This window comes from Octopus bimaculoides, chromosome 9 (genome assembly GCF_046866305.1).
Source record: "Octopus bimaculoides isolate indiv1 chromosome 9, ASM4686630v1, whole genome shotgun sequence".
NCBI lineage: Eukaryota > Metazoa > Mollusca > Cephalopoda > Octopoda > Octopodidae > Octopus > Octopus bimaculoides.
Window position 1 is genome coordinate 71,561,191 of NC_142936.1, and position 69,166 is coordinate 71,630,356.

General features: G+C 35.2%; 1 protein-coding gene across 1 annotated transcript; it reads left to right on the forward strand.

The window, feature by feature from the left end:
- The first annotated feature begins 15,782 nt into the window (after positions 1 to 15,782).
- On the forward strand, positions 15,783 to 55,109 carry LOC149134189 (uncharacterized). Its single transcript, XM_089358199.1, has 2 exons — positions 15,783 to 16,175; positions 55,029 to 55,109. The coding sequence occupies exons 1-2, from the start codon at positions 15,783 to 15,785 to the stop codon at positions 55,107 to 55,109; spliced, it is 474 nt and encodes a 157-aa protein (XP_089214325.1).
- The last annotated feature ends 14,057 nt before the right edge of the window (positions 55,110 to 69,166 follow it).

Consider the following 69,166-nt stretch of genomic DNA (forward strand, 5'->3'; position numbering starts at 1 on the left):
GGTCATCTGAAGGATTTGCACATAATCATCTGTTATTTTGTCAGCCAGACTTTTAGTCCTGGTCAAAGTTTTACTCATCAGAGAGGCATCAAAATATGGCATATTCAAGGTGGTTTCTAACTTTATTAAAAACTGCATGTCACAGATCAAAGAGTTTTCCTATGTCTTTGCAGCTATGAAAGGGCCTCTCATCAATACATACAATTCATATGCTCCTCAGTTCTGAAAGTAGATTCCAACAAATGAAGTTTTTCAGCAATGGCCCTCATTGATTTTCTGGGATCATCACTGAAAATGTTTTGAACCTATTAGATCAATTGTGGTGTCTTTATAGTGTTTGGACATTTAGAATGTTTTGTTTTCCTTGATACATTTGAAACATTCTTACCAGAAGCATGTGGAGGCGCAATGGCCCAGTGGTTAGGGCAGCGGAATCGCGGTCACAGGGTCGCAGTTTCGATTCCCAGACCGGGTGTTGTTAGTGTTTATTGAGCGAAAACACCTAAAGCTCCACGAGGCTCCGGGAGGAGATGGTGGCAAACCCTGCTGTACTCTTTCACCACAACTTTCTCTCACTCTTACTTCCTGTTTCTGTTGTGCCTGTAATTCAAAGGGTCAGCCTTGTCACACACTGTGTCACGCTGAATCTCCCCGAGAACTACATTAAGGGTACACGTGTCTGTGGAGTGCTCAGCCACTTGCACGTTAATTTCACGTGCAGACTGTTCCATTGATCGGATCAACTGGAGTCCTCGATGTCGTAAGCAACGGAGTGCCAACAAAAAACCAGAAGCATCCAATTCCATCTGTACAAAAGATCATGCAACAGTTTAGAAACTTGGCAATTTCAAAATCACTGTGTTCCACACATATGACTGCTTGTCTTTTGTTTTCTTTGTTAGCAATTTATCTACCATAGGGGATCTGAAAGAAATAAATGCCTATTAACTGGTTTGAAGAGAGTAATATATTGATAATTAAGTGTCTTCAAATACACCTCATACCCTATACATACATAGATACTTACATATATACATACAGATATGCATATTTGCATATATACAGGCAGGCATGCATACATGCATACATTCATTTATACAGATTATGGTGGAAGGAACGGTATCCAACTATATAAAAACTGCCTCAAATTAGCTCCATTCAACTCATACAAGCATGGAAAAAAGGGCATGAAATGTTGGTAGTAGTGGTAGTGGTAATGATAATGATGATGATGATGATGACGACGACGACAACAACGACGACGGCAATGATGAAGATGATGATGGTGATGATGATGATGACAGCGATGGCGATGATGACGATGATGACAACAACGATGATGATGATGAAAACAACGAGATGACAATGACAACAATGATGATGATGATGATGTATCCATGACTAGGGAAAGAGAGAGAGAGAGTATGTGAGTGAGTGAGAGAGTGAGATTGAGTGAGAGAGAGTGTGTGTGTGAGTGAGTGAGTGAGTGAAGGAGAGAGAGAGAGAGAGAGAGAGAGAGAAAGACACGTAAATGAGAGAATATATTTTAACTAAATAAGAGAGATCAGAGTCTGTTTCATTAAAATTTTTTTATCACAATTTCCAAAAAGAAATATATCCTGTGATGCAGCACGAATATGTGATATATCAATTTCCAGAATTTTATGGTGACTTAATACCATATTTTATGACATTCACACATCATTGAATATGAAGTTTAAAGGCTTTATTGCACATTATTATATCTATATAAGTTGTTATGTTTCATAGTTCATAGTTAGAAAAGATTCAATATACATGTGAATTTACATAAGATGTAAAAATGCACAAACAAACCTATAATCTTTGTTTTGTAAAATGTATTGAAGTAATCTGTGGCTATCAGATAGGAAATGAGAAATTGGGATATGCAGAAATACATACACACACACATACAAATATATATACATATATATATATATATATAAAATATATATATATATATATATATATATATATATATATATATATATATATATTTATATATATACACACACACACACACATACACATACACAGATATATATACACACACACATGTATTCCTGAACATATACCTAATGTGCATATTTCCAAGCACATTAGTGACTTAATGGAATGGAAATTGTTGCAACAAGCAGGAATAAAAAGAAAGAGGAAGTTAAACATTCAATTGTCCTTTTAAGCAAATTAGATAGATGTACAATATTAATGTGGTATGTAATGAAATTACATATTGCAAGTATTTAATGTTATATGTACAGTCAAATTGGGACATAAAAATGCACTTTCAAATTTAATAGGATTCAGATATAGCCTGCCCTCTGGTAGTGTTAGCTATTCAAATAATTAATACATTGAACTGAAAAGTCCTAAATCCACACAGACACACACACACACACACACACACACACACACACACACACACACACACACACACACACACATACACACACACATACTCACATGTGCACATATACACACACAAAGGTATATATATATATATATATATATATATATATATATACATGCAGCCATATAATGTTAGTGATTTTTTAAAAATCCTTTCACTAAAGATATCAGATAGTTTTCTGATTTGCTTATTGTCCATTGTAAATTAATTATGTTCATCAGTTGATATGAATTCACTATGATCCAAACATTTTTAGCTTTCTTTACCGCCACCATCACCGGCACCACTGCTATGGCTGCAGCCACCACCACCACCACCACTGCTGCCATCACCACAATAACACTAAACAGATCAGATAATGAGCCAATAATTCTTTCAAAATTTGAGAGAAAGCCAGCAATGTTTTGAGGGGAAGGGGAATCGATTACATCAACCTCAGTGCTCAACCAATATTTTATGTTATTGAAAACAAAAGGATGAAAGACTAAATCACTTCAGCAGCATTTGAACTCAGCATGTAAAGAACCATGCCCAGTGCAGTAACAATTCTGCTAAAAGGATCTATATGGTCTCTCAAATCACCTCTCTCAAATCATATCTGGGTGTCTGCGAAGAAGGAAGAAAAAGTCATACATTGAATAATGTAGTGCAGACATAGCTGTGCGGTAAGAAGTTTGCTCCCCAACCACATTGTTCTGAGTTCAGTCCTACTGCAAGGCATCTTCAGCAAGTGTCTTCTACTATAGCCCTGAGCCAACCAAAGCCTTGTGAGTGGATCTGGTAGACGGAAACTAATAGAAGCCCATCATATACATGTGTGTGTGTGTGTGTGTGTGTATCATCATCATCATTATTTAGTGTCCATTGTCCATGCTGGCATGGGTTGGACGGCTTGACCAAGGCTGGCAAGCTGGAAGGCTGCACCAGACTCCTGTTTGATTTGGCTGGATGCCCTTCCTAATGCCAACCAGTATATGTCACAAATAGGCCTCCTCTCTCATTCATTTGCCTATTCAGACGTTCAGGCAGATATTTCTCTCCTTGGATTTGGCACTCTGGAGAGACTTCAAATGGGTTTTCATCATTGCCGACCTGCCCTACCCTATTCTTGGGGTAGATTTCCTCCACCACTTCTCACTCCTTGTGGATGTTCATAGGTAGCATTTGTTGGATAGCTCAACAGATTTATCGATTCCTGGTCACAGAGCAGTTACTCCTACTGTAACCCCGTTGTTTTTCATTGCTGTATCTGGTGATACATATCACGCACTTTTGAACTCTTTTCTTGAGTTGACCGATCTAAATTTCCATGTGAGTAATCCTGTCCACTCTATGAGGCATTTCATCAATACTACCAGTCCACCAGTTTTTGTTCAAGTGTGTATTTGGTTTTTTAGCTTTGGAATTTTGCGGTCACATCATTGATTGCTACAGTATGCAATCCCTTCTGGAGAAGGTACAAGCTCTTCAGAATCTTCCTACTCCCACTTCCCTTAAACAGCTTCACCATTACCTGGGATTGGTAAATTTTTACCGACATTTTATCCCACACTGCACGGAAAAATTGTTCCCCCTTACTAATCTTTTGAAGGAACACAAGGAAAAAAATGATGTTATCGCCTTTTCACCGTCACTTACCGAGATTTTTCAAACTGTCAAAAGTGAGCTTGCTAAAGTATCGTTATTGACACACACCAAATCTGATGCAAAGTTTTTGCTTGCCATTCATGCATCTGATTCAGCTGTTGGTGCTGTTTTACAGCAATCTCTTCAAAGAAATCTGCAACCCTTGGCATTCTATTCTCGCCAGCTGAGACACACTATAGCACTTTCAGCAGAGAACTGTTAGCGATTTACCTAGCTGTCAAACACTTCTGTCATTTTCTTGAGGGAAGAGATTTCACTATATTTACAGATCATAAACCTCTTACTTTCATTTTACATTCAAAGTCAGATAAATACTCACCTAGAGACACACATCATCTTGATTTTATCTCACAGTTTTCTAGCAATATTCAGCATATCTCCAGCTCCCATAATGTAGTTGCTGATGGTTTATTGCATTTACTGGTCTGTTCATTGTCATCTACTTCTTTGATTGACTTGACTGCATTAGCTGCTGACCAACCGTCTTTGGCTTCATTGGGCACTTCGTCTGCTGAGTTTGCAAATTGTAAATTCAAGCACCTGCTTTTGTTGACTGCTGACCGAGATATTTTATGTGATGTTTCTACAGGTTTACCTTGACCTTTCAATCCTGAATCTCATCGTCAGATTGATTTTAGCGATTTGCACACCTTGTCACATCCTGGTGCAGCAGCTTTCATAAAGTTTATTATGGCTCATTTTTCTGACCAATTATGCAATAGAATATTACTGCTTAGTCATGTTCTTGTCTGCAATAACAGCACTCTAAAGTGCACAGACATGCTCATGCACCTCTTAGCACCTTTGAAATCTGGATGCTCATTTCCAACACATCCAAATTGACTTAGTTGGCCTTTGGCCGGTTAGTCAAGGATTCACTTATATACTTACAAGTATTGACCACTTTTCATGTTGGCCTGAAGCCATCCCTCTGGTCGATATCAGTGCAGAATCAGTGGTGCAAGCCCCCATATCAGGTTGGATTTCACATTTTGGTGTTCAATTAAGGATTACTACTGACCGCAGGAGGCAATTTGAATCCCAGCTTTTCCAACAACTTTCAAGCATCTTAGGAGTTCACCATATCCAGATGACTAGTTAACATCCAGACTTGAATGGCATACTGGAATGGTTCCATCATCAATTAAAGACGTCATTATGTGCCTATCAAGATCCTCATCGATGGAGCAAATACCTGTCAGTTATTCTATTGGGTTGTCGCTCATCAGTGAAAGAGGATTTAGGATAATCTCCTGCTGAACTTCTCTGTGGTTCATCATTATCTCTCCCAGGCCAGATGTTGGACTCTGTGGATTTATCAACTCAAGATCTTGCATCTTATGTACATATACTGCAAATTTACATCACAGAACTTCTACCAATGTCTTCTCAACATCAGACTGTTCCAGCAGACATTACTACTTGGACTCATGTGTTCCTTAAGGATGACTCTGTGAGAGGTCCTCTCTCACAACTATATAAAGGGCCCTGTTGTGTCCTTGCATAAAACAAACAAACTCTTCACCATAGACATTCATGGTAGAAAAGAAACAGTGTCTATTGACAGGGTAAAGCATGCTTTTTCTGAGGTCCTCACTCCAGAGCCAAACATTCCCCTCCAATACACACTGCAACAAACTACAAGCACTGCACCAAGGCAATCACCACCTCCAAAAGCACATGCACTTTTCCCTTCATCAAACTTGTCACGATGACTTGTACTGGTCGTCGTGCACACTGGCCAAAAAAACTGTGCAAGACTGTGTATATTTAAACTTCCTTTTCATGCATTTACTTTTGGACTGTTTTGTTGTTCCAATTGTGCATGTGCATTCATTTTGTGCTTTGGAATTGTTATGTTTTTACATTTTCTGCTTTGTAATAAACACTTGTACCTTAACTCACCTTTTTTCCGGTCCTCCATCACAGAGTGCTGACTCTTTCAACTAGTTGTTGAAAGGGGCAGTATCTGTAGCAAACCCTACCAGAGAGAAAGAGAAATAAACGAGAGTAGTGTTTCCTACTTTGCTACAGGGTTTTTTTGGAATATGTTGCAACTTTCGGTAGGAAAGCCAACAGGTGGCATTACTGCCGGTTGATATAAAAAGCAAAGTACTGCAAAATTCTCTCTCTTCCTCTTCTTGTCTGGCCTTCTCTGGCACATTAGCTCTTCACCTGACCACTCAACTTGCATGGCCACACACAGCTAACCTGATGTCTTGGACTTGCAATGACGAGCTCTATATTAGCAGCCTTTAGATAAAATAACATGTTTGTATATATCTACTCTGTTATTCCATGCATTCACCTTTGTACCACTCAAGTTGACATAAATATAACATGTATTCAGAACCTGTCTTAACCACAGCATAGAACATGCCATTTGGAAAAACCCACATGCTTTCACTAAAAGACTAATAAATAAGTACTAGGCTTAAAAAAATAATCCTACGTCAATTTGTTTAACTGAAACCCTTCAAGGTGGTGCCTCAGCATGGCTGTAATCAAATGACTGAAACGAGTAAAAGAAAAAGGTAAAAGAAAGAAATGTAATGTAGCCTTGGGTTTCAACATATATTGGAAACAAAACGAAAGATTGATAATAACTAAAACACTTTTGATCATAACATTTTCTCAAATGAGGCTGACCTGGGCTAAATAACAATAACAAATTGAATAAAATTATTTACAGAGATTATATACATGTTCCCCTGGTGGTCAGCTATCGTAGGGGAGGCAATCCATTCTAGATTAAATTAAGCTGAGGCAGGTTTGGAAGTTAGAAATTTAAATCTAAGAGTAAAGAAGAAGAGTACAGAATATATGCATTTAATATATTTCATTTCCTACACATTATTAAGATATTAAAATTTCTAGTCGTTGGTAACCATTTCATCCTTCTATTGAATCGTCAGCACAGCATAACCTGAGGCAAATAAATCACAATAAATTAATCATTTCATGAAGTTAGCTAAATTTTATAGGAAGAGAATAATGTATAGCTTAAAAGCCATTCATGGATTTTTCTGCCTCATCATAGATCGTAAGTTGTTTAGTAATAGAGTAAGAAGAGAGAGAGAAGAATTAATTAATATTTTCTGTATGTACTTATAGAGTTTTAAACATATGACAAAAGTTTCATGGAGGAAACTGATGAGAGCAGAAGAATAACAATTAACAAAAAAGAATGTAGGTGGACAGAAACTAATTGAAGTTGCTGCTGCTGTTGTTGTTGTCTGAGCTGACCATCTATTTTTTGTGTCCATTCTTTGTTTTACTTGCTGTAGTCATTGGACTGCAGCCATGCGGGAGCACTGCCTTGAAAGCAATTATCGAATAAATCAACACAGGTGTTTATTTTTTCAAAGTCTGCTTAAGTTTACTTAATATATCAGTTTCTTTTGCTGAACTGCTAAGTTACATGAACACAAACAAATCAACACTGGTTGTCAAGCAGTGGTGGGAAGGCATATATATATACATGCACACACATATGCATATATCTGCATGCGTATATATACATCTAAATATATACACACACACATACACATGTATTATTATATATGTATATACAGCAAGAGAGAGAGAGATGAGAGGCTTCCATGCAGTTTCCACCTACCAAAGTCACTCACATGCTATTGGTAAGTCCAGTCAGTAAGAAACTCTTGCCTAAGGTGCTGTACAATGAGACTGAACTCAATACCCTGTGGTTGCAAAGTAAACTTCTTAACCACACAACCATGCCACTTTTTGTGTAGAGTGTTGGCTAAAACTGATATATTCTGTAATACAGTATAGTAAAGATTTCATATATAGAAAAAGAGATAGTCTAACAAGTATAATTTTAATGAGCTAAGGGAAATAAATCAAATGGACCAATAGCATGAATTTAGATAAATAAGTTAAAGTCTTCATATAGAATGTCATACAAGAAAAATTCTTAATGTAAAATTTATCATTTAATGGGAGAATTTAAACAAAATCCTAGCAAGAACTCTTAGTGACTTCCCCTCCAAAAAAGGGGGGTTATTTTAAGGATTAAGAATTCATTTTTCAAGGTAGACTTACATTCCTAGGAAAAAATATGGTGTGATGTTTTATTCTAAGCAATGAAAAAATCATAGGCAAGTTCCATTCTATTAAAATTCTATCTGTTACTAACAATTGCTGTTCATAAACAAATATTTATGAAGCAATTCAATAAGCAGGCAAGACAGCAGAATTTTTGGAACATGATCAAACAAAACTGGAACTAATAACCAAGAGATGTTGTTGAGTCAAAGAGAACTGACTAATTCAAAAACAAAATTAATGAATATTGGAAGAATATTAATCTCCAAACATTCTTCAGATAAGAAGCCAAAATGTTCAATAGAAGTCAATATTTTCAGGTTTTGCCTATCAACCATAAAAATTTTTAAATAACTTGTAAGGTCCAAGAATGATTGCAGAAATGTTCAGAACTAATGCCACCAAAATATGACTATATCACTAAAAGACAGGAAGATAGACCAAAGAAGCAACCAAATAATATTGTAAAGTGATTCATCTGAAACTCGATAAATTCAATTATTTTTTGCTAAAGTCTATAACTTACATCTGCATCATGCATGGCCATGAATGAAGACAGACCATTGTCAGTCTTGTGAGTTCATGAAGGCAGTGAGCTGGCAAAATCATTAGCACTTTCAGCAAAATGCTTAGTGGCATTTCATTTGTCTTTACATTCTGAGTTCAAATTCTGCCAAGGTCAATTTTACCTTTCATCCTTTCAAGGTTGATAAAATAAGTACCAGTCACGCACTGTGGCCGAAATAATAGAGTTACCCCCGCCCCTGAAATTGCTAGCCCTGTGCCAAAATTTGAAACCAATAGTGTGAGTTCATCAGAAGACACAAAACCACAGTTTCCCATCAGAGTTCTCATCATGGTTTTGGAAAGACACCCACACTTCATCTTCTGATAGGTCTGTTATAAAACATCACTTAGTTGGTAGCCAACTCTGAATATTTGCAGACAGTACCTTGCAAGTTATACCCACCTTACTGCTATCTTTTCACTACTTTATGATTTTTCAGTCTCGCAGCTGCCCAATTCAAACTTTAATTTTGTCTTTCTTTAGAAAACAACACATAGATTATAGTCTGATAGAAAACAAAATGCATATAATGGTCTTCTCTCTTCCTTAGGGAGGAAGGTTACTAAAATATTTGAAAACATTTATAGGTGTTAATAAAATGTAATTATAAGATAATATATGAGATGTCTTCAAATTTAAATGAAATTAACTGAAGTTGTGATAGAAGATTTGGGGAATTTCAATTATATAAATATTTCATGACTTCAGCAACTACAATGAGTGAGTCATGGAGCACTGTTTCAAATCCCACTCCTACAATAACGATTATTATAATTTGTTACATGTAACTGGAATAGTTTATTAGTGATTGTTAATTGAATAATTATTTCTTGTAAGATATTCAAAATTGATTATTTATTTTATTAACTGTTTATGTAATCTACACCCAGATATTTTCTCAGTATCTTAAAGTTATCAAAATTAGGTGATATGACTGTAATATAGTATATTTTAGTAGCAGTGTTTACACATGATAACTATTCAAGTTCATTAAACCAGTTTAACTGACATTGTCTAGTATATTTCATCATATATATATATTATGTATGTATATATATATATATATATATTTGTGCATGTGTATCCAACCAATGCTAGCATGGAAAACAGACATTAAATGATGATGGTTTACATATGTATGCATTTGTGTGTGTGTGTGTGTGTGTGTGTGAATGTGCATATATACATGTATATGTTGTATGTGTATGTATATATATATATATATATATATATATATATATATATATATATATATATATATACATATATATATAAGTACCAGTTATGCACTGGGGTCGAGATAATAGAGTTACCCCCGCCCCCCTGAAATTGCTAGCCCTGTGCCAAAATTTGAAATCAATAGTGTGAGTTCATCAGAAGACACACTATTGTGTGTGTATATATTTGTTTGTGTTTCTGTTTGTCCCCCCACCATCATCACTTGATAACCGATGTTGGAGTGTTTATGTCCCCATAACTTAGTTGTTCGGCAAAGACTGATAGAATAAGTACTAGACTTACAAAGAATAAGTTCTGGGATTGATTTCTTCAACTAAAACCCTTTAAGACAGTGCTTCAGCATGGCCATAATCAAATGACTGAAAGAAATAAAAGATTAGAAGACTATATAAAACTTAGACATACAATATATATATATATATATATATATATATATTGCTAAGTTTTATATATATATACATAAAATTATATATGTTGGCTGCTAAATTGCTTATATGTGAAGGAAAGAAAGTTTTAAATCTAGTCGAGTTAACGGTTCCTCATGAAGATAACATGGACGCTGCTCAGACTCGAAAGATTGATCATTATGTAAACCTCCTCGAGGAATGTGAAGACACAGGCTGGAAAGTGGAGCATTTTCCAATCGAAGTCGGATGTAGAGGGTTTGTTGGACACAGTGTGAGATGACTGTTGTTATTGTTAGGCCTAACTCATTGTAAGGTAAATACCACCTTGACCAATATCCAAACTACAGTGGAGAAGGCTTGACACTGGATTTGGTTAAAAAGAGACGATGAGCGATATCTAGAGAAATATTGAGCTTTATTTAATAACCAGCTGATCTAGCAAGCGGGGCCTCATATCAGTGAGGAGGAGGGCTGGTGAACATTGATACCGTCAAGAGGTAGGCCCTGAAATGGCACACATTCTCTCCTGATGACCCCATACACTTGACTGGTAGCACTTGCATGTGCAAGTTGTTTGCAAGACAGCTATTGTATCTACTAATATCAACTGTAAGATTACAAAAATATCTAGAAATAAATGCTAGAAAGCTAATATAAATACCTATGAAACACAAGCTAAAAGACTCTTTTCTGTCTTCAAGGAAGCCAACAAATACAAAACAGAGACTGAAAGAGAGCAAACAGAAATTATAAAAAGACTAACATCTAAGCCAAAAATGGACAACAGATACTATAATAAGGCACTGGCAATAAAAGGCCCTTGTAAGACCAATGCCTGAAAAAAAGCTGTAATAAATACATTTTTCACTTCTCTTCAAGGTTTTGTACCATAAGCAAAAGTTAGTATATTAAGCTATATAAATATATAAGTATAGTAAGCTTACTATATAAATAGTATAGTAGGCTACATAAATATTTCCAACAAATTTAACTTATTTCTGTCTCAAGCCAAACAACTTTACTTTTCATCTTCACTAAACGAAATACAGCTTCAGTGAAATGAAAGCCTATAAGATATTCTGATGACATGTTTTATTACATTTTCTTGTTCTTCTGAGGAAATTATGTTCTACTTAGAAACTAAATTATGTTTACTGACCAGTTGAATATTCACCACAATCTTTTTCTCCACCTCTAGTCAATCTATTGGATAATTTACCGATTATTCAATTATTTTATTACTTCAAAGCAATTAGTGGACCAAGTAGTGATCTAAATTAACAGTAGTTTCTGTTATCGAGTAAAAGTACAGACAAGATACAGCAGTTCACTGCTAGATGTATCCATCCTCATACTTGAATGTGTTTTGGTCATATCACAAACTCATTAATGCTGCCACACTAACTAAATGCTGTTTCAGTTTTCTATCAGTCTTGAAACTCATTTTTGCCAGCTGAGTGGACAGGAACAACATAGTGTAAAGTGCCTTGCTTAATGGTACAATGCAACTCCTAGACTTGCAATCAAACCCACAATTTTATTATCAAGAGCCTAGTTGCTTAACTGCTAAGCAAAGTATTCAGTCTTTTGGAAAAAATTATCTGATATTTCTATTCAATGACTTATACTTGTAAGTACTTATATTCTAAATTTTGTTTAGCCTAAGGGCAATAAACTGGCAGAATCATTGGTGCATTGAGAAACAAGCATTGAAATATTTGTTCCAGTCCTTTACATTATGAATTCAAATTTCATTATGGTGTATTTTGCCTTTCATCCCTCCAATATCAACAAAACAAAGGATGAGTCAAGTCCTGGAGTCAGTGGTACTAATTAACCCCCTTCTCCTCAAAACTGCTGGCTTTGAAGCATAAAAACAGTTAAGGACTGTGGATTGGCAGAATTGTTAGAGCATCAAACAAAATGCTTTGTAATATTTCTTTCAGCTCTTTACATTCTGTGCTTAAATCCTGCCTTGTATCTAAATAAGAAACCATTATTTTTTAGCTTCCAGATTATTCCCTCATCAAGTGTAACTATAATCAAAAGTGTTCCCATAATGACCATCCCAATTATTATTTCATGCATAGTGTATCTGTGACCATATGACTCAATGAATGATATGGTCACAGATTTGCTTAAGTGGGTACAATGTTATTTAATTGAGATCAAAAGAGTCAAAAGTTCTTCCTGAGCCATAAGGCTGGTTTCATGGAATCTGTAGCATGTATATTTCCTGGACAGGACACCAGTCCATTACAGGATTAGTAGAGCAACATGAAATGAAGTGTTTTGCTCAAGAACACAACATGTCACCCAGTCCAGGGATCAAAAACACACTCTCACAATCATGAGTGCAACACCCTAACCACTAAGCCATGCACCTAATTAAGAGATACCTAGCAGTAAATACATAGCATAGTAAATGATAAATAATTCACTTTTGCAGTCACTCAACTTGCTAAAAATAGTAGCAACATTTCTCTTAAATCACATTTAAAAAGATATCTTTATTAAAATCAACATTTTAAAAAGATAGGTCTGTATCTGCATACAAGCTCCCTCATGGACGTGCTTACATTATAGTGTTAGTTGGCCATTATCTATTGTTGTTTAGCCCCATATCAATCCTGGTCAGGATAGCTCGGATCAAAAATGTTTCAGCTGTGACAATCACATTTCTTTAAATTCAAACGCAGTGTGTCTAGTACTATATTGTAAAAGTACCTTTTCTTTTTTTAACCCTTTAGCGTTCATATTATTCTGTCAAAAGTAATACTTATTTATTCACATTGCTTTGAATTAATCATGCATCATTTTGTAGCTGTGAGATTTCGACATGGTAACCGTTAATTTTTAGGATAATTTTGTAGGATCGATGTGAGAAGCCAGATCTGGCCAGTTTGACATAAAACAGCTGGAATATTTTGGTCAGATATGGCCAGATTAGATGCTAAAGTGTTAAAGCTATTTTTGGTAAGCCATATCTAGTACACCATTGCTAGTAGCTCTTCATGATTTAGCAAGGTGATAGATAACATGGTTATCCAATGAGTCCATTAAGTTGTTATTCATTAGGTTGTTACACTCAACTCACCAACACTCTGTAATTATTAGTTCACTAATGTGCTGCAGGGTTCCTGTATTCTATTGGAATCACATCAGCTTTCAATTTCACTGAACTGGAAAGGTTCTTGCATTACCACCTACACACTTGTACAGACAGTGTTGTGGCTGTCTGATGCACACTTTTCTCTTTGCTTCTCATCACTTTTACTGTATCCCTTCCTTGAGCCACCACATTAAATATTTCTCCTCATCCTTCGTCTCCAGAAGTGAATCTGTCTGGAACACTAACTTGCAAATGTTCAAGCTAAACACCAACAGTATCAACCTTGCCATCACCAACCAACAGAAGGAGACTCTACAAAGTCATTAGATATGTTAAAAATAGCAACCAAATCTTCTTCAAATTACATCCTATCATGATGAAAATGAGGATACATTAGATAGTGTGATTCCTAGATATACAGTGACTGAAAAAGAGATGTGATGGCCATAAATGGAACAGCTTTGATTTAGAACGGCTCCAACTTAATGTTTAGTGGCAACAACAATCTTAATAGTCATGTTTGTCTTTCAAAGGATTGAACACTAATTTTCTTCTTCAGACAGACAGACAGACAGACAGATAGGTCTTTTATCTTTTACTTGTTTCAGTCATGAGACTGTGGCCATGCTGAGGCACCTCCTTGAAAGGTTTTAGCTGAATGAGTTGACCCCGGTTTTTCTATATTTTTAAGCCTGATACTTATTCTATTGATCTCTTTTGCCAAACCACTAAGTTATATGGATGTAAACACACCAGCACCAGTTGTAAAGTGGTGGAGGGGGACAAACAAGCACAAAGACACACACAGATATATAAGTGTGTGTGTGTGTGTGTGTGTGTGTGTGTGTGATGGACCCTGTTGAAGACGATGTATGAGTGTTCAGCTTTTGCCAAACAGCCTGCACAAATGATTTATTTACAGTGATCAAATATTCATGCTATACATTTGCCCACTCACTCCATTAAATCAACGTTACCTGAACAGGTGCACTGTGTACCACATATCAGGTGTCAATGTGATCACAGAGCAAAATAAGATGAAGTATTTTGCTCAAGAACACAACACACCACCCAGTCTAGGAACTGAAACCACGATCTCACGATTGTGTGTACACTAACCCTAACCCTAACCATAACCACTAAGCCATGCACCCTCACATAATGTGTTGGCACTAAATCTCTAATATGTATATATTAATATTTCAATTAGACATAGCAAAACTAATAACCTGGTGTAGAACTCAATATATGTATGTTTTAAAACAATGGTAGATGAGTATAGAGTGGTAATAAGAACAAAGTGATGACACCAGAAAACACAAAGTTTATGTAATGAACTTCATTAGCTTACAGCTGTTTCTGCTATAAGATGTGATGGGCGCTAAGTTGAATACACAGATAACATCCTATAGCTTCATCAGAACCTTGAATTTGAAGTGCACTTTATTTGGGAAAATTACATTTTCTGAACATACTAGCATTACAAGTGAGAACATCTGTGTTGATGCCTATGGAAAATTTTTTGCACTTCACATTCAAGGCTCCAGTGAAGCTGTAGGATGTTATCCAGGTATTCAACTAAGAGTCCACCACATTTTATTGTAGAAACAACTGTAAGCTAATGAAGTTCATTCCATAACCTTTGTTTTTTCTGGTGTCGTCTCTTTGTTCTTATATATATATGTATATATATATATATATATATATATATATGTATATATATATATATATATATATATATATATATATATATATATATATATAAGCACTCCATCGGTTACGACGATGAGGGTCCCAGCTAATATGATCAATGGAACAGCATGCTTGTAAAATTAACATGCAAGTAGCTGAGCACTCCACAGACACGTGTACCCTTAATGTAGTTCTCAGGAAGATTCAGCATGACACAAAGTGTGACAAGGCCAGCCTTTTGAAATACAGGTACTACTCATTTTTGCCAGCTGAGTGGACTGGAGCAACGTGAAATAAAGTGTCTTGCTCAAGGACACAACACATCGCTACAGGGACTGAACCCGGAACCATGTAGTTGAGAAGCAAGCTTCTTACCACACAATCATGCCAATATACAGGGTGCATAAGATATTTTACTATAGCAGCATATTTATCAACTTAATATTTTCTATATTTCAGAATTATCAATGGTAGACTCTATGATTACACAAGAAATGAAGAGGCACACAGTCATCATGGCTATAAAGGCGGAACATAGTAATTTAGAAATAGCACAATTTTTAAAAGTCATTAGATCCTTCGTCTACAAGATTCGTAAGGAGTTAGAGGACAGAAATGTATCATCAGTATCAAAACGTAAGAAACATTGTAGACACACTGACACTATTAGAATTTATTCAACAAGTAAAGCAGACCACTGATGACAATCCCAGAAGATCCATGAAGTTAATTGCCAAAGAACACCATGTGTCAGAAGGAACAATCCAAAATGTTGTCCACAAAGACATCACATACAAATCTTATCTGATGAGAAAAGGTCATTTCATGTCAGAAACAGTGAAGGAAAATCTTTTAATCAGATCTAAAAGACTCCTAAACAAACTTAAAAATCCAGTAGAGAAAGATATCATTTGCTTCTTCTTGGATGAGGAAAACTTTCATCAAGATCAGAAAGTAAACAGAAAAAATGACAGATGGCTATATGCAGACCCTTCAGAAGTTCCAAGAGTAATACATACAAAATTTCCTGCAACTGTCATGGTTTTGGTCGTTGTCAGCAATGAAGGACATGTGATGCCTCCTCACTTCTTTCCACAAGGTCTTCGAGTAAACTCTGCTTCCTACATAGACGTTCTGAATAGAGTGGTTAAGCCATGGATTGATAATGTACACAACGGAAAACCTTATGTGTTTCAACAAGACTCGGTACCATCACACAAGGCTACAGCTATACAGGAATGGATGATGGAAAATTTTCATGACCACATAACCCCCAACATTTGGCCTCCTAGCTCCTCAAATCTCAATCCATTGGACTACTATGTATGGAGCATAGTTGAGAAAGAGGTTAATGAGCACCCTCATAACACCAAAGAATCTATGGTCAGAGTAATGTCCAATATGAACACAGACCATTTGATCTGGCATGTAGGTGATTCAGACCTCGCATAGAAGCTGTTATTGAAGCTGAAGGAGACTTTATTGAGAAAAATATTGAAACAATATGTTTATTCTTATCCTCAAAACCTTTTTCAGTAAGAAGGCATTATTGTCTGTTTCTAAGAGTCATTTTTATGTAAGTATATAACTGGCCTCAAATACCTTATGCACCCTGTATATATATATATATATATATATATATATATATATATATATATATATGTGTGTGTGTGTGTGTGTGTGTGTGTGTGTGTGTGTGTGTGCGTATGTAAATATGCATGAGTATGTGTGTGATGTGTGTGTGTTTGTATGTCTGTATGGAGTTGCGTAAACAAGGGGATAGATTGATAAATTGTTATATTTAATAAATTACAACAAAACAAATTCAAAAATTTGACATACATGAGATTTCAATAATTAATTATTACTGTTTAATAAACTTGCTTTATTTATTTCAATTTGTCATAAACAACAACAACAAAAACACATTTCAAAATGAAATAACTTAATAATAATTCCATTTTATAATAGGAATATTTCTTAGAATAATATAATCAGAAAATTTCTTCTTCAAACAAATAAAAGAATTCTTAACTATTAGTGGTATCCAAACACACATACAGATAATTAACCATTAGAGATTTAGTGCCAAAACATTATGTGTGCTTTCCTTTTACTCTTTTGTTAGTTTCAGTCATTGAACTATGGTCGGTCTAAGGCATTGACATGACAAGTGGAGTCAACTGGAATCATTGGCAGGCATTTTCTGGCAAGAAAATCATTTAAACTTCAAAAACGTAAAATAGTTAATTTGTTTTAATACAGGTAATACTTTATCTTTTATCTTTTACTTGTTTCAGTTATTAGACTGTAGCCAAGCTAGGGCACTGCCTTGATGGGTTTTAGTCAAACAAATCAACTCCAAGGACTTTTTTGCCTTTTTAAGCCTTGTACTTATTCTATTAGTCTCTTTTGCTGAACTGCCAAGTAATGGGGACATAAGCAGACCAACACCAGCTGTTAAGCAGTGGAAGGGGACCAACACAGACACAAGTGCACACACATACATATGTACAATGGGCCTTTTCAGTTTCCATCTACCAAATCCACTTACAAGGTTTTGGTCGGCCTGAGGTTATAGTAGAAGACACTAGCCCAAGGTACCTCACTGTGGGACTGAACCCAGAACAATATTGTTGAGAAGCAAGCTTCTTACCACACAGTCATGCCTGCGCTTACACAATCACGCCCACTTACAGGTAATGTATGTATTTTTGATTTATTTGTATGGTAAAGTATGAAGACAAGTTTGATGCAATGTTAACAATATGGATGGTATTCAAGCAAATGATATGCATACATAACACCATAATACTAAACACACTTCTACGTGAAGCCATGTATTTCATTTCCCTCTCCCCAGGCTCCAAAGAATCTAAAAGACACTGCAAATAATAGGCTTCAACGATCTCAACCCAAGACAAAAGCTTGAACAATAAGTTGAGGAGAATATTTCAATTGGAAATCAAAATATAACTTGCTACTGCTTTTGAATAACTGACATCTTATTCTATATCATGAGAACAATATTCATAGATACACACGCATGCATACACACAAATATTTGCATATATATATATATATTTAGAAATATATATGTATATGGGGGTTGTATCTATATATAGAGAGAGAGGGATAAACAAATTAAATATAACAGCTTGGGTTTGATATGCATATATGTATACATGCAAACAGAGAGAAAGCAAAGACCAAAGACTTTCAGATGAGGAATATTTAAGTATAAATATATAGATATTTATAGTAATAGATCAAATTTACACAGTGTACAATTGACAGAGAAAATTAAAGGGAAAGAAGTAAGGAGTCATAAGTTGAACAGGTGTTATAACCCAAGCTGTTACATTTAATTTGTTTATCCACATAATTGTCTCCCTATTTGCTCACTATGATTCCTCTTATAGTTAATCTTTACCCCCACTTAATTGGTCCCTTGTAAAGACATCAGAGCCTAAGTTCAAATCATTTGAGTGTTTCTCAGTATTTTCTTTACTGAGAATCTCTGGATCTCATCCTTGATTTTTTTACACACACACACACACACACACACACACACACACACACACACACACACACACACACACACACACACACAAACACACACACACATACACATGTCAAAAGTAAATAAACACCCTTTAATGCCATCTAAAGAATCTCAGATCATTTTTAGCTGTGTGACAAGGAGCCCCATCTTCCACTAATAGTCTTCTTTAATCATTTCACCAATAGAGAAGGTTGTAAGGAGTCCTTTCTGCAATATGAACACATATTTATCTGAATTTATGTTTCCCTCACACTACATCAACTCAGAAAACTCATTTAAGAGCATGCTTTACTAATACATGAGCTCCTTCAAACACTGTCACAAAGCACCAGTGACATCATACATCATCAAGCATGGCATTACTTGTCACTTCTTTTACCAAATATTATGTATTAAGTGAAGCAAAGGACAAGAGTCACATACACACAAACACACACACATATATATACATATTATATATATAGCTATTTATATATATCTCTATCTATCTATCCATCTCTCTCTCTCTCTCTCTCTCTCTCTCTCTCTATATATATATATATATATATATATATATATATATATATATATATATATATATATATATATATATATATATATATATAATATATATATATATATAATATATATATATATATATATATATATATATATATATATATATATATATATATATGATGATATATGTATATGTATATATATATATATATATATATATATATATATATATATATATGATGATATATATATATATTTATATATATATATATATATATATTTATATATATATATATATATATATATATATATATATATATATATATATATATATATATATATATATATATATATGTATATGTATGAGATAGGAAGTATGATTGTTAATTCCTCATGGTTGAAGATACAAGGAAAGAGAAAAGATGAAAAACACAGAAGATTCGTTTTACATGATTAACAAATATATTAGAATCATCATAGCAAAAGTATTATACAATATTATGCAAAATAAGATTTTTTTCTTCCAACATAATAACCAGTTTTGCTCACGCTTTTCAACGTTTGAGTGTTGAATACAATTCGGAGTTAGAGATTTTGTTTGCTGGGGGGGGGGGGGTAATTGGTAACCAAGGTATTTTTTAGTAAAGGGGAGGTAAATCTGTAATTTTAAATATTGATTTGTATTTGATTCTGGCTTATATCAATATTATATTCATTAGATGGGGTAAATCTTTACTTTTCAATATGGATTTATATTTAATTCTGGTTTATATTTTTCTATAAATGAGGCCTCTTTATTTAGTCACACTTGTGTTGAGGTCCAAACAGCAAATTGATATAACGGGGTGATTAGGAACTGTGGTTGCAGTTGTTCTGCACATCTGTCAATGTGTTCACTGGGATATATCTGGCAATATTATGAGAAAGATATCTGTTGTCTGTGGACTCTATATCTTCATCTGATGGACATTCCTGTATACCCTATATAGTTTTTATGGCAGCCCAAGCATCTGATTACATAAATGAGGTTTTCAGAGGCATAAGGGCAACTGGATTTAACTTTGAATATTTGCCCTTGTCTAAAATGGAATTCTGATCATTCCAAAACATTGGGACATGTTCCGCAGTTAGGATAACCACATTTTTTTTACTTTTGCATCTGTTATTCTTGAGAATGATTTAGCATTTGTGAGGATCTTTAATGTTTTTGGTTGTTTACTGCTTTAAATAATTTTATGGTTACATAGAATTTCCTTCAGTTTGAGGTCCTTATGGAATATTGAGAGATTTTGGACAATGATGTTAAATGCTTCTTTGTTTCTGGGGTTGTATGTGGATACATAAGGTAGTGTTTTCAGAGTAGGTGTGTTATTGTGTTTGACTTTTCTTGATGTTTTTATGTCAATCGATTTTGCATGTTTAATCCCATCATTTATGAGTTGAATTGGGTAGTGTCTGTCCATGAGTACGTTTTTAAGCTCTTGCAATCTTAGTTCTCTGGTATTTTTTTCTGACACTATGGAGCAAATTCTTCTTGCAAGGTTGAAGGGGATATTTATTTTGATATGTCTCAAGTGGCATGAGCTAAATAATAGGTATTGTTTAGTGTCTGTGGCTTTGTAAAAAATGTCCATTTCTATTTTTTGTTTATTTTTTTAACCAGTATGTCTAGGAATGCGAGTTCTTCTTGATTGTATTCCATTGTAAATTCTATGTTGGTGTTAAAGTTATTAAGGAGTCTTTTGGACTCCAGGAGTTTATCTATGTTTTCGTTCCAGAAGATGAAGCAGTCGTCCAAAAATCTTTTCCAATTTTTCTTTATGTATTGGGAGAGAGGGTCACCATATTTTGAAAATGACTCCTGATATATTGTTATTTCAGGATAGCCTGTTGTTAGGTTGATAATGGTTGGTGCTGCCCTGGTCCCCATGGCAATTCTGAATTTTTGGCAATGAACATGAAACGGTTGTTTTGAAGAATGAATTTTATTGACTTGATTATGAAATCTTTGTTGATCCATTCTGGTATTTCTTCTGGATATTTGTCCAGCCAGAATCAGATTGCTTCTATTCCATAATTGTGGGCTATATTAGTGTATAGGTTTATCACATCAAATGAAACCATGAGTGTTTTTTCTTTGACCTTTTCTGGTAGGGGATTTAACATATCTAAGTCATCTCTACTATAACTTTTGATGTATTTTAGAAATGGTTTCAGGAGGATGTACGTGAGGCAACTTAGTCAATGTGTTTCACAGGATGGTCCAGTTATAATGGGCCATAATTTTAAGTTACCTGGTGCTGGTGTATGTATGTATGCCTTTGGTGATTTTTTGATGACTTCATTTATAGTTTGACTTTTGTGAATTTTTGAAAAGCTATAGAATAGGCTGGGTTTACATTTAAAGTTTGTTAAATAGTCTATTTCTTTTTTTGTTAAGTCTTTTCTGTGGATTTGGATTAGTGAAAAGAGGTTTTCCATTATTTTGGGGGGAGTGTAATCTTTGATTTTTCATAGTGTTCGTCATTGTTTAGCATGGATGCTACTAGATTTTTGTAGTATAATGTATCCATTACCACTGCTGTACTCCCTTCATCCACTTCTTTGACTGTTATTTCTTCATTGTTTTGTAATTCAGTTCCTTCCATAGGGTGGCGCTGAAGTTTGAAATGATTTTTTTGTTTTTGCAAGGTGTGGTAGGGTAAGTTTTCAATGGAATTGCAGAATTTGTGGAGATTTTTATTTCTTTCTTTGTGGAGGATGTGTTCACTTCTGTTTTTGACTAGTGTGATATCTTCATTATTATAATTGGCCAGTACATCTGTAAACCTTAATTTTCTGTAGAATTCTGAAACACTGTTCTCGACCTCATTTTGGTTAGCTCTACGAGGAGTTGGGGGTGAATTTTAGTCCTTTTGATAGAATATCGATCTTAGTGGTTAATAGAGATTCATATGACAGGTTAATTACCTTCAGTCTCTCCTGTGTATCAAGTTCCAACCTGTGTCCCATTTTCTCTGGTCTGAGGCTAAAAACTGTTCGTTGTGGTTGTGGTTGTGGTTGTGTTGGTATGAGTTGTCTGTGTAAATGTAGGGGTTTGGGTTGGGTGTATGGTGATGTTGTTGTCATGGATTGTTTTATGTGTATGGGTGTCTGAGGGTTCTTTGGTTAGCATTATATATATATATATATATATATATATATATATATATATATATATATATATATATATATATATATATTGTTTAATGTACACTGTACTAAAATAAGAGATACTAGTAGTTCCTTGACATTAAGACACGTGGTTAGTAGCTCTTATTTGAATTCAATGAACACTAAATAATATTTATCTCTCACTGGATGGAGTACTTTTTTGTTGATTTTACCTTAACAGAACAGTAATATATATATATATATATAGAAAAGAGAAAAAAGATATATATATATATATATATATATATATATATATATCTATATATATATATATATATATATATATATATATATATATATATATATATATATATATATATATATACATACATATATATATATATATATACATATATATATATATATATACAGGCATGGCAAATGTTCAGTTATTTATTATTTATGCTTGTATTTGTAGTTGAGTTGTTTGTTTTTTGTTGACCTTCTTGTGGAGGTGGCTGTTATGATGGTGTATCATTCTGAGAAAAACAACCACTGACATTAAAGATATATCCATAGATGCCAAAGACTGTTGACTAGATTCCATTTAAATACATTATACTGAACATTATCAAATGCATTTTATATGAACTGTAGGTTTGCCTTTACAGTTGTAATTCTAGAGTAGGGTTTTCATAATCCGATTTATTAATGTTAAGCTGATAAGAGAAAAACCACTCTTTGAATTTAGCATTTTCTCCCTTTTGGGCTGTTTGCTTTTTGTCGCTCTACTAATATCATCATGCTGTTCAGAATTACTTCAGAACAGAACATTGGAAGAGCCAGGGCTATTTATAAGAATCTAGTTCTTCATACTCAATGTAAATAAGGATTTGCATTAATCCTCTCTTTCGCCCACCAGAACTCGCTATTAAAAAAAACAATGTTAGCTGCAAACCAGCTGCAGTATCTGTATATCGATTGTGTGACCTATTAGCACTAGCAACTACATTTCTCTCACATTATATCCTTTTAAAACAAGGAAGTGTACACTGAATAGTGTTTACTTGGAAGTATTACATTTTGTAAAAATTAGATGAAGTGGACACATCTGTAGCACTTTTGATAGTAGATCTGCTTGATTACAACTAAATTAAACAACTTCAGTTAATAAATGTTTCAATAATCCACCATATGAGAAGCTCTACTATGTTGTTTGCATTAAGCACTCCATGTATTATATCTTACTGAATGTCTGAATTGCTTGATATATATATCTTCCTTAGTTTATAACATGGTGGAAATATTTTCGATGTTAGCTGTTTGAATTATAAATAAAATAAAACAGAAAAAATCTCAGTAGGATAGGGAAAATATATTTGTGTGTTATGTTACTATGCTCCTTCTATCAGTCTTCTCCACCCACTATCCCTGGGAAGGTCATGGGGATAAAGTCTCCATGTACCTCTTCCACAGGGTCCAATCAAAAGTAACTGTCATTGTATTTTCCAGCTGGATTCCCAAGCATGACCATCTGAGACTATGGGTATTATCCAACCATCTTGTTCTTAGTCTACCTCCTTAATGAAATGCTGTTGTGTACATTTATATATAAATAATAGTATTCTGTAGGTATCTGTCAGTCTCAAGAAACCATGGATCTGCACCAGAAGAAAATGTATCAGCTGCTGATGGTGGTGCAGCATCTTCTGCACCACACAGGCTAGGCAGACACGTCTACAATGACTGCACTTGAAGGAGTTCTCTACCAGTGCTACTGGTTTTTTCTTCTGTTGAGTGCACTTTTCTTTGGTACCCACTCAAATAATGGAGTTGATACTATCACCTAGTCTCTTCCCCAATATTCGCTGCCTTGTACCTAAGATAGAAATGAAAATTCTTCATTGATTGAAGGTTCATTAATCAGTGATGATTAAAATAAAACTGTATACATTTATATCTAGCACATTCCAATACACTCAAACATTTATATCTAGCACATTCCAATACACTCAAACATGAAAAGACTTATCTTTGGAAATTCTCAGGTGGGAAACTTCATCCTCTTATAAACTGTGTATGTAAAAACATGCAACTAGGCTGTGATGGAAGTCATAGGATCATAGGACACATGTTTCTGCATAATTACGCTTCATCAGCTGTGAGCAATGAATTCAGTATACATAGTTGATGAAGTTTATCAACACAGAAACACATGTCTTGTGGTCTGATAATGTCGATTAAAGCTCAGTTCAATGTGTTTTCACTCATATATTATCTATAAGGAGAGTATCTCTCCTGAAATAGTTTCCCCAGAGGTCTTTCCAAGTTTTAATATACACAAACATATTAAATGTAACTGTACACAACTATATTCTGCTCAAATTTTTCAATTTCTCTTTTCCCCTGTAATCTATTTAAACCATTGTTCATTGAATCAAAATTCAGCTTGTTTTGTTGGTCAACCCTAATCCCCAAATCCCATAATTTATTCATTTTCTGTTAAATCTATATAGATTTATTTCTTTATTGCCCACAGGGGGATAAACACAGAGGGGACAAACAAGGACAGACAAAGGGATTAAGTTGATTATATCGACCTCAGTGCGTGACTGGTACTTATTTAATCAACCCGGAAAGGATGAAAGACAAAGTCAACCTTGGTGGAATTTGAACTCAGAATGTAACGGCAGACGAAATGCCACTAAGCGTGTGTCCCTGGTGCTTGTATTAAAAACTATAGTACAAATCCTTTTTGCTAGGTTGAAAGGAATATTCATTCTAGTGTGTCTGGGGTGGCATGAGTTGAATGGTAGATATTGCTTGGAGTCCATGGGCTTATAATATATATCTGTTTCTATTTCGTTGTTAGATTTCTTAAAGAGGATGTTGAGGAAAGGAATTTGTTGATGGCTATATATATATGTGTGTGTGTATATATATATGTATATATGTGTGTGTGTGTGTGTGTAAGTGGATGAATGAATTATCCTTTGTTTACAGTTAACATGGAAAACTCAATAAACAGTTACCAGGGTAGCAAAATTCACTACCTATTCAAAGGTAGGAACTCCAGGTTAATGTGCAGTAATTTGTATAGTATAAGTAAATAAATGGAGTTAAAACCAGATGTTATTCAAATTCTTTTACTTTCGACATATTTTTTAAAGACAGCATTGGTTTTATTCCAAAGGAATAAACGGTGTAAAATAATGTAATCTTCTCATCAGGAAAGAAAGAGAACCAATCTCAACAACAAGGCATTATAATAATTTTGATGACCGCATAATTGATAAACAGAATGCTATTAAGTATTTTTTAAATAACCGTTAGTAGATCTGATGTCAAAGCTAGACCTTAGGAAGAGAAGGGGTAAAGAAGTAATAAGTAGAGAACAAATAAAGGAGAAATATAGAGGGATATGTTGGTTGAAAAAATATTCAAAGGCTTGGAAGTAGATTTCTCTATCGAAGTAGAGTGCAAGGTGAACTAAATGTTCAAACTATACAGACTGGTATAAATCACTTATATGAGCTAAAGGTGTGTTTTTGCCAATGCTTACATGTGTAAGATCGCTCTATAAGCGTGTTAACAAAGTGATTCTTAGAGAAGAGAATATGGAAGAGTTCAGAATTACAAATGTTACAGAATCCTTTGCCCTTGTCATAAGGGAAAGAGATGGACCCCCAAAAGGATGAAAGGTAAAATCGACCTTGACAGAATTTGAACTCAGAATGTAAAGCCAGATGAAATGCTGCTTAGCATTTTGCCCAGCATGCTAACGATTCTGCCAGCTCACCTTATTGCACATAAATTTTAGCAACAAAATCTTATGTACCCCACACCAGGGTCATATGGACCCCAGTTGAGAACCACTGATCTAAATAGAAAGTTGTTCCCATGAATGCAAATATGTGTGTATGTATGTGTGTATGCCTGTGTCGTATGTGCATGCACCAGCACTTGTGTGTGATGTGCATGTAAGTAAAATCTAATTGATGTGACATCTGTCACAATAGCTATCACTTACAATGCTCTGTTGGATATTTGAAATCTTTCTATTTACATGATGTTCATTTCACAACTGTAAAATCTTTATTCAGGCAATACAGTATTTCTCTTGATATTTTTGATGTGAATGAAATTCTTATTGTCTGGAGAATTGGGCCAGAAAATTCATTAGTTTCTAAAACGAGGAATAACGTAAATAAATAAAGGATCGATTGATTTCCTTTGCTTATTTTTAGTTTTTGTTATTTTTCTCATTATTTCTTCCCAATTACAGTTGACCTTATCATAGGCAGTTTTGTTTTTAGTTACAAAGCTGAAATTTGCACAAAACAATTATCCTTTCTTTAAGCATAGAGAATTACAAGTGTTTCCAAATTTCAAATACAGCTAGAAAATATTTGTTTAAATGATTATGTTATTTGACAGAGGTGAAACAGATTATATTGACAAGAGCAACAAATATCAGACTTGCCTGTAAGCCTCATCACATAAACCTCAACTTATTTTTATAATGTAATCTTAATGTTTATTCATTGTCAAATTTCTTTTTTCTTCTATATTTATTTGTGCTTCGTTTCCAAATGAATTTATTTTCCTTCTTTTATTCTTTTTCCTGTTTCAGTCATTCGATTGCAGCCATGCTGGAGCACCACCTTCAATGATTTAGTTGATCAAATTGACCCCAGCACTTTTTTTTTTTTATAGTTTGATCCTTAATCAATCTGGCTCTTTTATCAATCTGTTAAGTTAAAGGGAAGTAAGCAAACCAACACCAGTTTTCAAGTGATGGAGGCCCACACAAAGACACATATATATACATACAGGCACACACATGCACGCACACGCACACACATACACGCACAAACACACATATGACGGGCTTCCATTCAGTTTCTATCAATGAATCCCTGACAAGGCATTGGTCAACTCAGGAAATAATAGAAAACACTTGCTTAAAGTACTCTGCAGTGGATCTCAAAACCGTGCGGTTGTGAAACAAACTTCTTAAACACACAAGGATGACTTCTTTCTTTAAAAATCAATAAAATCTAATTGTAGACATGCAAATATTTTAAATTATATCTTGAGTAAATACTCTGACAACATTTCTGATGGTGAGAATAACAAAGGAGAGTCTCTAAATGAATGCAGAACAAATATATCAATGAACTTTGTAAAGAACAAGCTTTTCAGGCCAACATTCCCCTTGATCGGAAGGCTAGTCCATCATAGGGTTACCTATTCACAGCTGAGTGAACTGTAGCAATGTGAAATGAAGTGTTTTGCTCAAGAGCACAACATGCAGCTGGTCTGGGAATTGAAACCACGATCTCACAGTCATGAGTGCAACACACTTAACCAGTAGGCCATGTGCTTTCACACACACACACACACACACACACACACACACACACACACACACACACACAGGTGCTGTTGTGTGGTAAGAAGCTTGCTTCCCAATCACATAATTCCAACGATGCTGTAAAACAGGCCTTCCAAGATTTTATTGACTCTAGATTGCCAGGCTTTTATAGTTCCAGGCTGGACAAGCTACTGCTGAAATGGCAAAAGCGTATGGGTGCATACTTTGATGAATAAAACTATTCCTTGTATTTATAAAGCATAAGCAAGCTTTTTTTTCTTTTTTACAAATTTCATACTTGACGACCTAATACTGGGCTTACAAAGATTAAATCCTGGAGATGATCTGTTCAACTAAAAGTGGTGTAGCATGGCTGCAGACAAATGACTGAAACAAGTAAAAGAATAAAAGAATATTATATATATATATATATATATATATATATACATACATATATTATATCAGGTAGTTCATGAAGGAGTCATACCCAATGACTGGTGTAGTGGCACTATAGTCAACTGCTACAAAGGTAAAGGTGATGCTTTAGATAGAAATAACTACAAGGATGTCAAATTATTGGATCAGGTGATGAAAGTTACAGAGAGGGTCATAGCCCAACTATTTAGGGAGAGAGTTAGCCAATATAAGAAGCAGTTTGATTTTGTGCCAGGCAGAAGCACTACTGATGCTATATTTCTGGTAAGGTAACTGCAGGAGAAATATCTGGCCAAAGATAAACCTCTGTACTTGCATGCATGCATGGAAGATGGACAATAAACGATGATGATGATGATCATGATGATGATGATTACAATTTTTTACAATTTAACTTTTATCAAATATCTTGCTGCTTATACAAAATGATGAAATGAATGCTAATTTTCAAAAAGAAAAATATTCATTCCCTCAAATTAAAATCAAATAAACAAACTTCTCATTTGTATAACTTCTCCCATAACTACTTTGTCATTTATTCCCTATCATCTTCTGTCTCTATTGTTCTTTCTCTCACACTCTGTGTGGGGGGGGGAGAAAGAAAAAGAGAGCATTCTTTCATCCCCTGCATGGACCTCATGTTAAGTCCCTATATCTCTCTTTTACTCTCTCCCTCTCTCTCTCTCTACAGTATAAAGAATGCCTAGGGATATCAATCCAGCTAACCAGCCAGCCAACCAACCAATCAATGATTATATTGCCAGTTAGAGATAACCAAATGCACTTGAAGATTATCATTATCATCATCATCATTGTCTATTATTATTATTATTATTATTAAAAACTTGAATTTTTCTTTACAATAGTGCTTATAAATAAAATAATGCCAGTGGGTAGATTATATAAGACTTATTTATTGATCTGAATGGCATTGTATATTCAACTAAATATGTGCAGATGGGGTGAGTGCTTGTGTGTGTGTGTGTGTGTGTGTGTGTGTGTGTGTGTGTGTGTGTGTGTGTGTGTGTGTGTGTGTGTGTGTGTGTGTGTGTGTGATGGTCGCTTCTGTTACTTTTGACATACGAGTGTTTGAAGGAGAGGACTTAAAGTTAAAGAGAATAATAGAAAGAAAAGAAAGAAAAATCACTAAGAAGCTGTGTCTATTCGGGATGGATGCATGGATGTAATTTGAGTCCAGGAATGGATTTTGCTATGAAGTCACAGTGGGGACATTGAGGATTTTGATTTCGCCAGGGATTGAACAAACGTGTCTGTTGGTTGTTATATAATTCTTCTATTGTTCTTCTTCAACTCAAATCATTTGGATGCATCATGACATTTTACACCATGCAGATCAATCTAGCCAATGACTTTCCCAAGATATCAACTTAAGCTGTAGAGACTTTAGTGACTGCTTCAACTTATCCTTATACCTAAGGACAGGTCTTCCTTTGCCGTGATTTCCCTCCACTTGTTGGCCATACAAAAGAATTTTTGGAATGCAGTCATTTTTCATTCGAATAACATGTCCTATCCATCTGCACTGAATTCTCATCAGCATGCTTTGGATACTGAGATGTCACATATATATATATATGTACATGCACACACACACATATATATGTACATACACAGTACACAAACATATATGTACATGCATACACTGTACATAAACACATATATATATACATGCATACACTGTACATAAACACATATATATATACATGCATACATACACACTCACATGTATATATATATATATATATATACATATATATATATATATATATATACATACACACACACAAATATATATAGATATATACACACACATCCTCTTGCGCTCTCTCTCTCTCTCCCTCTCCATATATATATGTATGTATGTGTATATCTATATATCATCATCATCATCATCATCGTTTAACGTCCGCTTTCCATGCTAGCATGGGTTGGACAATTTGACTGAGGACTGGTGCAACCGGATGGCTACACCAGATATATATATGTATATATGTATATATATGTGTGTGTGTGTGTGTGTGTGTGTGTGTGTGTGTGTGTGTGTGTGTGTGTGTGTGTGTGTGTGTGTGTGTGTGTGTGTGTGTGTGTGTGTGAATATATACATATATATATATATATGAATCAAGCATATTGAATTAAATTTAACTGTATTAGAAAGCTTTTGCTTTGAAATTAATTATAACTTCAATTATACAAATTACTTAATTGTAGGAATGTAGACATAGTCCATCCATGCCCTTCATTTGTGGGGAAAAAGTGGGCGGAGCTTCTAAGCTGATTGATCATTAAGGAAGATGTGCACGTATGTGTGTGTGTGTATGTATGTATATGTGTGTGTGTGTATATATAAATATATATATATATAGAGAGAGAGAGAGAGAGAGAGAGACCGATAGATAGATAGATAGATAGATAGATAGATTGATAGATAGATAGATAGATAGATAGATAGATAGATAGATAGATAGATAGATAGAAAGATACATAGATAGATAGATAGATAGATAGATAGATAGGTAGATAGGTAGATATTGGTTATATACTTTTCTACTCTAAGCACAAGGCCCGAAATTTTGGGGAAGGGGGACAGTCTATTAGATCAACCTCAGTATGCAACTGGTACTCAATTTATTGACCCCAAAAGGATGAAAGGCAAAGTCGACCTCGGCGGAATTTGAACTCAGAACATTAAGACAGACAAAATACCACTAAGAATTTCACCTGGCATGCTAACGTTTCTTATTTCTTTATTGCCCGCAAGGGGCTAAACATAGTGTGAGATAAACAAGGATAGACAAAGGGATTAAGTCAATTACATCGACCCCAGTGCGTAACTGGTACTTAATTTATCGACCACGAAGGATGAAAGGTGAAGTTGACCTTGGCGGAATTTGAATTCAGAACTTAACGGCAGACGAAACACCACTAAGCATTTCGCCTGGTATGCTAACGTTTCTGCCAGCTTGCTGCCTTTATATATTGGTTATATAGACATAGCTATGAGTTAAGAAGTTTGCTTCCCAACGACATGGCTCCGGGTTCAGTCCTACTATGTGGCACCTTGGCCTAGTATCTTCTACTATAGCCTCAAGCTGACTAAAGCCTTGTGAGTAGATTTGGTAGACAGAAACTGAAAGAAGCCCACCATAAATATATATACATATATATATATATATATATATATATATATATATATATATATATATATATATATATATGTATGTATGTGGTTTTATGTCTGTGTTTGTCCCCCACTACTGCTTGACAGCTGGTATTGGTGTTTACATCCCTGTAACTTAGCAGTTCTGCAAAAGAGACTGAGAGAGTAAGTACCAAGCTTAAAAATAAAATGAGTTTTGGGATTGATTCATTCAACTAAAATTTCCTCAAGGCAGTGCCCCAGCATGGCCACAGTCCAACAACTGAAACAAGTACATGATATATATATAAATATATATATACATATACACACATATCATATTCAGACATGAGTGAGTGGACAAACAAAAGAAAAGGGCACTCAACACATTTAGTTGGAGTTACAATTGTTTAAAACAGCTTGATTTGGTTCTACGTGACTTAAAGTTTCTTGGGCCTCTGACAGAAGCCTGTCTCTTTGATGCTTAGTAACTAATAATGTATATTTTAAGTAATATATATATATAGAGAGAGAGAGAAAGGAAAGCCCCTTCAGTCATGGATGACCATGGGATTGCACCTAGAAAGTTACCCTCTGAGGCACAAGTCCAGGCAAGGTTGTTTGTGGAAGGCAAACAGTCACCCATGCATACCAGCCTCCCCTCTCCACACCACTGATGTTATCCAAGGGAAAGGCAAAGGCCAATACAGCTTGGCACCAGTGATGTCGCATCTCATTTCTACAGCTGAGTTAACTGGAGCAACGTGAAATAAAGTGTCTTGCTCAAGAACACAACACACAGCCTGGTCTGGGAATCAAACTCACAACCTCACGATCGTAAGATCGGCACTCTAACCACTGAGCCATGCACCTTCACACACACACACACACACACACACACACACACACATATATATATATATATATATATATATATATATATTGATAGAAATGGTAAGACAACAAAAGAATGAATGAGACCTCGATATTATGTAAATAGAGGAATTTATCTGTAAATATAATATGTAACAATTATTCTGTAGCCATGATAAAACACCGAGTTTCCAGATGTCGGATGTCGGGGTGGAAACCCATGCCGCCATCTCTTCAGTTATCGGGCCATCAAAAAAAATGCATTTTTTTCGATGGCCCAATAACTGAAGAGATGGCGGCATGCATTTCCACCCCAACATCTGAAACTCGGCGTCTTATCATGGCTAAATATCTTTTTTCAGCTTATTGAATTTTGATATGGGAAAAATTTGCAACCTTCTCTGTCAATAAATGACTATTGTTCCTGAAAGTTGATTTTATAACTTCTATGGACTGCTTGAAGCTTATTAACTTCTTATACCTTGATCCCTGGATCTTACCTTTGCATATTACTATATATATATATATATATATATATATATATATATATATATATAGTGTGTGTGTGTATAATTCCTTGAAAGGGTTAGTGAAACTGAAACGAATCAAGCCCAGTGTTTTGGGGATTTTTTTTGTTTATGTCTGGTACTTTTTCTGTCAGTGTCTTTTGCTTTCAACAATGCTCGTTCCTGTCACAATAATACCACACTTTGCTTCTCCTTAACTTTCCACTAACAGGCATTATCTGCACGCAGCCTAGACATCTCATGTCTCCATTATGTTGCTAAATTATGCTCAGACTAAACACATAGCTTATTTCAGTAGATCACACACATATACACACACGCACATGCACACAGAAGCAATTGCATGATTTATTTCTGGAAGACAAAGATAAATTCATTGGGGGTAGATAAATGAATGAAGACAAAAGAAAAATAAGAAGAAATTACAGTTATGTTTACAAAAAAAAAAAACTATTAGAAATATGCAAAGATTTCAAAAGAAGATATTTCATCTAACTGAGTCTAAATGAAAACAGTTACTAAGCAAATATAGAATTAAAAAGCTACATAGCAAGAGGTGTGCATCTTTACCAAAATTTCACTCATCTAGGTGCAAATCTGTAGCTGAGTAGTAATCTACAAAACTCTTACATTCTCTTGATTTCCTGTAATTCAGACCACCTTATGATCCCAGCAGACAAATAGAAAGGGCAGTGGAGACCTCCAGAATTCTCAGCCCCTGGACCATATCCATGCTCATCTCTATTGATGCAGAGATGGCTATCTGCAAGTGTGAGCCCATGAGTCAGAATTGCTGTTCCACCACTTGATAACTGGTGGTGGTGTGCTTACATCCCCATAATTTTGGTGGTTTCATAGTAAAAGAGACCAACAGGATAAGTACCAGGCTTTACCCTGGAGGATGGCAAAAGAAATGTGCTAGAACAGCCACTCTGACTCATGGGGATTGCACTTATGGATGGTCATCTCCAAACTGATAGTGGTGAGCAGAGATATGGTCTGGAGGTTCAAAACGCCAATGGTCTCCACTGCCACAGGCTCAAGCATAAACCTGTCAGAGAGCAATCATTTTATTATTTTTTTCAGTCATTTGACTGTGGCCATGCTGGAGCACCACCTTTAGTCAAGCAAATTGATCCCAGGACTTATTCTTTGTAAGCCTAGTAATTATTTTATGGGTCTCCTTTGCTGAACCGCTAAGTTATGGGGATGCAAATGCACCAGCACAGACACACAAACATAGATACACACACACACACACACACACACACACACACACATATATATATATATATATATATATATATATATATATATATATATATATATATGTATATATAACGACGACTACTAGGTGGACTGTTAATGTGCTAGAAGATCACATGTAATGTGTCGACTAAGACCTAATAGTTCTCAAATGAAATTCAGCAAAATACCAAACCGTATGCTGATACGACAGGCTTCTTTCAGTTTCCGTCTACCAAATCCACTCACAATGCATTGGTCAGCCCAAGGCTATAGTAGGAGACACTTGCCAAAGGTACCATGCAGTGGGACTGAACCCAGAACCATGTGGTTGGTAAGCAAGCTGCTTACCACACAGCCACTCCTTAGAAATGTACAATGTAAGTCTTGATGGAAACTGATATTAACTCAGTGGAGTCAGTTACGAAATGAAAACTAAAAAAAAAGGGAGAACTACAGCTATCTTTACCAAAAAAGGATACTTGAAATATTCAGAAATTAAAATAAATAAACAAAATTTTCAGAATAATTATTTTAAAATTGAATAAAACCTTAAGGAATACGAGAGGTAACAAAAGAAATTGCATTAACACAAGGAGGGCTTGAATCCATGCAAACAATTGTGCATTAAGTCCAACACCTACACCACTCAACCATTGTGCTTCACTGTACAATGTATAAAATTTTTTTTTTTTATTATAAATACTTTGTGTAGGCAGGAAAATATCTTAATATTTCCCTTAAAGACTCATTATCTATCTACAGGAACTTGGTCTTCTCACATTGTCTGTTATATTGCTACCACAGTAATGTCTGTTCTTCCTGAACCTCTCTGCTTCCATGGCTTCACCCCTCTGCATCCTCTTCATCTCTTCCTTCTTCTCTTCCTCCTCTACCTCCTCTTTCTCTTTCCTTCCTCTTCCTCTTTCCTTCCTCTTCCTCTTTCCTTCCTCTTCCTCTTTCCTTCCTCTTCCTTTTCCTTTTCTTCCTCCTTTTCCTCTTCCCCCTCCTTCTCTTCTTCCTAGTGTTCCTTCATCCTTCAGCCTCTTCCTCCTTTTCCTCTTCCTCCCCTCCTTCTCCTTTTCCTAGTCTTCCTTCATCCTCTCCTTCTTCTTGTTCTTCCTTTTCCCCTTCCTCTCCTCCTTCTTTTCCTTTTCCTAATCTTCCTTCATCCTCTTCCCCCTTCTCTTCTTCCACCTCCTCCACTTCCTCTTCTAAAAATATCAGTAATTTTCTCATGTCTTTGTTTGTTTTCATGTCTTCTATGATCCCAATAGAATAATACTTGTTTCCAAGAGGCAAACTACACAGACGTTTTTCACACACACAGCACATGTTTGTGCTGTTTGGTGTGTGTGCACGCACGTGTGTGTGTGTGTGTGTGTATGTGAAAGAGAGAGAGAGAGAGAGAGTGTGTGTGCTATTTAGCTAAAAGCTTGTTATGCATAATTTCTATGAAATTTCTTAATATTATGATTAATTCAGTTGCAATACATTGGCCAGGATAGATTCTGGTGGACCACGGCAGATATGTAAATATTGGACTGCAGATAATAAAAACCATCATCATGATCACTATCATCCTAAGAATTGCAAAAGATATTGAACCCATGGAAGTTATATATATATATATATATATATATATATATATATATATATATTCTACACCATTTGTTATTCTGCTAGAAATGATAAGATTATGGTTAAACAATAGACTATTTATTCATATGACATATTTTATCACTGCTAGCATGCAGCAGTAATAAATTTTTTTGTCCCGCTCGATGGCTGTTGTCCCGCTCATGGTTGAGGCAGTGGACTTAAGTTTTAATAGTTACTTGTCTTTGTAGGTTCAAACCCCACTTATGGAAACTGAAATTTTCTTTTTGTTGGTTATAAATTGGAATTTCTAATATCTATTATAAAATTTATAGTGTCTTTTTGGGCCATTTTTTTTTAGGCATGAATGTTCGCAACGTTTTTTTGCAAAAATATCAACAAATTTCTCATGTTTGATTTGTCACCATTTTCTCAGCTTATCTCAATCAGTTAATAATTATTCCTAAGAGGTAAATTATGCAACCATCATTCATGTGTGTAAGTGTGTGTGTGTATGTGTGTGTGTGTATTTGTGTGTGTCATGCGTGTGATAGAGAGTGTGTATGTGCCTGTATGTGTGTGTGTGTATGTATATGTGCTTGCATGTATTTGTGCGTGTATGATGCAATGAGACATTATTGTCTATAATTTGTAATTCTTATTTTCAAAATCAAAGATGGATTAGTGGTTGTTAATGGCATCAAAGCATATACAAAAAAATAAGACAGAAGTGAATATAAATATAATTAAGCAGAAAAACAGGAAAATCAAGAAAGCAAAAATTCATAATATTTCTTCACAGGGAGGTAGACGTCTGGAAAGCTTCAACTCTAATATCACAGATAAAAGAGAGAGAGAAAATTCCAAGTATTCCTTTGTATTAGTTCTTCCTAGATAGGTAGATATCCAGAGAGTTCATATTTTAACTTCACAGATAAGAAAGGTTTGAGTCTGAACTTCAAGATATTTACTTATCTATGAAGAACTACTATGAACTTTTGCTTTCCTAATTTTTCTTGTTTTTCTGTGTAATTTTATATATTTATCTTTTACTTGTTTCAGTCATTAGACTGCAGCCATGCTGGAGCACTGCCTTGAAGAATTTTAGTTGAACAAATCGAAACCAGTATTTATTTATTTATTTTTGTAAAGCCTGGTACTTATATTGGACTCTTTTGCCAAACCTCTAAGTTGTGGGGATATAAATACACCAACGACAGTTGTCACACAGTGGTGAGGGGACAAGCACACACACAAAGACACACACACATTAAATATGTGTGTGTGTGTATATATATATTCCTCCATCTTCCTTTTCTCTTGGACTTTCCTCTGCCATCTGTTTCTGAAGAGCTTTGCTCAAGACATAAAACTACCTTTCTTTCCTTCCCTGAGCAACTGCTAATACTTTGTATGTACCACATCCTCGTGTTGTTTTTCAAAGAGAAGCGAACCCCATCCTATGCTCAGGTTAAGGCATAGAAAGCAACCCACGATAGCAACAGCAGAGCCCAACAGTATATGCAGCTTTACCCCTGCCACATCATGCTGGTTCTGTACCCCTTTGAGCAACATCAATTCACTCATCCATCCTCAGACACTCTCTAAGCCGAAACACTGTGTTAACAACAAACAAGATGAGGACAAATATCTGTCAAGTCTAAATAATGTAAATAATATATATATATAAAAATTTATATAAATAAGGATAAGATCGTTATTTAAAATACCAGTCTTATCAGGTGGCCAGCATGGGAATAAAAACCTTCGAAGGTAATAATTATTATTAAAATTATAATTCAGGGTATCTAAGCGATATCACTACGCTGGAAATAGCAGCCAAAACTTGATTCTAAAACCACATTAAATGTTCATACAGCACTTGGGAAGATGTATATATATATATTAATATTTAGCGGAAACAGCAGAGTGACTCAAGATCTGAGAGTTTCATGCATTGGCACTTATCTCAGATAATGAATCACTCTGTTGCTTCTGCTAAATACTCTTTTTTTTTTTTCTACTCTAGGCACAAAGCCTGAAATTTTGGGGAAGGGGGCTAGTGAATTAGATCGACCCTAGTACGCAACTGGTACTTAATTTATTGTCACCAAAAGGGTGACAGGAAAAGTCGACCTCAGCAGAATTTGAACTCAGAACATAAAGACAGACAAAATACCGCTTAGCATTTCACCCGGCATGCTAATGTTTCTGCCAGCTCACCACCTTGCTTCTGTCAAATATTAATAAAAATCTACATATACTCATATTTTGAGTTCTATTTTTTCCTGTTCACACCAACACACCTATATATATATATATACATATATATATATATATATATATATATATATATATATATATATATATATATATATATATATATATATATATATATATATATATATATATATAACTGGTTGCAGTCCAATGACTAAAACAAGTATAAAATAAAAGATATTAGCTTTAAAAATTCTGGCTATAGAGTTAACTTTATTAAGAAAGGATTGCTTTCTCACTGCAATTTGTGTTTAAAGTTTAAACTATTTACTTTGAATTTTCTTCAAGTGTTTATCACTTTTTGAGCTGTTCTTAATTGTCATCCAGGTGCAAAATTTAAATTGGTTTTACTTTCACTGGTATAGGAGCTTCAATTTATAATGAGTAGAGTGACTTGTATGCACCTGTTGGGTGATCCTCTCTTCCTCTTTCTTTCCATTTCTACCCCCACTCTCTCTGTCTTGCTTTCTCTTTCATTTTCTCAATAACTTCAGATGTAATTTCCAATTTAGTTAACTAGCACTGTTACCGCTTCAAATTTAAACAAGAAATTCAAAGCAGGCTGGAAGCTAATTTCTTATTTCAAACAGTAAGCGAGAAGGACAAATATAATTATTTCTAGAATATTGTCAAAATGAAAAGATTAGATTTTTGAATAAACATTACTTGCATCTATTTTAGTTAAACACAAACAAGACAAAAAAAAACTGTCACACTTGAAAAATAAAATCTGCTAATTGCATTTACAAAGTAAAATTACATTTGTTTATACTATTAAAGTCAGTGTTGTTGAGATATTGATATCATCAGTGGAGTATTATGTAATATAGTTTAATTATGTTGGGGGAAACATTGGTTAGAAGCTTTACATTGTTGAGTGTGTTATTAAGAGATTGTACACAGATGAGACAGTTTGGAAATGATTCACCATTGATCTGATAATTAGAAAATTATACTCTTGAGAAGATATTGTCCAAAGGTATATGTCTAGGAAATGCAGTTTAGAAGTTATGACCCAGTGTTATATTCATCATCATCATCATCATCATTGTTGTCGTCATTGCTAACATTGTCATCATTGTCATCATCACTAACATTGTTATCATCATCATCATCATCATCGTTGTTGTCATCATCATCATTATTTGATAATCCTGTTTTCCATGCTAGCATGGGTTGGATGGTTCGACAGGAGCTAGAGGACTGCACCAAGCTCCATTGTCTGCTTTGACATGATTTTTACAGTGGGATGCCCTTCCTAACATCAACCACTTTACAGTGTGTGCTAGTGCTTTTTTTTTCTGTGATACTGGCATTAGTGAGGTCATCAAGTACTTGCAAGGCAAGACCCATTAATATGCATGCATGTATGTATGTATGTATGTATGTATGTATGTATGTATGTATGCATTATATATGACATTAACAGACTTGAATTTACTTTCTTTGATTCAATAATTGCAAAAAGAATTAAGCAATGTTGGTACTCATATATGCTTTATATTCTCTAAAAATGCTTTATAGGCACAGGAGTGGCTGTGTGGTAAGTAGCTTGCTTACCAACCACATGGTTCCAGGTTCAGTCCCACTGCGTGGCGTCTTGGGCAAGTATTGAAGAATGTGAAAGTATGACAGAGAGATAGAAACAGATGTCTTGCCAAAGAGGTGAATCCGTGGCTTCCTCAGCTGGAAAAATAGAGAGAGAGAGACGGTGAGAGCATACTCTCAAAGCACAAGGTGAATATGAAGGTGAGAGAGAGAGAAAGAAAAAGGGAATTGTGAAACAGAAAGAGTGGGCGAGCAAGTGCATTAGAGTGTGACAGATGATTGAAGATGGGGAATTGTTGCATAAATATACTTGGTGCTTCAGCATGGCCAGGAGTTCAGTGCTTTGAACAAACAAATAAGAGAATATACTCTTTACTTTACTCTTTTATTTGTTTCAGTCATTTGACCGCGGCCATGCTGGAGCACCACTTTTAGTCGAACAAATCGACCCCAGGACTTATTCTTTGTAAGCCTAGTACTTATTCCATTGTTCACTTTTTGCCGAACTGCTAAGAAACGGGGACGTAAACACACCAGCATCAGCTGTCAAGCGATGTGTGTGTGGGGGGGGGGACAAACACAGACACACAAAAACACACACACACATATATATATATACATATACATATATACGATGGGCTTCTTTCAGTTTCCATCTACCAAATCCATTCACAAGGCTTTGGTCAGCCTGAGGCTATAGTAGAAGACACTTGCCCAAGATGCCATGTAGTGGGACTGAACCTGGAACCATGTGGTTGGTAAGCAAGCTACCTGCCACACAGCCACTCCTGCGCCTATAAAGCATTTTTAGAGAATATAAAGCATATATGACTACCAACATTGCTTAATTCCTTTTGCAATTATTGAATCAGAGAAAGTAAATTCAACTCTGTTAATGTCATATATAATGCATACATACATACATGCATACATACATACATACATACATACATAGTTTGCTTTCTATTAACCAATGATAGATATTTTTGCCGCACAATAGCATACATCCATTCCTGCTGTATGGAGTACAATTTGGCATCAGGAATGATCTTGTAAGTTATCCCCTCCTAATTCCATCAGATGCAGAGTATTACCTTGTGTTTGAAATCCCTTAACCACACACCATTACCTGCACTTACTCATTCCTACCCCCATATATATAATATATGGTTTATATTATAATGTGCACCTTATATTTTATGTTTCCCAAACTCTTTTTAACTGTCTTATTTTTTGTTTCATTTTATTTTTCATCATTTATTCTACTTTTTTGCTTTCACCTTCTTTAAACTATCTTTACTTCTTTTTTATATTTGACACTGAGGCAAGAATTATCTTGATTTTGGAAAGAAGAATATTACCTGCAGTGACATGGATCAAACAACTTTGCATGCTCCTTCCTTCTCTGAAAATATTCTTCCATCCAATCAAAATGAAGTTAATGTTTGTTGTATCACAAAGGGAGATAACTGAATAATGGTTCTGTTTAAGACTAACACGGAGCATTTATTAAATGAAAATTGAGAGAATTATGTGACTGCAATGCCTATTAACAACATCAATGACTACATTAAAAGCAAGAAATATCAGAGAACTTTTTAAAAAATTCCTCGATTTTTCCGTCACCTGTTAATTTATATCTTTCACTTCTCTCTCTCTCTTTTCCTCTCTCCTGTTTTCTCTCTCTCTCTCTCTCTCTCTCTCTCTCTCTCTCTCTCTCTCTCTCTCTCTCTCTCTCTCTCTCTCTCTCACTCTCTCTCTCTCTCTCTCTCTCTTCCTCTCCCCGCTCTTTCTCTGATTTTTTTAGCACCTTAACTTCTATAATTACTGCATTTGCTAACATTATTATTGATACTTTACTGTGTCTAATTATAATGTTTCAGAAGTTGATTGCAGCTGAAGCAATTTTCTGTCCAATCTTATTTCTTCTGCAGCTGCCAATATAAGACTAAAGAAATGAAGAAATTATTCCACCTCACGATGTTGTAAGCATCTTTAACATTGTCTGCATGATATCACCAATACTGAATGGCATTAATGTTAGAATTTCAAGCTACGGAACTTTCACTCACACACATAGTTTGTTTACTGAAATAAAATGGAAACAAATCTCTCCAAGTTGGAACCAAGCAATTACAAATATACGACTGGATTTTAGTTTCAATATAAACACAATGGCTGTGTGGTTAAGAAATGCTAAAGTCGTAATGGGAACTAGTTTTCCTGTTCCTTGTCATGGAATGTTGTGGCAATTGCTCTCTAAGACAGCTCTGAACACGTCGCAGCCAGTTGTATGAAATAAAGGAGGGAGAAAAATAACAACAGGGGACTGTGTCATTTCACCAGTAGACTTCATATTTACTACTTGTTTTTACACCCCTCTAAGAAATATACCCTTTCTTGCTAACTTTCGCTAACTAGCTTATAATTTACTACTATTTGAATTTTTTTTTCCCTTCCTCTCCCTGATTTTCTCTGTCTATATTTATCCAGTTACTTATATATATCTTATTCTTTCTTTTTTTACATTCACCTGTACCTCTTGTAAACACCATGTTTTCACAGTGAGAGGTTGTTTACATAAATTCATTGGAAATATATTAAGCAGAACTATTTTCTTTTATAATAATTCTGTTTTTGTAGTATTGAGATATAATCTGAATGCAACTTGTTTTCAAATCTAATAATGCTGACTCAGAAGACATGATGCAATCAAACTGAATTAGCAAAACGTTTCTATATTTCTTTTTGAGTAAACACTGTGCCAGACCTATTGGTCTAACAGAGTAACACAGTGCAAACACACTGTTAAAATCACAACATAGAAGAAATCCAGCTCAGCTTGTGCTGTTCTGAAATTTTCATTCATATTTCAGTGATTAGGTGTAATCAGGTTTATATTTTATCATGGTTTTAAGAGAGAGAAATAATCTAAAGAAGGAGCATGTTGTCCAGTCTTTGGACCAAAACTGGAACTTATAAGGAAGTTAGAGGTTGGATGCTCTTATAATTCGGTAGTGAATATTTGTGAAGAAAATGGTGTTGTAAAGTGGTTTGGGATGTAGATAAGGCTAAAGATAAACTCACTGCAATATTCATTAAAATATCATATCCATGTAAATTCCAAATCATTATCTGTTGGAGTAAGGAAGCATCTAAGAGTTGTAAGAGATACAAAACCTCAAGGATGTAATGATAAATTGATTTATTCATCAATGATCATGAAGTAACAATGTCCTTGGTGAAGAAATTCAAAATTTTACTACCAAGTTAACTAGATATGTGAGCATCAAGAATTTTAAAGCTAGTGATGGTAGGTAGCTATGGTGATGTAGAAATCACCATAGAATGAGTAATAAGAGAAGTGGAAGTGTTCAAGATGAAGTTAAATGGCTGAATTAAGTATTAAAGATATTTCATTTCACAGATGTATAATGAAAATGAAGCTGGATTTTATTGGTAATCACAATCTTAGAATAATCATGCTTTTAAGAATTAAGACTTTGTACCAGTTAGTAAATTAAATTAACAATATTTGTCAGTGTTGTTATGGGTAAATACAAACAACATGCATCTTTAAAGTTAGTAGTGGTGGCAATGTCAGCACATGCTTCAGGTTTTGAATGATGCAATGCACCAAACATCAGTGCATTATCACCACTCCAAGAAATCATGGTTCAACATGCATGTTTTTAACATTTTTTTTTTCTTGCATTTCATCCCTGAAGAGTGTAAGTACCATGAAAATGTCCTCAAATATCTTACTGTTGAGGTGAAAGCAATGTTAATTTTGGACAATGTGCCTGTTCAACAGAGTAGTCACCATATTATAAGTAATGATGAGAAAATAAGATTACCCCATGGTCCAATAATTGTAGTCTGCAAATGATTATATCAATGAAGATATTTAGATGAAGTTCTTGTGGTGAAAGAAGTGGATAATATAAGGAAAGCCATACAAGGACAATGAACTTTCAATAGTATCAAGAATTATAACCTCAAGTTAGCAATATTCAGTTTAGCAGCTCCATGGCAGACACTGAAAACAACCATTCTAACCAATGTTTGGAATAACCTTCTGTACAATATAGAAGTAGAAGGTGATTTTGAAGAATTCTAGGCAAGCTGATGTTCATAATAGACCTTAGAGGTCAGATGAAATATATCACAAAAGATAATGACAGAATTTGACTAAAAGATACAGAAAGTACCTCTGGATATCAAATATTAATGGAAGAATAAACAGCAGAAATTTTGACTAGTGATAAAAGAGATAGTGAAGATGATGAAGTTGATGAACCATTTCTCAAGAAATCCAAACTGTCTGTTAAACGAAAATCTTTGATAATATCCTTTCATATATTGAATTATGAACAGAAACTGATATTCAGCAATATAATCTCAACACATTAAAGATCAGGTACATCAATAATTTACCACAAGTAAATGAAATTAATTCATGATATTAACATTTTAGCTTTTGCACAGTATAATTTTAAATAATTTTATAAAATATATGTTTATATAGTTATATAGTGTCTGTAGTACTTTCTATAATTTTGTTACTGTCTATCATGTTCTGTGATTTTTTTTGTTTTTTTTTTTCTTCTGGTTTGTTTGTTTTCTTTAATAACTATTCTGGAGATTTACAGAGTGTGCATCCAAACATGAAAGTCTTTCCCATTTATCTCGGTTGATTTCCATTCAACGTGTAGATTTTATTTGGCAATACATTTCTTGACTTACTGGTCTACAGAAGGAATGTTCAATTCCAGTGTTTTCTTACTCCTAAACATTTCACATTCAGGGTATGTATTTCCAATATTGTTACACATCAGATGTAGCACCCCAACCCCACCCAAACGTGTTTCCTCATAACTGTCTTAATAATTGATTCTATCATAGATACAAAGCTAGAAAATTGAGTGGGGAGGTTAGTCAATTTTATTGACTACAGTACTTGACTAGTACTTTCTTTATTGGCCCTGAGAAAATAAAAGGCAATGCTGACCCCACTGTCTTCGGCACTTGACATTTTTATACAGAGCACATTTCTCGTTACCAGTTACTATTCGGTCCAAAAAAGGTTCATTCATGAAATGTGACAGCAAAGAAGAGCATATATTCACTCTCTGTGCATGATTAGATTCAGAAAGTTTGTGAGGAACCCATTGACCCAATTTACTAACTTTTCTGATGGCACACAGGTGTCTATGAATGGTTGAATGATGAAATCCAAGCCTCTCTGCTAGTTCCTCAACAGTTACAATGGGATTTTGTTCCACCAACATTTGCAGGATGTCCTCATCAAGCTGTACAGATATTCCAAGATGAGTCTCGTCTTCTAAGCTGTAGTTTCTGGCTCAGAATTTCTGGAACTAGCATTGACACTGGCTTATGCTTATCAGTCGATCCCCTTATACTGCATTGATATTCCACACACTTTCCATTGTGTTATTTCCTTTATTGCACTCATAAAGCAAAATATGCCAAATATTCTCCTTTGTCACTTCCATTATAGCTTTGAAAAAATAACTTAAAATCAAACTGCACTCTTCAAAACTTGCACTAAGAATAAATACAAGGTAAAATTACTACCTGCTTTTATAGCAAGTTGATGCAGGTGGTTTATCCCACCCCACTCTGACTTTTAGTTCATACAATTGAAAAAATCACATTATTTATGGGATGACCCAATATATATGGGAAATTTTAGACCATTCAGCTTACAATGTATTAAAGACCGCTCTACATTTACATTTTGGTGAATCAACAGAAATTAATAATCCCTTCTACTGAAGACAGAAGACCTTGAAATTTGGGGGGAGGGAACTAATCGATTACATCAAACCCTGTGTTTCACTGGTACTTAATTTATCAACCCCAAAAGGATGAAAGGCAAAGTCAAGCTTGGTGGAATTTGAACTCAGAATGTAGCAACGAATGAAATACCACTAAGCATTTCACCCAGCGTGCTATCGATTCTGCAAGCTCACCACCTTAACAGAAATCAATAATGACAAGTAGGTGTATATGTTGATATACACACAACATACACACACCAAACACACACACACACACACACATGTGCATGCACGCATGTGCTCATATGCACACACTGATATATTTACCTCTATGTGTGTGTGTACACACACACACACACATATATACACACATATACTGAAGTATTATACATATATATATATATATATATATATATATATATATATCCTTAGTGAAATACTGATTGGGTAAATTAAATAAGGACATTCCTGGGAAATTTCTCTAGAAAGCCTTCAGTATGAAGAACATGTTGCTGAATGGAAAGTAACATGGTTTATAAAATGAATCAAAGTATAAGGCTTAATGGATTGAAATTAATGTAAAAAGAGATCATCATCACCATTGATAATAAATGAAAACCATGGAAGGCAAGTTTGCTAGAGATCAGAACATGTTCAAGTTCGAAATATCTAAAACAGATTAACGTTTTATTTGGAATGTATGATCACTTCATTAAAGAACCAAAGAACATACACATCACACGCAAAATGTTTATTCCCGTTGTTGTACATACATACATATATAAATACATACATACATGGCTACAGCAAATATTCTGCTCAATACTGCAGATTTGCTTGTCAGTTGTTTGACCTTAACCATTTGAACATGTCCCGTAGTGGCTGATGATATGTGCATCTCTGATCAGGAGCAGAAGTAGTGGGGGAGCATCATAGCCATGTGTTGAAAGGAATTCTTTGTGGTTTGAATAATTCACCTCTGGAACCATAGGTGTTTCATTCAACATCCTTAAACAACCCTTATTCAAAGACCTTTTGAGTGGGATGGGCTACTCAAACTGAAGAAAATTCTAACTGGGCCCCACCTGCAAGGTCATGTGCTGCTAATCTTGATATGAGATTACCATGTCACGCACATATGATTGTGAGGCATGTGCTTGGTGTACCCATATCAGATGGGTAGTCATGATGGGTATACTGGGCTTTGTATATTTTATCCCAGTGTCACTTTGATGGCATGCACTGCTCTCTCATACATACATACATACATACATACAGCTATAATAATAAATACCAAAACGAAATTTTGTGTGTCAATGTGTCACACTTTGACGCCCTCTCTCACTATTCAATGACACTTCCACAATTCTTCATGATAGGATGAGAGTAATATTAGGCATAGAGATGGTAGTAGCTTCACGGCTGTGAGGGTAATAGAGTGATAATAATAGTATGAGGTTTAGTTGTGATAGAGGTGGAGGCAACAGTGATGATGGTGATGGTGGTCAGTCAAGGATGATTGTCATAGTAAGCGATGTGAAACACAGCGGTGATGGTGGTGGAGTAAGCGATCTGAAAGAAAGTTGTGCTGGTGGTGGAAGGGAAGGCAGCAAAGTCAAAGGTATTGAAGGTGGTGGCATCAGAAGTCTGAATGGTGTGTGTATGACAGTTGTGGTGGCGATGGTGGTGGTACTGGTACTGGGGATGGCGATGGCTGAAAACAATCAACAGAGAGAGAGAGAGAGAGAAAGAGGTTAGACAGAAAAGAAAATTGTACTGACCCCTAAATGGGAAGACAAAAAATGTTTTTTATCATGCAGCTTTGCAATAAGTTCCAAGTTAACAAATTATGTCATTGTTTTGATGAAAATTGTTCATTGCTTGAAAAATATTGGTCAAGTTTAATAAAATTTATTAAGTACTCAAAGCATGAAGTGTCATTGTTGGGCCCACGGCCTAATGAAGAGCCCTCCATTGGAGTCAGCTAAAAAGCCGCCCTATCAGGCATAAGTGGAGTGACAGGGAAATGATAGGCTAAAGCAAAATTGAATTGCAGTCTGACCTTTGTCTATTCTCTCTCAACCAGTCACAATACAGATGTAATATGAGCATTCGCCTGGAATTATTTCTCAAATACAGACACTTAAAAATGGCATTACTGTATCAATATTTTTCTTTGATTCTTTCAATAGATTCAGTTATTAGGCTGCAGCCATCTTGAGGCATTGTTTCCAACGATTTAGTTGATTTTATTGACCTTCATTGTTTTGCCCAATACTCAAGTGTCATCTTCCCACCATACACACCTCCACACACTTATACATGCACGTGTACACCAATACATACATACACAGAAATGTATATATACCTACATACACATATACATTTATACACAAAAATATAAATATATACACATGTATAAATATGCATACATATATAAAATATATAAATATATATACATTTTCATATACAAGGTATTCCATCATCAGAGACAAGATATACATACAGAAAATTTCTATGTGGAGATTTAGATAGAAAATTTGATGCAGAGCAAAGCATGAAGATTAAGGCTAACAGCTCATCCTGTTCCAAAGGATATGGGGAACAGGGTGAACTATGGGCCTTTATCATCATGCTTTTCTCTACATCAAATTTTCTACTTCCACATAGAAATTTTCTGCATTGTCCCCAATGATGGAATGCCCTATATATGGAAATGTGGATCGACACATTGATCCATTATCTGGGATATTCCAGAAACAGCTGTAAGACATTATTATTTACTTTTGTTTACTTTGATTCACCATTATAATGATTAAAATAATTTAAATAATCTGATAAGCTTGTCCTGCCTTCATTTTGTGTTCTTCTTCCTCTAATGTGTGTGTGTCTGTCTGTCTGTTTGTATGTGCGTGTGTGCAGGCGTGTGAGGGGGTACTGAAAAGTTCCTGGTTTTGAGTTAATTATGATTTTATTCAACATACTCTCCTCTCAAAATCGCACACTCATTGCATTGGTCCTTCAGTTTTCCTAAGCCCTGTAAAAGAACTCGGAAGGTTTGGCCTCCAGCGAGGCCTTTTGTGATACCCTTGAAGCCAGGAACTTTTCAGCATGCGCATGTGTATGTAGTAGTAGAATACCTAGTGTTATCCAGGCTGAAAGTAAAGTAGTAATATATAATCCAGAATTATTCTTAATAAATGTATATTCAGTTTAATTATTATTGGGTTTCCCTTTTGAAACACTATCTTTCATGAAAGAAATAAAATTGTTGTCTCCTAAGTCTATAATAGTCTAATGTCTGTTTTACTGTGTTACAGAGACACAGCATGCGTGAATACTATATTGCATATTTAAATTAGATATATGTCACTATGTCAATGATATATATAGCTAATTTCATTATATTAAGAAAGAACAGAGGATTATATAAAAGTGAAGCCAGTTTTCATAGAAACTATTATTGTACATAATTTCTTATCTTTATTTTTGATATTATCGAAGACATTAATGCTTGGTTTATCATCACTGTGTGAACAAATTAGAGACACTGATAAAACCAACTGTTGGCTGAGATCAGTATTGGACGTGCAAGTCCAATGATCACTGAAGGTTGCAGAGCAGATAAGTGCAGGAAACTTAGCTACTAAACATGTGGAATTAAAGCCACATAAGGGCTTGCTGCTGGGAGAGGTTGACAGACAAAGAATGAGGGAGTAGCAGTGGTAGTAGCAGCTACAACAACACCAATAGGCCACAAAAGCTGTTGTTTCTTAACCATAGGCACAGGCATGGGTATGTGGTAAGAAGCTTGCTTCCCAACCACATGGTTCCAGATTCAGTTCCATTATATGGCACCTTAGGCAAGTGTCATCTGCTATAGCTTTGGGCCAACCAAAGCCTTGTGAGTGAATTTGGTAGATGAAAACTGAAAGAAACCTGGGTTTTTGAGCGAGATCGTTGCCAGTGCCCCTGGACTGGCTCTTGTGCGGGTGGCACATAAAAGACACCATTTCGAGCGTGGCCGTTTTCATGCAGGTGACACGTAAAAGCACCCACTACACTCTCTGAGTGGTTGGCATTAGGAAGGGCATCCAGCTGTAGAAACTCTGCCAAATTAGATTGGAGCCTGGTGTTGCCATCCGGTTTCACCAGTCCTCAGTCAAATCGTCCAACCCATGCTAGCATGGAAAGCGGACGTTAAACGATGATGATGATGATGATGATGATTAGACCCAGGAAGACTTGGGATGAGGTGCTGAAGCACGGCCTCACCGAGACAATGACTAGTGACCGAGACCTTCAGAAATATACTGTGCTTGAGAAGACCCGGCAGGCCAAGTGAGACCATAACCTGTGCCAGTGATGTAACCAGCCCATTTAGGCGTACCTTTCTTTCATTGGACACTAAACTATGCTTGTGAAGACCTGTTGAGGCAAGTGAAATCGGAATTGAATTCGATGACAGCACCGCATGACTTGCATCCGTGCTAGTGGAGCACTAAGAGCACCATCCAAGCATTATCGTGGCCTGGGCCCCTGCATGGCCCCCATGCCAGTGGCACGTAAAAAGTACCATTCGAGTGTGATTATTACCAGCATCGCCTTACTGGCACTTGTGCTGGTGATACGTGGAAAACACTATTTGAGCATGGCCGTTACCAGTACTGCCTGACTGGCCTTTGAGCCAGTGGCACGTGAAAGCACTCACTACACTTTCAGAGTGGTTGGCATTAGGAAGGGCATCCAGCTGTAGCAACTCTGCAGATTGGAACTTGGTGCAGCCATCTGGCTCACTAGTCCCCAGTCAAACCGTACAACCCATGCCAGCATGGAAAGCAGACATTAAACAATGATGATGATGATGATTAGAAAAAATAAGTTATTCAGAGATCTGGATGGTTGTACATATACAAATATTTATATATGTCCAACCATCCAGATCTCTGAATACCTTATATATATATATATATATATATATATATATATATATATATAATATATATAATATATATAATATATATATATATGTGTGTGTGTGTGTGTGTGTGTGTGTGTGTATGTAGTGATTGGTGTTAGGAAGGGCATCCAGCTGTAAAAATCCTGCCATAACAGTCACAGAAGTCTGGTGCAGGCTTTGGCCTGGCCAGCTCTTGTGGTACCATCTCACCCATGCTAGCATGGAGCACAGACGTTAAATGATGATGATGATGATACATATATTTGTATGTTTGTCCCCCACCACCGTTGCTTTACAACCAACATTAGTGTGTTTACGTCCCCATAACTTAGCAGTCCAGCAAAAGAGACCAATAGAATAAGTACTAGGCTTACAAAGAATAAGTCCTGAAGTCAATTAGTTTGACTAAAACCTCTTAAAGTGGTGCTCCAGCATGGCCACAGTCAAAAGACTGAAACAAGTAAAAGAATAAAAGGATATAGCCATACCTACTTCTGAAGACACTGAAACTAAAACCTCAAATAATTCCCTCAAAATAAATAAACAAAAATAAAAACAAATGAATCTGGATATCACAAGATTCCAATGCTGTCAACACTACTTCTATTTTAGCGCTATCTTGTCTAGGAAACATGTGACAAATCTATTTCTCACATCTTGAATTATGTGGATTTTTGTTTGTTTTTTGTTTATTTGCTCTTTTTTTTTTTTTTGTAATGTAGATGAGATGCATTTCTTTACAAAGAACCAAAACTTTCCGGCTTATTTGTGGATAAGCTTCTTAATTCAACCATTTTTTTCCTTTTTTCTTTTTTTCTCTGTAAAATCTCGAAAATTTTATAATCTTCCTGTATTAGCATTTTATTATAGCCTTGACATTGTTTGTGAACTTATTTCATATTCTTCAACAAACTTTTAATGTATTTACTTTGAATTGAATAATACATTGAAATAAATATGTCTAACATATACAGTGTCCATTGTCCTTGCAGTGGTCACTTGTAGTCAATATATTACTGTGTTCATCTTCTTTTCAGTGGTCAGCTGGAACTAATGTACACTGTGTCCACCTTCCTTTCAGTGGTCAGCTAAAATTACTACATACTCTGTATTTTAAGCACTTTATAGACATGAAACCTTGGGCATAAACCTGGCAACAACTATCTTTGTCCAATATATATATATATATAGCGAGAAATCAAGGATATGAGAGGTATTGGTGTCAAGAAGACCCAAAGGTGTCAGGTAATGCTGAGTAAGTGCTATGGACAGACTATAGTTAAGCTCCAGGTTCGATGATGATATGAATGAGGAGTCCAATGTAGGTTGTATATTAGCATACATATATATAAAAATTAGCAGAATGAGATTTAAAAAATCCTAGGCTGTGAAACTTTTCAGAACATTTATAAAGAGGTCTTACAGCTGTTTCCAGGATATTTTATATATCCCTTCATCAGAGACGGTGCGAGAAAGTGTTTAAGTAATAGTTATTATAGAGAAGATATGAAATACAGAGTGAAGTGAAGGAATGAAAACAGACGTGAAATATGTAAGGATATTGTATCTGCAGTTCCATTATTTAAGCAGAATGGTGTATATATAAGTTTCCTGTACCTTATTGTGTGAGTTCCAATGGTGTTTATAATTGGTCGTTCCAAGCATAGAGTCTTTATATATATGACTACTCCACTACTATTAGCTTGTCTCCATTTTTACATCTCTGAAAAGAAACTAATATTTGTTTCACAAATATAATTTTTGCTATATTTACTACAATTTTTTTTTATTTTCCTGGGATAAAAATGTTGCAAATGTTGTTTGCTTTATCTGTCACAAGAACACTTAAAATCACATTAAAAGAACCTGATTTCTTCTGACAACACAGTATTTAAACAGATTAATATTGTTTGTTTACATTTTCTTCATCATAAACTCAAAGGTTGTAATAAGTTAAACAATATTTACTAACAGAGAGGGTTTAATCTGTTATTAAGATTGTTTTTAGTACTGAACTTATGAAGAAAAAGGAAAGCAATGAAAGCAAAAGTGAAAACAACTGATGCTGGAAATGCAAAGGATGAAAAGCTCTAATATCAACCATCATAACAATATGTGGTGAAGTTTAAAAAAAACCTAAAACTTTGAATATTTAATCTAATGTTCAAGATTGGAGTACACAGCTGCTAAAGAACTAATAGTGGGAATGATAACATGGCCCTCAGGAGATGTCTTTACTCTTTGCATATATGTGTAAAAGTGCAGATATATGTTATGTGCATATGTGAGATGCTTGTGTGTGTGTGTATACACATGTAAATATACACTCTCATACATACTACATTCACACACACACACACACACACACACACACACACATGCACACACACACACATACACACACACACATATATTTGTTAGTGCGTATCTTTACACATACATGCAAAGGACATGTTTTTCAAGAACACTTTTTTTTTGTGCCATATTATTGCCTTCTACAATAACAGCAAGCTGGCAGAATTGTTTGAAACAGCAAAGAAATGCCTTGTGGCATTTTTCTGGATTTCACATTCTAAATTCAAATCCCACAAAGACCAACTTTGCCTTTCAGCCTTTCAGAGGTTGATAAAATAAAGCGCCAGGCAAATACTGGTGTTGATGGCATCAACTCACCCCCATCTTCTCTAATTTTCTGGCCTTTGTGCCAAAATCAGAAATATTATTCTCTTTGCAGCTACTTACCAGTACTTGAACACTGGATTAAGTATTCATAGTTTTAGGGGTTTTTTTCTTTATCACATAACAATGGTCATTATTAGAACTCTTTCTTTGCATCTCCAGCATTCATTATTTTTTGCTTTGTTTTTATTTTCTTCTTTCTTCCTTCATTCATTCTGTATTAAAAACAGTAAAGCAGTCTTAATAACATTAAATCTCTGGTTAGTAAATATTGTTTAACTAATTACAGCCCTTTATTACATGATGAAGGAAATAAAACCAAACAATATCACCTGTGTAAATACTATGTTGCCTATAAAAATTAGCTTCCTCGAATATGATTTTAAGTGTTCGTGTGACAAATAAACCAAAAAAGTTTGCAGTATTTTTTCAGGAAGATATAAACAGTTGTAAATATAGGGCTTCCCAATAAAAAGTAATACAAAGAAAAATATATTTGTAAAACAAATAGTTATTTTTCTTGTCAGAGATGTAAAAATAGAGGCAAGCTAATAGTAGTTGGACACAAATCAAGTTACAATTGAAAGGTTAAAAATTCTCTGAGGAAATTTCCGATTTTTGTAGTGAATATTCTCTCTCTCAATCTAGTTTCTTTAATTTAAAACTGATTTACTCGTTTCCAGTGAATGTTTACCAACAGTTTTTCAGACTGTCAAATGACAACCTGAGTATTAAATAGCGTGCAATCTTTGGTTTGGCAGGGATGTATACGTCATCAGCAAATTTAGCGTAGGAAAAAGTGTATTACAAACAACTCAATGTTTCCGGAAGATGTCACCCGAATAACAGTTGCTTGTTTCCGATGTGGATGGACACTGAAAATGAACTATTTTTTTCTTTCTAAAAGGAAATGAGGCTACGTAAATATAACCAAGGATAATATATTGATCGATGCATTAGTCGGTCAGCTTTTGTTTTCATTAACTTGAAATGTAAAACATTCTGGATTTTACCATTTAATTGTTTTTATTTTAAAGTTTTCCTATCTTCTGGAATTCATTAAAAAAATCTGTACTGACCAACTTTGGTTATTGTGAATTTGTTCTGCATTTCTTCCTTCTTTTTCAGGGGTGGAGTGCTGTTAAATCATTTTAACACATTATCAGTATTTTATCAACCAACTTTCCATGGTTGCATGGGTAGGATGGGATTTATTGAGGCAGATTTTTCTACAATGAAATGACTTTCCTGTTGTCAACTCTTACCTGTTTCCAAGCAAGGTAATATTTATCTATGACCAGGCACCATGTTTTCACAGAATATTCGAAAGGAATGACATTCATTTACAACAATCATATGTTGTCGAGACAAGGAAACACAAATACTCACACATCCACATACATACATACATACATACATACATACATACATACATACATACATACATACATACATACATACATACATACAGACCGGATATAGTAATCTGGGACAGAGAAGAGAAACTGTGTACAGTAGTAGAAATCAGCTGTCCTGTGGATGTCAACATCACACTAAAGATTAGAGAAAAAGAGAACAACTACGCTGAGCTACAGAGAAATTTGCAGATACTCCACCCAGTCTACAAATTCAGATTCATACCCGTGATTGTTGGGGCATTGGGATATATAACGAACTGCCTCAACAAAAACCTGGAAAAATTAGGGTTCTCAAAACCTGAAAGAAAAAGGCTGATTAGAAGACTACAGATTCAAGCCATCAATGGAACTATAAAGATATGTAAAACTTTCCAAATATTTAGCACATAAATACATATGCATGCATCTAGACATGAAAATATATACATAAAAACGCATCCATAAAACAAACATAAAAATTTGCACATAAATACATATGCATACGCCTAGACATGAAAATATATACATAAAAATGGATCCATAAAACAAACATACAAATCACACTTTCGTTATATATGTTTCCTTTTTCTTATCTACAGATATTATCTCCCCAATTGACGTTTTATGCCTTAAATTTGACAGATATTTATTGCTATTTGATGTGTTTTATTATAAAACCTTGACAATTTCCTTTGTACTAAATGTTGCTTAAACGGACAGATTTTTATACTTTTCTTATTTTATGCATTTTTCAATTTAAGATTCGTTTTTTGAAGTTACCAGACCTAAAGAGTGTCCTCATATTGGGTGGTAACTATCTTGTTCGATTCATTGTGGATTGACCAGATATTTTCCACTGTTATGTGGCCATGAAACGCGCGTAGTCTTTCACCCACTTTCATTTCTTTAACGTAACCGATTTTAATTCTTAGTCCAATATTTCATAGATTTTATGTATTATAAATTCTCCCTTGCATTTTTTAGATTTTTAAACTAGTTTTGTATAGTCCACTTTTCTTAATAGTGTCTAATCTCCTTCTTTGTACGAGTTGCACCATGATGGTTCTTCTCTAAATTATTAAAATATTCTTCAATATACAACTCAATTTGATATTATCAAATTGTATTTCCTTGCAAGTTTGGATTTTGTAATTCCCTAACATTATAATATATATACATATCATCATCACCATCATCATCGTTTAACATCTGCTTTCCATGCTAGCATAGGTTGGGCGATTTGACTGAGGACTGGCAAGCCAGAAGGCTGCACCAGGCTCCAATCTGATCTGGCAGTTTCTACAGCTGGATGCCCTTCCTAATGCCAACCATTCCGAGAGTGTAGTGGATGCTTAGTGGGTGCTTATACACACACACCATGTTTCCCCAAAAATAAGACCTAAAGCGAAAATAAGACCTAGCATGATTTTTTCAGGATGGTTCTAATATAAGCCCTTCCCTTAAAATCAGCCAAAGTTGAGAGTGACAGACGGATGAAAGAACTAAGCAGTCTCTTCATATTGATTCAAACCGCTTTGTTGCAGTGTGTACACTGTTCAAAATATCTTTTAAAAATAATGACGTCACAAAATCTATCCTGGTGTCTCTTTCATAACTCAAATATTAACAAGCTATACATCAATCAACAGCCCATGTTCAGAGCTTTCAAATGTGTCATGTAACATTTTCATCAATGGTCAGTACTGGTCAGTAGGTACAAAAAAACAATAAAATATACATTTTCTTTCAAGACAGAAATCTCCCAGAAAACATCATGAAATTGAATGGGAAATCATTTGTCAGGTCCTTTTCATTCTAAGACAAGATGAATACTAGAAGAAAGAGTTATTCAACTGAGTACAAGAAAGAAATCGTGGAGGAATCACTGGGCAAGAATCTTACTGTTTTCTGCAAAGAAAAGAATTTGGATCTCTGAATGGTTAAAAAATGGCAAGTGGACTACAATAAACTCAGTCAACAAGTGGACGAAGGAAATGCAAAGAAACGCAAGTGTGGATGAAGTCAGCAACCACTATTTTCTGAGTTGGAAGACATCATCTGTGAATGAGTTGCTGACAGGCGAGCAAAGGCTTTGGTTGTTCACTGGACTGATATTCAAGTACTTGCCCTCACAAATGTACCACAGTTTGGTATATTTCCAGAAGAATTCAAGGCATCACAACACTGGCTTGATGGTTTCCTTCAGTGACATGAACTTACTCTGAGAAGGCTGACAACACTGTTCAAACTAGAGATTATTAAACGTGCACTTGCATTTATGTCCTTTGTTGATGAGACAGACTTTTCTGAATACCATCTCTCCAATATGATTGCTATGGATGAAACTGCAGTGTTCATAAGACAAGGATCTCAATCAACAATCGATCAAAGGTGTGTGTTGTCAGTTTACATTCCTTCTACTGGTTATGAAAGTGCACGAGTTACATGTATTTTGGCAATTCGTCTTGATGGAAGTAAAGCCCCACCTCTAGTCATCACTAAAGGCAGAAAGGATAAAATTGAATGCATTTTAGGCATCTGTGTCCTGGAAACTGAAAAGGCATGGTGCACACAGACAGTTTTAAATAAGTGGATTAATTTCATGCTGCCACTTATTTTTTGAGGAGGCTAAAAAGGTCTGATAGTCTGGGATTCAGCCAGCATGAACTGCGCAAAAGACATGAAGAACTTCTTTGCAGAAAGAAGAATAGATCAAATCATGATTCCTCCAGGAATGACTGCCTATCTCCAGATTCTTGACATTGCAATAAATAAACCATTCAAGGACCATTTACGCATGGAAAGCAATGACTTCATTGAAAACAGAATAGTGAAAAATCAGTGTGGAAATTTTGTGAAACCCAGCCTACAAGAGACTGTGACCTGGGAGACGAATTCATGGAATAAAATCACTGGCAGCTGTGTTGCCAATGTGCTACAAGCAGGCTACCAGGACAAGAACTTCTCATTCAATGTGATATCTGTTGCTCGACATGAGAGATTGGGGATGAAAGTTCTGCAGGAAATGGAGTCACACGAAAACTCCACAGCAATTTTGGAATCCAGTGATTTGCAGAACAATGACATTCCAGAGGATAATGACATAACTGTTTTTGAATAAATTGTTGTTAATGAGTTTCTGAGTAAAAGAACATGTGAATTGTCAAGCAAATGTAGATTGGTTTTCGTAATTTCTGCTTAATAAATTCCTGTTGTAATAAATGTTCAAGTAAATGTAGATTGTTTTACATAATTTCTGTTTATTTAGTAATTTCGTAATTTTCTATTTTGTAATGTCGCTTTTAGGTACATGAAAAAAGTATGAACTCCCCTGAGTTCAAGGAAACACGGTATATACATATATACACACATACATACATACATACATACATACATACATACATACATACATACATATATATGTATATATATATATATATATATATATATATATATATATATATATATATATATATATATATATATATATATTAGCAGAGATACTCGGTGTTGCCCGTGTCACATGGAATTGAAGAATTAGACTTTTCTTTTATATTTTCTCTAATGAAATTAGATTCGAATTTCATGACTATACCAACCATGATTTCTGTCTGCTCTCTCACCCCTACCTCTAACAGCTGAGGACATGAATAGGCTTGTAAGAAATGAAGCCTGTTAACAGCACCCTTCAATTGTTGGGTGATATGTTGTGCTTGTGAAAACCTGTCAAACTGAGTGAAATCGTAGTCACAGCTGATGCCAGTGCCATCTGACTGGCACCTGTGCCCGTGGCACACAAAAAGCACCATTCAAGCATTGGGCCTCATGGAGGCAGTGACAGGTGACCAAGACCCTTGGCAGGTATACCATGCTTGTGTAGACCTCTCAAGCCAAGTGAGACTGTAGCTGTAGCTGATGCTGGTGTCAGGTCAATGGTACCTGTACCAGTGGCATGTAAAAAACACCCACTACACTCTTGGAGTGGTTGGCATTAGGAAGGGCATCAAGCCATGAAAACCTTGCCAAATCAGATCGGAACCTGGTGCAGCCCATCCGGCTTACCAGTTTTCAGTCAAACCGGCCATCCCATGCTAGTGTGGAAAGCAGACATTAAAGATGACAATGATAATGATGATGATGATGATGATGATGATGATGATGATGATGATGACAACAGGCTTCTTTCTGTTTCCATCAACCAAATCTCCTCACAAGGCTTAGCTCAACCCAAGGCTATAGTAAAAGGCACTTGCCCAAGATGTCATGCTGTAGGACTGAACATGGAACCATGTGATTGGGAAGCAAGCTTCTTACCACACATCCACAATATATATATATTGTTACAAGCAAAAATAGTTATATTCAGATATTTTCTCATTTGTACAATGCAAATTAGAACACTGCTCTCTGGTTTTGCAAGCGAAGACAAAAACAATAATTCTTTGTGGTCATGTGACTGTTTAAAGTATAGGCGGTATGATTTTGGCACACTTTTATAGTGTGGGCAAAGTACAAAAACTACTATTGCCCACATGGTGAGTTAGTTCATGCTGGAAAACGATGTGTAACATTGATGTGGGATGTGGTGGAAGCCAGTGCAAATAGTTTTATGTAGTAGTTGGTGCCATGAGGTTGATGTGAGGCAATCAATGTAGGTGATGGTGCCGGGCAATTTTGTATGGAACAGTTAACAGAGTATTTGGTGTAGAGTATGAAGTTGGTTTCAATGGTTAATACGAACAGTGGACGGTTTTGAACTGGCTGTGAAAATAGTGAACTTGGCAACCGAAAGAAGGTGGAATGGTACCATGGATTCAAAAGTAACAAGAGTCCAGTCGGAAAAAATAAGAGATAAAAAAAAAGATAGAAAATAAATTATTAGACTTGTGAATAAAAGAAGAGCTCACCAAAAGAAGTCTACATATTTTAGAGGTAAATGAAAAAGTCTCTAAAAACTCCCTAAAGAATTGTCTATTTATTCCATAAATGTTATTGGCCTCTTAATTAAAGTTCTTGTATTCTGGTTATACTCAACGGTTTTGTTTGTTATATTTAACTCTTCTGACTTCTTTCACTACTGCTTCTTCTACACGAAGCAAGTTGCTTTGCTGAGCTCACCTACATGGTCTTCTGAGTTATTGGACATAGACTGTTGTATTGTAGGTGGTTTCAGGAGGCCACATGCAGTGCAACAATATATATACATGTATATATCATCATCGTCCCCATAATCATCATCATTTGATGTTCATGTCCCATGTTGGGATGCATTGGGATGATTTGACAGGCTCTGATGGGTCTAAGGACTGCATTGTATTCCATTGTTTGCTTTAACATGGTTTCTACCTCTGGATGCCATTGTTTTTATGTCAAGTTATATATAAAAACAATTTAACATTAAAATGAAGAATTACTCAATATTTTTTTACAGAGGACATAAGGTATTAATTTTTATAAGGAAATGATTTTTAGTGACTTCAATGATTCCAGTCTGATGAGATGAGCAAACCAAATCTTCAAAGTTACTGTCACACTTTCCTTGTAAAAGTTTATATATATATATATGGGAGAATATACAAATAATAACAACAGACGAGGACAGGTGGTGTAAATAACAAAAGTATATATTAGTATGACGCTCGGGAATACGGAAAGTCTTTGATGTTTCGAGCTACGCTCTTCAACAGAAAGAATACGGAGACAAGGAGAAAAACACGGAGAAAAAAAAATTGAATAGTGTTCAGTCAACGGTCAATCATAATATATATATATATATATATATATATATATATATATATATATATATATATATATATATATATATATATATATATATATATATATATATATATATAATATTGGGTTGTCAGATAAATCCGTTAATGCTTTTCCATTTATTTTAATCCTTTCTAATCAATTTTATTTGAATTAACACACAATATTTTTTAATCGTAATGTTTTATGTATTTTCATTTTGTTTTCTTTCTTTGTTTTGTAGCTCCATTCTTCCTCTACAACTTTTATTTATCAGTTTTGAAATTTCAAAAACTTTTACGTCTTCAGACACATGGCAATAGAGTGCTAAGTAGAAAAAAAATAACGAGTTTATCTGACAATCCAATATAAATAATGCCAGCCCCCTCTGGCCCCTGTGCCAGTGGCACGTAAAAAGCACCCACTACACTCTCGGAGTGGTTGGCATTAGGAAGGGAATCCAGCTGTAGAAACATTGCCAGATCAGACTGGTGCCTGGTGCAGCCTCCTGGCTTTCCAGACCCCAGTCGAACTGTCCAAACCAGGCCAGCATGGAAAACGGACGTTAAACGATGATGATGATGATGATGATGATGATGATGATGATGTACATAGGGAGAGAGAGAGAAAGATTGGCAGGCAGACTGATGGACGGACAGATAAATAGTCAGTCAGACAGACAGACAGACAGACAGATAGATAAATAGACAGGCAGGTAGGCAGACAGATAGACAAACAGACAAACAGATAAATAGATAGATAGATAGATAGATAGATAGATAGATAGATAGATAGATAGATAGATAGATAGATAGATAGATAGATAGATAGAAAGATAGATAGACAGACAGATAGACAGACAGACAGACAGACAGACAGACAGATAGATAGACAGACAGACAGACAGACAGACAGACAGACAGACAGACAGACAGACAGACAGATAGATAGATAGATAGATAGATAGATAGATAGACAGGTAGATAGACATGGTGCTTGTTCCAATTTCATAGATGATTGCCATCTCCCTGGACTTCCTTATACTCAATGATGGTGGTGATGGTGGTTGTGGTGGTGGTGGTGATGATGATGCAATGAATCACCCAGTCTAGGAGGAAGGGCACTACATGCAGTTGATCTTTCATTGGACTTCAGATAGTTGACATACCCAGCCTTGGAGAGGAGTACCTGGTCACACATTTCACACTTCCAATATTTTATGTTCTCATTGAGGTTCTGATGACAGCCCCTCCGAAGCTAGCACTTTAAGCTTTCATGTACAGAGCGGACTTCCTCAAAAGTTTTACAACTTTCTTTTGTACACTTCCTCTGCTCAGCTCTTTCCAAAGCAAGTGCTTCTCGGTTCCTTCAAGTTGTCTTTTATGCAGTCTTTGTACATTTTTTTCTGGTTTGTGCTGAGGACACTTTCCAGAGCACAGCTCACCATAGAACAGCTGCTTTGGAATCCTATTATCTTACATATCCACAACATACATGCATTCATAAGTACATACATAATATAATATATAATAAATGCACACACACACACACACACACACACACACACACACACACACACACACACACACACACACACACACACACACACACCACACACACACACACACACACACACACACACACCACACACACTCACAAGAACATGAGCTAATAAATCATCATGTGTGAAACCTAATATGCTATCTTTCAGATAGTGTGTTCACACAAGTAATTCATTAAAATTATTATTGCTATAGAGTTACTATTGTAATTAATAATGCACAGCGAATTGTCTGTGATATCAAAGTTTAATTTGCCTGCCTAATGAGAGAACATGACAAATCCTTCACTTGTAACTTTATCATTGCAACCTTACTAGATTCCAACCATGGATCTAATGCTTGTTGATTTGTTTTCGTACGTCTTCTTTCATTTTGTTCAGGGAAGGTCGGGGGAAAAGTTCTGATGGTTATAAAAACACAAAAATATTCATCTTTGTTTGGTTATTTGCAGCAACCAGTCTTTTCACAAGCAATGATGATCTGGGAATAATTATACAACAATCACAAGAAATTTGAGAGGATTAGAAATATCTTCAAATGTATTTAAGTCTTTAAATTTAAAACACTTAAGGCTTAAAGTTATTTGGCAACTAACAAAAGATGATATCTCTATCTTATAGAATTAATAACAACATTCAAAACCTGACATAATTTTTTCATGAGTGGCCAAATGACAGAATCGTTAGAGCATCAAACTCACTGGTTTGTGGTGGTTGTTCAGCCTCTCAATTCTCTGAGTCCAAAAACGGTCACGATATGACGATGATGCACATTTACAACTATCATATGTTATCAAGAAAATACTACACACAAATACAAACACCTATAAATACATACAAACATATGACATACATAAACGTACACACACACACACACACTTACACACATGACAAGCTTCTTTTGACTTACATGAAGCCTTTTCAGCTTCAATAAAACTCTGCATAGGCATGTACCTATGTATATATGTATGTTTGTTTGTATGCATGTATGTATGTTTCCAGTTATAGAAGAGATGGCATTTGAACCAACTCTAAATGACATTTATTTAGCTGTGAATAAGCTGAATAACAATAAGTCTCCAGAGTCTGATGGAATCTGTGTAGAAGTCTTGAAATATGGGGGTGACAAAATGTTTGAACTCTTAAATATATTAATTTGGAAAACTGACAAAGTGCCTCAAGACTGGATTGATGCCATTTTAGTCTCCTTGTATAAATCAGGGCCAAAGGATCTGTGTGGTAATTTTTGTGGGATTTCGCTTTTCTCTGTGGTTGGAAAGGTACTTGCCCGCATTTTGTTAGAACATTTAAATACCTTTATAGTTCCAAATATAGTGTTTGAGTTTCAGTGTGGTTTCCGTTCCTCCAGAGGCACAGCTGATTGTATCTTTACTATCAGACAATTACAAGAAAAGTGCATTGAACAGAATCTTGCTCTATACCATTGCTTTGTTGATTTGAGCAAAGCATTCGATACTGTTAATCAAAATACTCTGTGGCTAATTCTAAGGAAAATAGGTTGCCAGAAAAATTTGTAAACATGGTCAGGGCTTTGCATCAAGATATGAAAACTAGAGTTAATTTTGGTGGTAGGCTCTCTGAATCTTTTGCTGTGGAAAATGGAGTAAAGCAAGGAGACCTTGATGTACCCACCCTCTTTGCAATATACTTTGCTGTTGTGTTGTCACATGCTTTTCAAAAGTCTGAGGAGGGCATTTACATAAAATATCAAACAACAGGGAATGTTTATAATCTGACCAGACTGAAATTCAAAATGAAGGTTTTTACTTCGCTCATTAGGGAACTTTTGTATGCTAACGATTGTGATTTTTCAGTCATTCTGAAACAGGTCTGCAATCTCTTGTATCTGCATTTGACTCAGCTTGTGATGATGTTGGCTTGACCATCAACTTGAAAAAAAACAGTTGTAATGCATCCACCTGCATGTGGTGCTGTTTGTAACCCCACTAAAATTTTTGTTAAGGGTAAGTTACTTGAAGTTGTCAATTCGTTCGCCTACCTTAGAAGCTCTGTTCAAAATGATGGAAATCTTGATACAGAAATACATCTGCGAATTCAAAGGGTAGCAAAAACATTTGGTGGATTGGAGTCACACATTTGGTGCCAACGACATATAAATAAGAATACAAAGCTGGCTCTTTACAAATCATTTGTTTTACCATCCCCGTTGTATTCCTGTGAAACTTGGACTTGTTATAAAAGGCATTTTAAACTGTTAGAACAATTCCACCAAAAATGCCTTTATCGCATTTTAAAAATTAAATGGAGTTCTTTTACTCCAAACACAGATGTCCTTGCTTCTGCAGGCATCACCTCAATTAAGGCTATGATTTTGAGGAACCAATTGAGATGGTGTGGCCATATTGTTCGAATGGCAGATGAACACATGCTGAAGCAGCTGTTTTATGGTGAGCTTGCAGAGGGGAAATGCTATCGGCGTAAACCTAAAAAAAAGGTTTAAGGACAGCATAAGGACTAGTATGAAGTCACTTGGAATGGTTCTAGAAGATACAGAAACCCTTGCTTTGGATCGAGTTGGATGGCGAACAAAGGTGTGGAGTGGAGTAAAAGCATTTAAAGAGGCCAGGATAACACAAGTAAGACTCAAAAGAGATCTAAGGAAGAATGTAACGATCGAGAAAGTGAATAACAATGACTTTTTTGTGTGCACAGTCTGTGACAGACCATGTCTGTCTTTGGCTGGCCTCAAATCTCATCTGCAAATGCATGGAAAACGAACTTCCACCAACTATTCTGACTATATGTCTGTGCACACCTTTGAATGCAGTGTATGCCAGAAGGTTTGCAAATCCAGTGGAGGCCTCAAAAGACATGTTAAGATCCACAAAGAGCAAAACTTATCTGCAGGTATTGGTGGTCCAAATCAGAAGTGCAATCTATGTGGGTGTCTTTTCAGAACATTGTCTGGTTTAAAAAGCCACATCAGATGCCATGATGGTGCTAAAGTGTAGGTACAGGAGGTGGTCAAACTCTGTATAAGGAGTAGACAACCACCACCACCATGTATATATGTATGTATGTATGTATATATGTACATATGTACGTATGTACATATGTACATATGTATATAAGAGGCATGGTGTTCGTATGCCGCTATATATAATGTATGTATATATGCCATTATTCAGTTTTATCTCAAGATTTCTTGCCAATAGAGAAGGAGCCAGTTTCTAACCTAGATCTAAGGCTCCTTCATTGGAATTTCAACAACAGGGTATTTTTGTATGTGCGTATATGTACAATGATGATGATGATGATGATGATGATGCATATACTTGCATATCTAGGCATGTTCATATATACTTAAATGATAAACTTCTGGAAAGTTTTACAGATTTTTTCAGTTCCATGCCAAAATTGACCTCACCTGTACTGGTGTCACATAAAAAGCACTCTGTCCATCCTGCAGGGTGGTTGACATTAGGAAGAGCATCCAGCTGTAAAAACCATGCCAAACCAGGCACAGAAGTCTGGCGCAGTCTTCTGCCTGCCCAGCACCTGTCAAACCATCCAACCCATACCAGCATGGAAGGCAGACGTTAAACAATGATGATAATGATGAGTGATGCGTGACATGAAAAGCCATATCCATGCACACGCAAGAATGAAAGTAAATCAGAACAATTAAACTGAATGTGGTGGCTATTGTCTGACAAAATGAGGCAGTCATTGTGTATGTATATGTGTGTATAAATTGCCATGTTTCTAAAATTACCTTAATTTTCATACTAATTCCTGCCTTCCTGAGCTAGCTTTCCACCACATTTCTTAAAAATTGTGGTTGTACGATTTCTATGACACAAACTTCTAAATTAAAATCTTTCGCCAAAATTTTATGTTAATTTGTTCCAATAATGAGTAAATTATTTTACTAAATTCTTCATCATTTTAAAAATTAATTGAAACAAAGGCAGTGCATTTCAGAAGGAATATGGTAAGAAAAGGGTTAAACACTGAAAAATATTAGATTAAATGTTTGAATGACTATAACTTTTGTATAATACTGGGGATCTGATGAAATTATAAATAACACTAAAAGAGATATTATGTATGGTTTATTTACTAGAATGTTATTCTGCACCATTTCCGCTACTGACACTGCTGAACTCAATTTTTCTCAAGATATAAAAAAGTGCAAATAAAGTTGTAATCTTGCCAAAGACTATTGAGATTAGATTTCATTGCTTTTAAAACCAACATTGGTTGGAAGCTTGTTTGAATAACCATAAATTCTGAAAACTAATAGGAATCAATAACATTGAACCTATGCTCCATTTCTTCAGCCTTGAACTAGTTTTTCCAGTCTTAAAAGTCCATGGCTCCCTTTTTCTTTTTTTGTTTATTTGTTTCTGTTATCCTACTGAACAAGAAGTCAGGCCTTCTTAAAGTGGTAAAAGCAATAATTTCATTAATGTGGTTAATTAAAAAATATATTTCTATACAATAGTTATTTTTCATCCCATAGATTTTTTTTTTTTTTACAATGTAAGCAAGAAAAGAAGATAATAAAAAACTTCTGTGAATCTGTTCTATTTTATACACATGCTTTATATGCATGCTCTATCACTATCAGAATAAAACTATTTTTTACACACACACATATATTATCATCATCATCATCATCATCATCATCATCATCATCAACCATTTAACGCCTGCTTCCCAAGCTGGCAATGGGTTGGATGGTTTGACATGAAGCTGGCTAGCAGGGAGCTGTCCAAACTCCAGCTGTTTGTTGAAGCATGATTTCTATGACTGGATGCCCTTCTTAATGCCAACCACTTAACAGAGTGTGCCGGGTGCTTTTTACATGCCAGCAGCATGGGTGCGTTGACACCAGCACAGGTGTGTTAACACACAACTGGCATGGGTGTGTTAACACAGTACCAGCACAGGTGCTTTTTAAGTGGTGCTGGAACCTGAAAAGACAAGCCTGCATGTGTGGAAGACAGCAATTTTACTTTGTTCCACATGTCTTACCACATACAGCAAATCGCCACATCTATAGATAGATAGATAAATAGATAGATAGATAGATAGATAGGCATATATAAATATGCATGCATATATATATATATATATATATATATATATATATATATATATATATATATATATATATATGTATATATATATATATCTTTCTTTTCTTTTCTGATGTTGCTCCTTTCTTTACTTACATTGCACTACACTCCTCTCAGATCCTCCACTTCATCACCATGCCTACCTTTCAATACTTCCTCAATGCGGTATCCATCGACTTGCAGACAGTGTATTCCATTGAATTAATTAATTTATTTTGTAACTAAAATGACAAGTTACAAAATAAATTAATTAATTCAACGAAATACACTGTCTGCAAGTCGATGGATACCGCATATTCTCCTCCATTTTCTTATTGCTATATATATATATATATATATATATATATATATATATATATTATTTATATTTATATTTATATTTATATTTATGTGTGTATATATTCATAATATATACACACATAAATATAAATATATATATACACACACACACACATATATATATGTATGTATGCATGTATGTATATATATATATATATATATATATACACACACACACACACACACACACATAGACACACACACACATACATACATATACACATGATGTGTTATCACAATGCAATTATTAAGAATAATTGGAATAAACTATTCTGGAAGTTGTCAGCATTGAGTTATCAGGAATTATCTCAGACCATAAATAACTGTACTGACAACAATGAAAGACTAATTTGATAATTATTTTTATTTTTCTAATTTTGTAATGATAAAAAATTACGGCATTCCACCAAAAGATGTGTAACCAATAATAGTAATAAGTGTAAGCATAATAATAATAATAATAATAATAATAATAATAATAATAATAATAATAATAATAATAATAATAATAATAATAATAATAATAATAATAATAATAATAATAATAATAATAATAATAATAATAGATCTTAATTGATTGGAAGTGTTATCATGTACAATGTTTTGTCTTGGTATAAAAGATGGACTACAGCAAATATTCTGCTTAATACCACAGATTTGCTTGTCAGTTGTTTGACCTTAACCAGTTGAGCATGTCCCTTGGTGGCTGAAGATATGTGCATCTCTGATCATGAGCAGAAGTAGTGGGGGAGCATCATAGCCATTGTTGAGAGGTATTCCTTGGGGTTTGAATAATTCACCTTTGGAAACATGGGTGTTTTGCTCAACATCCTTAAACAAACCTTATTCAGGGACCTTTTGAGCAGGATGGGCTACTCGACCTGAAGAAAATTCTAACTGGGCCCCACCAGCGATATCATGCACTGTTTATCTTGATATGAGATCACCATGTCACGCACATATGGTTGTGACGCATGTGCCTGGTGTACCCTTATCAGACGGGTAGTCATGATGGGTATAATGGGCTTCATATATTTTATCCCAGTGTCACTTTGATGGCATGCTTTGCTCTCTCACTCAATAATAATAATAACAAAATAATAATAGTTTCAAATGTTGGCAGAACGCTACCAATTAATAATAATAATAATTATAATCCTTTCTACTGGAAGCACAAGGCCTCAAATTTGTGGGGAGGGGACTAGTTGATTACATCGACCCCAGTGTTTCACTCATACTTATTTTATCAACCCCGAAAGGATGAGAAGCAAAGTTGACCTCAGCAGAATTTGAACTCAGAACATAGCAGCAGACGAAATACCGCTAAGCATTTTGCCCAGCATGCTAACAATTCTGTCAGCTCAGCACCTTAATAATGATGATGATGATGATGATAGTAATAATCACCAGCCTTGATAGCGGCTGGCATCTCGGCTCCTTCCTGCAATTTAGAAATGCAACGCCAATTCCTCATTTTTCTGGATCTACCAGTCCCTTACCTCCTTGGGTTGGGCCCATCAATACTTCCTTTCCTTGGATAATCAAAGCACTGTGAACTTCTTCCAGGTGGTGACATATGCCTCCTTAAATGCTCTATTCAGCTTTCATTTGAGTTCATTGACAGAAAAGGAAGAGAACTTTTCTTTTTCAAACACACACACACACACACACACACACACACACACACACACACACACACACACACACACACACACACACACACACACACACACACACACACACACACACACACACACACACACACACACACACACACACACACACACACACACACACACACACACACACACACACACACACACACAGAGGAATGAACAAATAGGATTTACAAATGGATTTACAGACTGCCCACAAGATACCTGAAAAGATACAATGAAAAAAAATCAAGTGAACAGTTATAGCAGAACTCGTATATAGTTCAACAAATATAACACCCACTGAAGTCTGCACTTTTAAATTTGCAATAGAGAATGTGCAATAGCATTGCACCAGTTGCAACCAATATGTCTAAAGTGTGAAGTAAATGCATCATCTCTTGCAGCAATGAGTATTTTAATGAATTAAAAGCGGCCAACAAAATAAGCATCATGCACTTAGC

What these genes read in the sequence shown, in the direction of transcription:
- LOC149134189 (XM_089358199.1), top strand. Translation starts at nt 15,783, where the DNA reads ATGTATCATCAGTATCAAAACGTAAGAAACATTGTAGACACACTGACA. An exon ending in ACCCTTCAGAAGTTCCAAGA is followed by an intron (nt 16,176 to 55,028) that starts GTAATACATACA and finishes TTTCAATTTAAG; the next exon opens with ATTCGTTTTTTGAAGTTACC.